Source organism: Triticum urartu, chromosome 2 (assembly GCF_003073215.2).
Source record: "Triticum urartu cultivar G1812 chromosome 2, Tu2.1, whole genome shotgun sequence".
NCBI lineage: Eukaryota > Viridiplantae > Streptophyta > Magnoliopsida > Poales > Poaceae > Triticum > Triticum urartu.
In genome coordinates, this window is record NC_053023.1 from 371,773,291 (window position 1) to 371,845,379 (window position 72,089).

The following is a 72,089-nucleotide window of genomic DNA, read 5'->3' on the forward strand; positions in this document are numbered from 1 at the left end:
GAGGTAGATGGTTTCCGAAGTTTTCTCGGTTATGTGTTGAAGGATGGATACAGCTGGATGTAGGATTTGCTAGATTTGGGTGAGATATTATGCTTCCCCTGTATCCCCAACACCTGATTGCATAACCGGAAAGGTTCGGGAGTTTCATAGGTGGGAATTCTTGTAGCTCTAGCTATTCTTCCACGGATATTTGGTTTGAGATTGGGATTTCTTACCGAGTATTCGTTCTTGATCCGTACCTTGTTGATTTATTTCCTCTACCTAAATTCTAAGTGGCTTCTCAATTTATGGATATGTGACCATTTCAATTGGAATGCATTTGTTCTTATGTTCGGATGTGAAGACTATATGTTGCAATTTTCATTCCGTTGGATTCAGCTTCAATATTTTTCTATGAATGTGCTAATGGATGTCAACCTCTTCAGGATGGCTCCTCCAACGCACACGACTCCAAATCCTGATCCGCCACCACCTCCCCCTCCTCCGGAGGCATGGCAAGCTGTGATGGCCGCAACCAATGCAAATACGTAGTTGATCATGCAAATTCTTTAAGAGCGCAATCAAGCGAATCCAGGCAACCAAGGCAACAATTAGAATCACTTCGCTACACTCAACCAGTTCCTTGCTAACGGGCCAAAGACTTCCAGAAATTGTGTTGAGGCAACTGATGCTGACGATTAGCTCGTGGACCTGTGCAAGCATTTCGAGTGCAGTAACGTCAGGCCTGAGGACTTTGTCAAGTTTGCTTCCTTCCAACTCAAAGACCAAGCTGCAGAATGGTTCCAGCAGTACAAGGATTCCAGAGGAGGCCGTGTGATTACCTAGGATGAATTCCGTCAAGACTTCAAAGCTCATCATATTCCTCAGAGCGTGGTTGAAAGCAAGCGTGAGAAATTCCGCAACCTGAAGCAAGGCTCTTTGTCTGTCTATGACTACAACCAGTTGTTTCAGAAGCTCGCCCGCTTTGCTAAGTAGGACATCCCTGACGAGAAGAGCATGATATATCAGTTCAGGGGTGGTCTCAGAGAAGAAATCCAGCTAGCTCTTGTTCTCTTTGAGCCCTTGAGGTACGATCAGTTCTACAACATGGCATTGAAGCAAGAGGCTGCTCAACTGAGGTGTGATGCTTCCAAGAAGCGAGTCAGAGATGCTACTCCGTCTTCCTCTACTCAAGTGGCCAAGCAACAGAAGTATTGGCTTCCTCCTCCTCCGTTTCGTCAGCCATATCAGAAGAGCAAAGGTGGCAGTGGATCTTCCCACCCACCCAACCCTGGCTTTCAGAACAAGACTTCGTCTCAAGCTCCAAGATCGAGTGCTCCGTATCACCGTCCGCTTTCAGAGGTCACATGCAACAAGTGCCAACAGAAGGGTCACTATGCCAACAAATGCTTCAATCAGAGGCGCCTCCCTCCTCCTCCTCCTGTGAGATCGGCAAGTACAGCTGTGGTCAAGCATAACCCCAAGCACGCCAAGGTCAATTTGATGAATGCAGCTCAAGAAGAGGACTTGGCAGATGTCATCATGGGTAACCTTCCTGTTAAAGATGTTTCCGCAAAAGTTCTTTTTGACACTGGTGCATCACATTGTTTCATCTCGAAACCTTTTGCATCTAAACATGAGTTGACTTCCCAAGTTATGCATAAACCGTTAGCAGTTGTCTCTCCGGGTAAATGTTTGCTCGCTAACCATGAGATTCCGGATATTTCTATCATGATGGGTGAGGAATGGATTGGCTTTCTAAGCACAAGGCTCAGCTTGATTGTGCAGCCAGGCAGATTCAATTGACTCATTCGTCTGAGGATGTAATTGTCTTTGCCGCTCGGGATAATACCATCCGTCTGTTTTCTCTCAATGAGAAGGGTGAACTGGATGCCATCTCTCAAATTCCAGTCGTTTGCGAATATCAAGACGTCTTTCCAGAAGAGCTTCCAGGAATGCCTCCGCACCGGCCAGTTGAATTCGTCATTATCTTGAGCCTGGCACGGAACCTGTGCAAACGTCCTTACAAGCTCGGACCTGAAGAGTTGAAGGAGCTGAAGAAGCAACTCGATATTCAAGAGAGAATGGGTCTCATCCGACCTAGTTCTTCTCCGTGGGGTTGTGGAGTTCTTTTTGTGAAGAAGGATGGAACGGACCGACTTTGTGTTGATTACCGTCCATTGAACAAGAAGACTATCAAGAACAAGTACCCACTTCCCAACATCAACGAGCTGTTCGAACAACTCAAAGGTGCCCAAGTATTCTCCAAGCTTGATCTCCGTATGGGTTATCACCAGATTCGAATCCGTGAGCAAGATATTCCCAAGACGGCTTTCAGGACAAGCTATGGTTCATATGAATACACTGTCATGTCTTTTGGCCTCGTCAATGCTCCTCCGACTTTCTCTCGCATGATGAACTTCATCTTCAATGCCTACACCAATGACTTTGTTTTGGTCTATCTCGACGACATTCTGGTCTTTTCAAAGAACAAGGAAGATCATGCCAAGCATTTGCGTTTGGTACCCAATAAGCTCAGGGAACATCAGTTCTACGCCAAGTTCTCAAAGTGCGAATTTCGGCTCGATGAGGTTCTTTATCTTGGGCATATCATCTCTGCCAAGGGCATTGCGGTGAATCCTGAGAACGTGTCTGCAATTGTGAATTGGGAACCACCTTAGAACGTGAAGCAACTCCGTAGCTTCCAAGGTCTCGCAAGCTATTGCCGAAGGTTCGCTGAAAACTTTTCAAAGATCGCGAAGCCTCTCTCCAATCTTCTCCAGAAGCACGTCAAGTACGTTTGGTCTCCGGAGTGTGACATTGCTTTCAACACTTTGAAAGAGAAATTGGTCACTGCTCCAGTTCTGACTCCTCCTAATGAATCCAAACTGTACGAGGTCTTTTGCGATGCCTCCCTCCAAGGTCTTGGTGCAGTGTTGATGCAAGAGAAGAAAGTTGTGGCTTATACCTCTCGCCAGTTGAAGCCCAACGAGAAGAACTACCCCACTCATGACCTCGAGTTGGCGGCAGTTGTGCATGCTCTTTTGACTTGGAGACATCTCTTATTGGGAAGAAAAGTGGACATCTTCACTGACCACAAGAGTCTCAAGTACATCTTCACTCAGCCTAATCTCAACCTCAGGCAGACTCGATGGGTCGAAATGATTCAAGAGTATAATCCGAGTATCGAGTATACTCCAGGCAAGGCCAATGTGATTGCTGACGCATTGAGCAGGAAGGCTTACTGCAACAGTCTGATTCTCAAGCCTTATCAACCCGAGCTTTGTGAAGCTTTCCGCAAACTAATCTGCAAGTTGTTCCTCAAGGTTTCCTCGCCAACCTTCAAGTCTCTCCTACCTTGGAAGATCAGATTCGCCAAGCTCAACTTCTTGATGCTATGGTGAAGAAGGTGAAGATTGGGATTGCCAAGAGTCAACCCAAGTACAAGTGCTACCGCCTTGATGACAAGGATACTCTCTTCTTCGAGGATCGTATTGTTGTGCCCAAAGGTGACCTTCGTAAAGTGATCATGAACGAGGCTCACAATTCTCTCCTCTCCATCCACCCTGGGAGCACGAAGATGTATCAAGGACCTCAAGCAGGCTTTTGGTGGACTCGAATGAAGCGCGAGATTGCTCAGTTCGTGAATGAATGTGATGTCTGCAGAAGAGTGAAGGCAGAACACCAAAGGCCAGCTGGTCTCCTCCAACCTCTTGCCATTCCAGAATGGAAGTTTGACCACATTGAGATGGACTTCGTGACTGGGTTTCCAAAGTCCAAGCGTGGCAATGATGCTATATTCGTTGTCATCGACAAACTCACTAAAGTGGCTCACTTTCTGCCTATCAAAGAGTCATCACTGCAGCTCAATTGGCGGAAGCTTATACCTCTCGATTGTCTGCACTATTCAAAGAGTATCACTCAGCTCAATTGGCGGAGCTCGTATACCTCTCGAATTGTCTCGTTGCACGGTATTCCACAGGTGATCTCTTCAGACCGTGGCAGCATCTTTACCTCCAAGTTTTGGGAGTCTTTTCAGAAGGCCATGGGCACCAACATCCGCTTCAGCACAACTTTCCATCCTCAAACTAGCGGTCAAGTCGAGCGTGTCAATCAGATTCTTGAAGATATGCTCAGGGCTTGTGTGATCTCCTTCGGCATGAAGTGGGAGGATTGTCTTCCTTATGCTGAATTCTCCTACAACAACAGTTTTCAAGCAAGTTCGGGCAAGGCCCCATTTGAAATTCTGTATGGCAGGAAGTGCCGTACCCCTCTCAACTGGTCTGAAACCGGTGAACGTCAACTTCTGGGAAATGACTTAATCACAGAGGCAGAGGAGATGTGTAAAGTCCTTCGATATAACCTCAAAGTAGTGCAATCGCGCCAGAAGAGCTACTATGATAGTAAGCACCATGATTTGGCTTTCGAGATCGGAGATCATGTTTACCTCCGCATCTCTCCAATGAAAGGTACTCGTCGCTTTGATATCAAAGGGAAGCTTGCCCCTAGATACGTGGGACCTTTCAAGATCGTCAGCAAGAGAGGCGATCTCGCCTATCAACTCGAGCTTCCTTCAAACTTTGCAAATGTGCATGACGTGTTCCATGTCTCTCAGCTCCGCAAGTGCTTCAAGACTCCTGACCGCATCGTCAACTTCGAAGACATTGAGCTCCAAGAAGATCTCTCTTATCATGAGCACCCCGTTGCTATTCTTGAAGAGACTGAATGCAAGACTCGCAATAAGTCAATCAAATTCCTCAAAGTCAAGTGGTCACACCATTCTGACCGTGAAGCCACCTGGGAACGCGAGGATCACCTCCGTTCTGAGTACCCGGAATTCTTCTGGTCCTAGATCTCGGGACGAGATCCTTTCGTAGTGGTGGAGTGTTGTTAACACCCTGGATATGATTTACCCAATATATAATCCAACTCTTGCCGTTTCCGGCGTTAAGTTATTTTATTTCCTCGGGTTCGGGTTTTTGTCTTCGTGTGTTTTTGTTGTTGTCATGCATCTCATATCATGTCATCATGTGCATTGCATTTGCATACGTGTTCATCTCATGCATCTGAGAATTTTCCCCGTTGTCCATTTTGCATTCCGGCTTTGCATTCCGGCGCTCCGTTCTACTCCGGTGGTCATTTCAAAATGCTTAGTTAACAGAAATGAATGCTTGAGCTAGTGAGATGTAACTTGAGTAGTTGATCTAAGTAGATTTGTCAAGACTATGGTCTTATGATTATCGGTCTTATTTTTCCTATATATATGCTAAGATAAATTTTATTTGATTAATGCCAACTAAAGTGATGAGTATAAATAACAAGTAAGAAAGGACCAGAATGTTGGAAGTTAAGTTTGTGCAAGTAGAACTTTGAATGAAGTTGAGCTGTTGTTTCTATGTGATATTTGATGAACTTTAAATGAAGAAAGGACCAAATTGACTCTAGCATTTTATTTCAAGTTAAAACCTGATGATAATTGAACTTGAATGCAAAGTTGGTCGGGTCATGGTGCCACTGAATCGGGCTGACAAGTGCAACCACATTTTTCTTTATGGGGAGGTCGTTAGTCGTCCTGTTGCCATGCCTTTTGTCGGTACCTCCAATGAGGGAAGGTTATGGGCATGCTTTACCCTGGCCCGGTAAGCAGACATAACCTTGTGGACCTGTTGTTATGGTACCGTGTCCCCGTTTGGGGCTGTTTATTTGCCACGACGGTGCTAGTTTTGACTTTGGTAGGCTGGGTCACCCAGGACTAAGCCCAGTGGGGAGTTGGTCGGAGTGGCCATAAGAGTGTCATGGCAATGGGAGAGTTCTGTCAGAACGCCGTTGGTCCACCCGAATGGGAGTGCGAGGCCATGGGTTCCATGGTGTGGGTAAAGTGCACTACCTCTGCAGAGTGTATTAATCTATCGATAGTCGTGCCCACAGATAAGGGCTCAGTTCGTAAGTAAGTCACACCATGGATCAACTCTTAATAATAAATCTTGCACACTAAGTAATTGCATTGCACTGGTTGGATTATGATGATGTTAGTGAGACTGACTGTTGTGGTATCACTTGTGATCCGAGATTTATCACTGTTGGTTACGAGGTAACCAGTTGAACCAAGTGTGGTTCTATTTGTGCTTCGTCGTGAGCACTGTTCGGTTACGAGGCAACCTGCTGGTAAGAGAGTCGAGTCACTCGATGAACAAGTTTGGTTTCACTGCATGAGTAGCATGATGTTGTTTGCATTTAACTTGAGCTTGCAAGTACATTCAATGTAATGACTTGGCATGTTATGCCAGATTTCAGGAAAGTCTAACTAGATCAGAGTGCTGCCATTTCTAGACCGTGTCCACATTGGTGTCCCTGTGCTATGGAGTCCCGCTACGTCATTGTTCTGCTGTCGTGTAGATGTCGTGCTCGAGGCCCCCTTTATGTTCACTAAATAATGTAAATATTATTCAGCCGCACCGAGTGTGCCACTTGGCCTCGCAACTTAATGTAATGTCACGCTATGCTTCCGCTAGTTTCAATAAAGCAGTGATTTCTATACCGGCATGTTGTGTGTTGCCAGAAGACATGATCTCTGGGTTGGCAATGCAAGGTAAATCGGTCGCTCTGAGCTAGGGTGCCACAGGTTCCTTCGCCCCTAAACCAAGAGACAATCTGGCACGCAGGATTTGTACATCCCTTCAACACAAAGGGTTTTTTTGGATGACCCGTGTGCAACCACGTACAGACAACTTGGTAAGATTTGCAGCTGTCATATTGGGTATATTGCCATTTGTCAAACTCGAAAGATTGACATTTGTTGATCTAGTAATATTGCCCTTTGTCAACCTTGTTACACTGCCATTTGTCAAAAATTGCAGCTCAAAATCGCTAGCACTATCTAACTTTTGGAACTAAAATTCAATAAGCATAGATTTCATTCATAGATTAAGTAGTCGTTCTTTATACAAACAGTTCAACTCGACAGCTGAACCGACCAAACTTTCCCCAATTCTGCCAACCACGTACTGGAATAGATAGTTGAACTATATATACTAGCTAATTTTAAGTACATTGTATAGTTCAACCACATATATAGTGAGATAAACTAAACAAAATAGCCAACAAATACTACTACTACGGAGGGGCTTTGTACTACTTCTAGTAGCCTCTCCTCTACCGAGCGCGCTCAGTAAGAAGCAGAGGCGGAGGAGCCTACCGATGAGCTGGACAATTGCAATCTGGTGCCTGCCGCTGCTGCACCTTCAGCGACGCTCACCTCGAACGCCCTCTGCTGCTCCAGACGACCCCTCTCGAAGAGGTGGGACTCCTTGTAGATCTCCTCATTACTCGCCTCTACGGCGGCGTGTACTGCAGCCACGGTGGTGGTAAGGCTCTTCGCGTGCTAGACAAGGCGCTCCTCCTCTTCCTGCAGGAACTCGATGTAGCACGCAAGGTCGCTGATGCACGTGCATGCCTCCACCTCCACCTCCCGCATTCGGGCGGCGGTGGCGGAGCGGGTAATGACCTCGGCGATCGATGGTGGGCTGGCACCCACGACCGCCACCTCCTGCCTTCGAGCCGCGGTGGCGGACCTGGTGATGCCCATGGTGGCCAATAGTGGGGTGGCAGCAACGATGGCTACCTCCCGCCTTCAGGTCACGGCAGCGGAGCGGGTGATGGACTTGGATTTCGACGGTCGTGTGGCGGCCACGGTGGCAAACGGTGGGGTGGCGGGAATGGCGAGCAACAATAGCTGCCAACGGGCAGCGACGACGGAGCATGTGGTGGGTGTTGCGTGCACACCCAACAGGGATGCCACGCTCACTACACTACACTGGGGACTACGCCACTGCCGCGGTGTAGCCTCCTAGATGGACCTATCCTCTAAGGACGATGGAGTGGCTGAGCGATGATGACGGAACGGTACCATTGGCGATTTTGGGAGAAGTAGACGAGATAGGCTACAGGGAGAGAGGGGAAATGCGACGCAGGACTCTCCGCCCATGAGGGTTTGTATAGTAGGCTAGTAAGCATTAGGATTTTGGGGGATTTCGCCAAGTCGGACAAGAAGCTCGTGCGGCTATGCACGGCAATACGAAGTTGCGCGGGAATGGGCTCACCGACGATTCATTGGTGACACTTCAAGCCACCGTTTGGCCAAAAGAACGCCCCTGCGTGCTGCTCAAGCTTGCGCTCGAAGCCGTCTGTGGCAGCGGGGTGACAAGACATGCGAGAGGAAGACAAAAGGAGACATACATGTACGGTTAATAAAAGAAAATTTTGCGATTCAATTACCTACTACCCCCCATCCTTGTTTATAACTTTGAATTTGTATTTGAACATAGTTTCCAATTATATAATTTTTATAACATGCATTAACATTTTTTAGTTAAATTTAAGGTCAAAATATGGCACAGAATATAACGGGGACTAATAGACCAAGATGGAGGTAGTAGCACATGGCCGCTCTCTACATAGCATCGCAACTATCAGTCGGCTTTTAGACGACCATTCCCTGCATGTTCAACTACTCTATGCGTGTGGTTGCTCATGGTTGAGGCGGCCGTGCCGCGCTCTGCTCGCGTCCCACCGCAAGCGCACTGCTCTCGCGCCCCTCTGTGCACTCTACCCATGTATTTGGGGCTGGTGCATGATCACATACATTTGTGATGCCGCTATGCATGTGGTTGCACCAGGCGCGGCGCCATGATGCAGTTATCCGCTACAAAACCTGCCATGCGGATGTGCCGTGAATCTAGGCCGCCTAGCCCCCATTTATTCCCGCGGCCATTTACCTTCATCTCTCGCACCCCATGACACAATAAGCACACCCATGACGACACATACAGGGAGGACATTCGGCAGTTCCAATGGCGCTCCCAGCGGCCGACGACGACAACGGGGGTAGTTCACCATGCATCATGTAGTGGACACCCACGTGAGGGGGAAGGACCTCTCGGTGGTGTACACGAACGATCTAGTCTCGGTGGAGAGATCCATCCAAACTATGGAGTAGTTGCTTGCTAAGGACAAGTACCAAGTGGTCGGCTTCGACCTTGAGTTCATCAGCGGTCGTGTCGGGCAATATAATAAGGTTGCCATTGCCTAGTTGTGCGTGCGACATGACGTCCTCGTCTACCACTACCACCTAGCCACAAGACATTGCGAGCATTTCTCCAGGTTTATCAACATCTCCGACTATAGTTTCGCTATGCTGGACACCACCAACGATTTAAAAGCGCTCAAGGTTTTGGGCTTGACCTGCCAGAATCTTATCAACATCCGTGACCACTACAAGGCCTGCGGCAGCACCAACAACAAATAGAACTACCTGGTTGACCTTGCCTTGGCCATCATCGACCACTACTACATGAAGATGAAGGATGAGAGCAAGAAGGACAAGAACGCCTAGCATCAGAGACTGAATTAAGAACACGTCAAGCACGCGGTCAAGGATGAGTACACAAGCTACAAGATGTATAGGCGGATCGTTGACATGAGGAAGTGTCTTTATCCTTCCCTAGATGAGGGATCGAGCCACAGAGCAATGGTGGGAGTGTCACAGGAAGTAGATAACAGACGATCGTTTCTCCTAGTTTAGAATGCATGCAATTGTTTATTGAGGTGTGTACGAATGATCTGTATAGTCACTTATGTAATTGGATGTTTGTTCTAGTTATATATATGTTGTTCTTCTATAGACAAAGCAAATCACACGGATTATTAGCATCAATCATCTGTGTTATTATTGGTCTTCACATACATTACTGATTACGGACCTGTTTTCCGCGTATCACACACATCTTATTCAGCTGAACTGTTTCTGTTGTCTTGGCTCATCGCAAAAAGTTCATCTGAGTGAACTGTATGCCCTCCATCGCACACACCTTGATCTGGCTGACCGTTTCTAATGTGTTGCCTAATCACACACAGTTCATCCTAGTGAATTGTATGTCGTATATTGGACACATCCTCGTCAGACTGACTGTCTCTGTTGTTCTGGATCATCACAAGCAGTTCGTATGGATTAATTGTATGCCACGCATCGCACACACATCTCTGATCTGAATCGTGTTTGATGTTTGCGCAATCGCAAACATTTGCTCTCATTTTTGACAGTTTTCCTAGACAACTGTTTTCGATTAATGCATCGCACCTAGTTTCGTCGAAGGGTCTCTGATTGGACTGTCACGTTTGGGCCATCGTGCAGTATCGACTTGACCATTCATCGTCATATTTCCATGGCTTGTCCATTTTTTGATATCTCTGCTACGCTAGATCATTGCACATCCTCGTACACTACCAGAGGCATTCATATAGAGTCATACTTTGTTCTAGGTATCGAGTTATAATATTGAGTTGTAAGTAAATAAAAGTGTGATGATCATGATTATTAATTATTAGAGCATGTCACGTGAGGAAAGGATGATGGAGACTATGATTCCCCCACAAGTCGGGATGATGCTCCAGACAAATATAAAAAAAGTGAGGCCAAAAAGAGCCCAAGAAAAATGAAAAAAATGAAAAGAAAGAAAAGAAAAAAATGAGAAAAAATGAGAGAAGGGGCATGCAAATACCACACTTGTGCTTCAGTCTAGAACCATGTTTTTCATGTAGAGAGTCTCCTATGTAGTCACTTTCATATAGTAGTGGGAATTTTTCATTATAGAGTTAGATGCACACCCACTTAGTTTTTAGATTGAGTTTTCATACAATTATAGCTCTTAGTGCATCCGTTGCATGGCAATCCCTACTCCTTGCATTGATATCAATTGACGAGCATCTCCATAGCCCATTGATTAGCCGCATCGATGTGAGAGTTTATTAGTTTTTTGTTTTCTCTATGTTTACCCCTATCATCATACTCTATTCCACCCATAGTGCTATGTCCATGGCATGCACTCATGTATTGCGTGGGGGTTGAAAAAGCTAAAGCGCATTAAAAAGTATGAACCAATTGCTTGGCTTGTCATCGAGGCTGTGCATGATAAATACTTTCTGTTAAGAAGATGGAGAATGACAAGACTATATGATTTTGTAGGGATAGTATTCTTTAGCATTGATATTTTGAAAGACATGATTGTTTGTTGGGATGCCTGAGTATTGATATATTTATGTCAAATTATAGACTATTGCTTTGAATCACTCATGTCTTAATATTCATCCCATGATTAGTTATATGATCAAGTTTATGCTAGGTAGAATTCCACATAAAAATTATCTTTTTTATCATTTACCTACTCAAGGATGAGCAGGAATTAAGCTTGGGGATGCTGATACGTCTCCGTCGTATATATAATTTTTGATTGTTACATGCCAATATTATACAACTTTCCCATACTTTTGGCAATAATTTATATGATTTTATTGTACTAACATATTGAAACAGTGCCCAATGCTAGTTCCTATTTGTTGCATGTTTTTTGTTTCACAGAATGTCCATAACAAACAAAGTCCAAACGCGATACAAATTTACAAAGAATTATTTTGGAATAGATGTGATTTTTTGGAGGTAGAATCAACGCAAATGGAGGCCTACGGCCTCCACTACCCACCAGGGCGCGCATGGCACCCCCTAGTGCCCAGGTGTCGGTGTACAAAAGTAGGGGCCTTTCTGTACCCCATTACTTGTGCATGGGCAGTCATAGCCACACTTGTGGCCATGCTTGGTGCGGCTGAGTAAGGAAAGATACCAGGCTACCGAGCCAGCACTCAAATCAGAGGCATGAAGAGCAAAGGGGAAAGATGGAGCTCCGCCGGCAAAACCCTTGTCGGGACGGCCTACATATTCCCGGCAAGAGCCTTGCCGGGGCAATTCTCCCCACACCAGCGAGGCCGCCACCCTTGAGCCTAAGAGCTCTGACACCACCGATAACGTTAAGACCAAGACTCGGGGGCGCCCACGTGGTGGCATATAGTCTTTGTGAAGACCAAGGGCCTGTGAGCCTAGATAAGAACCAGAAGACGAACACCCCTGGCAAGATCCTTGCAGGGGATAGATGAAGACCCCCGGCAAGATCCTTGCCGGGGATGGCCACGAGGCCCCGGCAATACCCTTGCCGGGGGCATCTTCGGGCCACGGCTAGGCCCGCAACTAGCCCGCCAACTAGGCAAGCACCTATGTGGCAGCATGTAACTTCTAGGCAACTAGTGAAGCACCTCCGTGGTGGCATGCAGATCTTCACGAAGACCCTATCACCGCACCAGCTCATCAACCAGCCAACCAGCATGGTGTTGCGTGCCTCGTCAACTTGGACGCACGTTGAAGCAAGGCGAGTTGACGACGGACGGGACGAGCTTCGTTGTCGTCCCCGATAAAGCAAGAGGGCACGTCGGCAGCACATTAAATGCATTTGTCCTACGGTGCCAGGCGATAAACTTGTACACTGTAGATACTTTCCACCTCATGTGTGCCACTGTAGCGACCCCTTTGACATATAAAAGGAGGCCCGAGGCATACCGGGGAAGGATTCAGACTTTTGGGACTAGGCCTGCACCGCAGCTAGTTCAAGAGCTCAAGAACACCAAATATACACAAAAGCAGGACTAGGGTTTTACACATCGTTTGCGGCCCAAACCTGGGTAAAAATCCCCTTGCACTGATCTTTTAGACCTGCTCTTTATGCAGCTCCACGCCCCACCAACCGTAGAAAGGGATTCCCCGGGATCCCACAGGTGTCATTTCGCCCGACATCTATGGCGACCCAGGTAGGCGTGCGGTGACGGTGTGAAAATCTGGTCTAAATGTTAGCGCATCGACTTCTTCATCGCCATGGCTCCCAAGAAGAAGGCGATCACAGCGATCGGTTCGTCCGGAGCCAAACCGCCCGTACCAGCACGGGCGAGCGACGGGGTGGCCGCGGATGGTGGCGGAGGCATGGCCCGCGAGCATCCACGACAGTCTGGCAATCAGAGCTAGGCGAGCAGCATCGTTTGTGCCCAAGACGACGAGCCACATGCAGTTCGTTCCAGAGGCGGGGCCATGCTGCCCACGGGCGGCGCGACGACCTCCAGGATTCCCCAACCAACGACCGTGTCGTGGCCTTCCCGGGTCACGCACGACGAGCAACGCGCGACATCGGTGCCCCGGGGCGCCGCCGCGGGAAGATCCCTTTGCGTCACTCTCAAGATGCACCGGGCCAGCAAGCGCGCCTAGACGCTGGTGGAAATGGCGCGCGACTGCGAGACCGTGATAGAGCTCCTTCTAACGTTGTTAGAAGTCGGAGCGTGTCACGGTCCATGCAGCTTTCGCCGCCACCCGCGCCAGCAGAAGCGTTGGCACGCGTGCAACAGCTCCTCAACTTTCCCCCTGCCGCGGAGAAGCTCCACGAGTGGAATGCCACCATTAGGAGCCTCATCAGCTTCGCAAATAGAGATGAGCCGTGACCAAAGGGACTCTCATGCCGGTGCTATGTCGAGCCGGTGCCCGCCGGTGGTGGATGGACCGGACACGCTACGACCACGGTGCACTCTCCTCCCCCACACCAGCAACAGTAGCTGCCGGATCGTCGGCAGACGCCCGCGACAATGTTTCCACAGCGTCGTCTAACCCGCGAGCCCGCTGCGACCATTGTCAAGTTCTTCGGGAGTGAGCTCAGGAAGACGCTCGCACCAGTATCGAGCGGCGGCGAGAAGTGCGCCATCTGTAAGATAGGCGTGCGGGACCCATGATGGACCGCCCAGCGCTGGGGGGTTCCGGTGACCTACCTTACGAGGTGGGTTGTCCAGCCTTCACCCATGAGTTGCAGCAGTTCTAGTGGCCCACCCACCGCACATTCAAGCCTAAGGTCGGAGAAAAATACCACGACAAGACTCACCCGTCGGAGTTCCTCGACATCTAGACTATTGCGATGCAAGCTGCCAGGGCTCGCGACGACAAGGTGCTCGCCAACTACTTACCATTGGCGCTTAAGCCCAACATCGTGTGATGGTTGATGCACGTGCCAGTGGATTCCATTTCTTCTTGGTCGGATCTGTGTCACGAGTTTGTTGGCGCCTTTACCAGAGGCCACCAAGCTCCTGGCCAAGCAAGTGATTTGCATGTCATCCCCCAGAAGGATGGCGAAACCCTGCACAAGTACATACAAAGGTTCAGCGGTGTGTAGTACAACATCCCAGATGTTCATCTCGCCGCCGTCATCAGTGCATTCCATCAGAATGTGTGCAACCGCAAGATGCGTGAGGAGCTGGCGATGAACAAGGTTAAGGATGTAGCTGAGCTTAATGTTCTGGACGATACATGTGCTTGGGCTGAAGAAGGAAGGAAGTACCCTGGCGAGGATGCCCGCGCGGAAACCAACTCCACAAACGAAGACGCTGTCGCCCCGGCAAAGAAGGGCTGACACCACAATAGGAAGCGCAAGGGCAAGACTGTGCTTGCCGTCGAGGGATCCGGCGACCCCAGCACCGCCAAGAAGGCCAGGGTTGACGACCCCGGCAAGGAAGTTGCCGGGTGCGCCGCCTGCCGAGCCTTGGCAGCTACCGACAAGCTGGGAGGCTCCAACAAGTAGTACTGTAAGATTCATCACACCAAGGGCCATGACATCCAGAATTTCTGGTAGGTTGAGCTACTTGCAGAGAAGCAGAAAGCTGAGTATGAGAGGCGCGATAAGGAGAAGGGCCAGGATGGTGCTGAGGCATCCGGCAAGAAGCGTGGCGGTCGAGGAGATCGCGACAAAGATAATCAACACGAGAGGCATGCACCGGGCCGAGACAAGAAGGAGGGAGACGATGATCATGATGAGGACGACGAGTCCGGCGAGCACCAGTTCCAGAAAGCTATGGATGCCATGTGCGCCGACGGTGGTGCCTCGTTGCACACCTCTCACCGCCAACTAAAGTAGTGTACGCGTGAAGTAACTGCTGCGGAGCCATCGTTTGATTCCCAGAGGCCAATGAAGTGGTCCAGCACGCGTATCATTTTTGACACCGAGGATCACCTGATCACACGACTGCGGTCGGGTGTTTGCCTTTGTTGGTTTCACCCACAATACGAAACCTCAAGGTGACAAAAGTGCTAGTTGATGGCGAGGCCAGTCTGAATTTGATCTCGCCCGCTGTGATCGAGAGGCTGCAAATCCCCGATGGAGATCTAGAGGAGACGGGCACGTTTCAAGGGGTCAACCCGGGGAGGAGTCAGCCGAAGGGTAAGATCACGCTGCCCATTACATTTGGGGGCGAGCTAAAATATAGGACGGAGAAGGTTGTTTTTATGTTGCCGAGATCCACTTGCCCTTTAATGGGATCCTCGGCCGCCCAGCGCTGGCCAAGTTTATGGCGGCATCACATTACGCCTACAATGCGTTGAAGATTCCCGGGCCAATGAGCATCATCACCGTCCCCTCCGACAAGAAAGTCGTGCTCAATTGTGCCGACCAACTCTACCAGGAGGCAGTTGCAGCAGTTGCCGCCAAGGCACTTGTTCCTACTGTTGAGACCCCGGGAGGGAAGAAAGCCCACAAGGCCTCTGCCCCTGCTGGAAAGGCCCCTTCCGGCAAGACTTCTAACCCCGAAAAGGACTACCGCACCCCCTTTGGCAAACGCGCCTCTTCGGAGCGTCGCGTTCCCATTGAGGACATGCCAGAAAGTTCCGCCAGCGGAAGCAAGAGGTCCAAGGCGGCCCCACCAGGAACCAAGAAGTTGCCCGTCAAGGAGGATGGCACGGGTAGAGCTTTTAGCATAAGCTCCACCCTTGACAGCAAATAGGAAAGCGCGCTCGTCGCCTTCCTGCTGGCGGATGTCGATGTGTTTGCATGGCAAGCATCTGACATCCCCGGCGTTCCCAGGGAGGTGATTGAGCACCACCTTCCCGCATGTCCACATGCGCGGACTGTCAAGTAGAAGGTCAGAAAGAAAGCTTTGGAGCGACAAGAGTTCATCATCAAGGAGATCGAGAAGTTGGAGGCAGCAGGCTTGGTCCGAGGAGTGCTCTACCACACGTGGTTGGTCAACCCAGTGGTAGAGCGTAAGGAAAATGGGAAATGGAGGCTGTGTATCAACTATACAGATATCAATAAAGCCTGTCCAAAGGATCCATTACCTCTGCCACGCATTAACCAGATAGTGGACACCACTGCCGGGTGCGACCTACTGTCATTCCACGACGCCTACAAAGGATACCACCAGATCTTCATGATGAAGGAAGACGAGGAAAAGACTGCGTTCATCACCCCATGTGGTATGTACTATTTTGTGTGGATGCCTTTTGGTTTGAAGAGCGCTGGTTCGACATTCGCCCGAGTAGTCCAAATTGGTTTTGAGCCCTAGCTGCATAGAAATATGGAAGTTTATATGGATGATATAGTGGTCAAAACCAAGGACAGAGCCACGCTCGTGTAGGATTTGGTGGAAACATTTGCCAACCTGCGCAAGATCAACCTCAAGATCAACACAGAGATGTGCGTGTTCGATATCCCATCTGGCAAACTTCTTGGGTTCTTTGTATCTCAACGCGGAATCGAAGCAAAACCAGACAAGATCAAAGCAATTGAGCAGATTGAGGCGCCAAGACGAGTCAAAGACGTCCATAGGCTTGCCGGCTGCGTTGCTGCTCTAAGTAGGTTCATCTCCAAATCTGTTGAGCGCGCCTTCCCCTTTTTCAAAGTTTTGAAAAAGGAGGGTCCAATGAAATGGACTCCGGAGGAAGAGGCAGCGCTGCAAGATTTGAAGAGGTACCTCTCCTCCATGCCAATAATAGTCGCGCCTAAACCGCAAGAGCCATTGCTGTTGTATCTAGTGGCAACGAATCAACTGGTCAGTGCTGCGCTGGTGGCATAGAGAGAATTTGAGGTAGAAGCAGTGGCAGTGCCAGAGCTGTCGGGTGATGGGCCGGAGCTCTCCCAGGCAGGACGTGATGCCGGCGGGGCGGAACCCTCGGCAGAGCCTGGTCCCGGCAAGACAGAGTCTGCGCAAGTGGGTGAAGTCGAACAGAAGAAGAAGGTGATGCAGCACCCGGTTTATTTTTTAAGTTCCCTCTTGCAGGGGGCTAGATCAAGATATTCTGGTATACAGAAGCTACTTTTCAGCCTCCTCATAGCCTCGAGAAAGCTGTGTCACTATTTCCAAGCACATGAGATCACCGTCGTCACCCGCCTCCCTTTCCAACGAATCTTGCACAACTCGGATGCAACCGGGAGGATTGTGTAGTGCGCTTTGGAACTGTCGAGCTTTGGCCTCAAGTTTGAAAGTACTTCAACAATAAAGAGCCGAGACTTAGCAGAGTTCATAATAGAACGGACCTCAATGCCCGACGAAGAGATTCGAGAGACCACCCTTCCCGGTAAGTAGATGAGCCATGATTGGATCTTGTACTTTGATGGAGCTTTCTCGCTGCAAGGTGCTGGCGCCGGCGTGTTGCTCGTCACACCTACCAGAGAGCACCTCAAGTACATAGTACAAATGCACTTTCTCTGGGGAAAATCAACGAACAACACGGCAGAGTACGAGGGATTGCTTGCCGGTCTCAGGATCGCGGCAGGCCTCAGAATCAGGAAGCTCATCATCAGAGGTGATTCGTAGCTCGTCGTGGGTGAGGTGAGGAAGTTGGAAGAGCGTTTTGACGGTCTACAAGTAGAGCATGTTCCCCGAGCAGAGAACAACATTGTCGATGACTTGTCAAAATGCACTGCCCTCAAGTTGCCTGTGGAATCAGTTTCCTTTGTGCTTCAATTAACCCAGCCATCCGTTGAGCCATCAGCAGGATAGAACAAACGAAGGAAGGCAGGTCCCGAAAAGTACTTTCTCGCTGAGCTACCAGTAGCCGCCGGCAAGGACGTTGCCGGGTGCCCCAAGCTTGCCGGGGAGCAGCAACCTCCAGCAGGGCCTCAAGCCATGACCGTAGAGGCAGCTGCCCCTATGGCCGAAGATGAGTCTTTAGTCCTTGCCGTCGAGCCCCAGGCTTCGGCATGGGCGCAGCGCACCGTCCGTTTCCTCCAAACAGGGGAACTCCCTGAGGAACAGCAAGAGGTAGAGAAAGTAGCCCGTCGGTCCAGCATGTACCAGTTTGTGGATGATGCCCTATACAGAAGGAGATCGAACGGTGTGAAACTGAAGTGCATTCCTTGGGAGGACGTACTGGAGCTGTTGGGCCGGTCTAATGGGCTGTGAAGATAAGAAGACCGAAGACTACACCCGTGTCCAAATGGGACTCTCCTTGGCATGGAAGGTAAGCTTGGCCAACAACTATGAAGATTCCATCTTATGTAACCGACTCTATGTAACCCTAGATCCCCCGGTGCCTATATAAACCGGAGGGTGTAGTCCGGAAAGGATATACTCAATACCTTAGTCATACTGGCTAGATTTCTAGGGTTTTCCATTACGATCTCGTTGTAGATCAACTCTTGTAATACTCGTATTCATCAATATCAATCAAGCAGGACGTAGGGTATTACCTCCATCAAGAGGGCCCGAACGTAGGTAAAACTTCGTGTCCCCTATCTCCTGTTACCATCAACCTTAGAGGCACAGTTCGGGACCCCCTACACGAGATCCACCGGTTTTGAAACTGACATTGGTGCTTTCATTGAGAGTTCCTCTGTGCTGTCGCTGAAAGGTTCAATGGCCCCTTCAATCATCGATAATGACGCTGTCTGTGGAGAAACTTTCCTCCCCGGGAAGATCTTCATGTTCGGTGGCCTCGCACTGCGGGCCAACTCGTTTGGCCATCTGGAGCAGATCGAAAGCTACGCCCCTGGCCATCGGGTCAGATTTGGGAGCATGAACTACGTCGCAGATATCCGTGGAGACTTGATCTTCGCTGGATTCGATACCACGATGGCCGCTCCCAGTTACCCTGATGATCATGATCTAAATATGTCATCGGGCCGCATCCAGGAGATCGCTCCCATAACCGCTCTGGCCCTAGAGTTGGAGAAGGCCGCACCATCCAGAGACGGAAGGATTAACCCCACCTCAGAGGCCGCAGATTCGACAGCGTTGGAGCCATACATGGACCTGGTCTCACACGAGGCCTCTGCCACCGGAACATCGAACTCGTCTCCGACCGCAGGTTCTGAACCGCGCGAGCCCACGAACGCCGAGCTTGATCGTTTATCGATCTTCAAATTCAGCGCCGTAGACATCTTCCAGCACTCGCCTTTGGGCGATGTGCTGAACTCATTAAAAAACTTGTGCTTGGCGGAGGACTCTCAGCCGAACTATATCCGGCTTGAACTAGGGGCTGACGATGGAGAAATTTACTTCCCACCAGCCACCCACTTTATAGCCACGATCGATGATTTGACCGACGAACTTGATTATGACTTCGTGGACATCGACGGTATGGACGACGATGCCGGAGAAGAAGAGGCCCAGAACCCACCGTTCACCGGACGCTGGACGGCCACTTCCTCGTATGACGTATACATGGTGGATGCACCAAAGGAAAACAGTGGCGACGATAAGGAAGGCCCAGTTGAGGACAGACCTTATGAAATATTGTCCAAGCACCGGCGTCAGCGGCGCCGCTCTGAAGCACGCCGCGGTAAAGACAGCAACACCGGCACAAGAGAAGATGACACTCCGGAAGGTGCCGAAGACAACGAAGACCCCGTCAATAAAGCAAACGAACAAGATGAACGGGAAGATGAGTAGGTTAGCCCTATTAAACAGGCCACGCACGAAGATTTGGAGGACGATAATTACCTCCCGCTCTCCGAAGATGAGGTGAGCCTCGGCACCGAAGATTTCATCGTGCCCGAGGAACCTCTTGAGCAGGAGCGCTTCAAGCGCCAGCTAATAGCCACGGCAAGGAGCCTGAAAAAGAAGCATTAGCAGCTTCAAGCTGACCAAGATCTGCTCAATGATAAATGGACTGATGTCCTAGCAGCCGAAGAGTACGGCCTCAAGCACCCAACCAAAAGCTACCCAAAGCGCAAATTGCTACCTCAGTTCGACGAGGAGGCGCCGGAGTACATACCACAATTGCACAATACGGCCGACCGACCACCACGTGGTCGGGACAAAACTGCAACTCATGCCGAACACCAGCCCGCCCCGCCTCATCACTGAGGCAGAGGTAAATTAGCCCACGGCCATACATATGACCTCCGGCAGAACCTGAACAATAAAGCAGGACATATAAGATCAATCTACGGATCGCGAGGACACGCCTCGACACGTGACCACGGACACCTATTCGGATGTGACAAACCCAGTCATGCGAGGGCCGAGCACCGCAGACGGACTCTATCAGAGCTGCGTCATGATATGGCTCGATATAGAGGCCCCGCACACCCTCATTGCTTCATTGACGAGGTCCTAGATCATGAATTCCCCGAAGGATTCAAGCCCGTGAACATAGAATCATACAATAGAACCACGGACCCCGCAGTGTGGATCGAGGACTTCATTCTCCACATCCATATGGCCCGCGGAGATGACCTCCACGCCATAAAATACCTCCCTCTAAAACTCAAAGGGCCAGTTCGCATTGGCTAAGCAGTCTATGTGAAAATTCCATTGGCAGCTGGGAGGACTTGGAAGAGGCTTTCCTCGATAACTTCCAAGGTACATATGTTCGACCTCCGGATGCTGATGACTTAAGCAATATAGTTCAACAGCCCGGAGAGTCCGCCATGAAATTCTAGACAAGTTTCTTAACTAAGAAAAACCAAATTGCCGACTATCCGGACGCTGAAGCTCTAGCAACTTTTAAGCATAGCATCCGTGACGAATGGCTTGCTCGCCACCTCGGTCAAGAAAAGCAAAAATCCATGGCATCCATCACGGCAGTCATGACCCGCTTTTGTGTGGGGGAGGACAGCTGGTTGGCCCGTAACAACGACAAGTCTCGACGCAATAGATACAAGCGCCGAAACAATAGTGACAACATCGACGATACGGCGGTCAACGCCGGATTCAGTGGCTCTAAGTCTGGTCAGTGGAACAAGCTGTTCCAAATGAACAATTCGGGCACATCTAGCTTCGACCGCATACTTGATCGTCCATGCCAGATTCATGGCACCCCCGACAAGCCTCCTAATCATACAAATAGAGAGTGCTGGGTTTTCAAACAGGCCGGCAAATTAAACGTCGATAACAGGAAAAAGGGATCACAAAGCGAGGATGATGATGAAGAGCCACGACAACCGAACACATGGGGATAGAAGAAGTTTCCCCCTCAGGTCAAAATGGTGAACATGATATATGTGATACGTCTCCAACGTATCTATAATTTTTGATTGCTCCATGCTAAATTATTTACTGTTTTGGGCAATATTGGGCTTTATTTTCCACTTATATATTACTTTTGGGACTAACCTATTAACCGGAGGCCCAGCCCAGATTTGCTGTTTTATGCCTATTTCAGTGTTTTGAAGAAAAGGAATATGAGACGGAGTCGAAACGGAACGAAATCAACTGGAGAAGTTATTTTTGGAATGAAACACACCCGATGGACTTGGACCCTACGTCAAGGAAGGAACGAGGTGCTCACGAGGGTGGGGGGCGCCCCCCCCTAGGGCGCGCCCCCTGTCTCACGGGGCCCTCGTGGCTCCCCTGACATACCTCCTGCACCCATATATACCTAGGTGACCTAAAACTTCCAGAACGCAATATAGATCGGGAGTTCCGCCGCCACAAGCCTCTGTAGCCACCAAAAACGTCTCGGGATCCTGTTTCGGCACCTTGCCGGAGGGGGGATCCCTCACCGGTGGCCATCTTCATCATCCTGATGCTCTCCATGACGAGGAGGGAGTAGTTCTCCCTCGGGGCTGTGGGTATGTACCAGTAGCTATGTGTTTGATCTCTCTCTCTCTCATGTTCTTGAGGTGATACGATCTTGATGTATCGCGAGAATTGCTATTATAGTTGGATCTTATGTTTCTCCTCCCCCTCTTCTCTCTTGTAATTAATTGATTTTCCCCTTTGAAGTAATCTTATTCGATTGAGTCTTTAAAGATTTGAGAACACTTGATGTATGTCTTGCCGTGGATATCTGTGGTGACAATGGGATATCACGTGATTCACTTGATGTATGTTTTGGTGACCAACTTGCGGGTTCCGCCCATGAACCTATGCATAGGGGTTGGCACATGTTTTCGTCGTGATTCTCCGGTAGAACTTTGGGGCACTCTTTGAGGACCTTTGTGTTGGTTGAATAGATGAATCTGAGATTGTGTGATGCATATCGTATAATCATACCCACGGATACTTGAGGTGACATTGGAGTATCTAGGTGACATTAGGGTTTTGGTTGATTTGTTTCTTAAGGTGTTATTCTAGTACGAACTCTAGGGCTGTTTGTGACACTTATAGGAATAGCCCACCGGATTGACTGGAAAGAATAACTTTGAGGTGGTTTCGTACCCTACCATAATCTCTTTGTTTGTTCTCCGCTATTAGTGACCTTGGAGTGACTCTTTGTTTCATGTTGAGGGATAGTTTTATGATCCAATTATGTTAGTATTATTTAGAGGACTTGCTGTTTTTAAATTTTCAGATTACAAAAACTATTATCTACTATCCATATACCACTTCTATCATGATCTCTTCGCCGAACTAGTGCACCTATACAATTTACCATTGTATTGGGTGTGTTGGGGACACAAGAGACTCTTTGTTATTTGGTTGCAGGGTTGCTTGAGAGAGACCATCTTCATCCTACGCCTCCTACAGATTGATAAACCTTAGGTCATCCACTTGAGGGAAATTTGCTACTGTCCTACAAACATCTGCACTTGGAGGCCCAACAACGTCTACAAGAAGAAGGTTGTGTAGTAGACATCAAGCTCTTTTCTGGCGCTGTTGCCGGGGAGGTTAGCGCTTGAAGGTATATCTTTAGATCTTGTAATCGAGTCTTTTAGTTTCTTGTTTTATCACTAGTTTAGTTTATAAAAGAAAACTACAAAAAAATGGAATTGAGTTTGTCTCATACGCTTCATCTTTCTAATATCTTTCGTGAGTATGATGGAAAGGATAATTGTGCTCAAGTGCTAGAAGAAGAGATCTCTAAAATGTTTGGCACTAAATATTTGAATGATGAGCATTATTACAATGTTGTTAGTACGAATTCTTTGAATATCCATGATGCTAATGATGATTGCACTAGTTATGATGAAAATACCTCCTATAAACATGTCAATTTTTGTGGAGTAGATTGGGTGTGCAAGTACACACCAAATAGGTAAGATAGATATTGCAAGAGGCATAAGTACTTAGAAACCAAATTTTTGCAAGAAAGTCTTGATGTGAGTGCTGAAAATTTAAAATATCTTTACCGTACCTATGAACTTTGCAATGAACATGGTCATTTAAATATTAAATGCAAAATGTTTCATGACTGAATCGTGTCCAAAAATTGTGATGACTTGATTTCCCTTGCGCATTATAATGAACTAAGTTTGCTTTTGGGTTATGAAGAATTGAAACGTCAAACTAAGCATATTCTAGAATATAACCTTGTGAAATTCCTCCATATTGATCTAGAGAAGGTTTATATGTATTGTGCGGTGAATTGCATCAAAAATCCTTATATTGCCAATTACATAAAGAAAAGAAAGCAAATATAAGATGAAGATAATGCTAATGAAAGGGAAGAGACTTCCCAATATCCTCCTATTATTTCTTATGATGAATCAGGTAACGAGGAGGAGCCTTCTACTCAACCAATCTCATTAATAAGGAGCTCCAAAAAGAGGATTGACCCCCCACATGATGTGGCGAAGAGGAAAAAAAGAAAAAGGAAGAGAGGTAAAAAGGTATCTCTCCCAAATAAAGTTGCTCCTATTATTGTTGTGCCTCATGAAAATGAAGATGAAACACTTTATGATGATCTCGTTATTCCTATTACTTGTTGTGATGATTATGATTGGGAAGATAATGATACTTCTTATGATCTTCAAAATCTTCTTGGTACTTGCTTGGAAGAATATGATAATAATGTTTGCTATACTATTGGTGCTATCCATACTATTAATGATGAGAGTGATTATGCTTATGATACGAAAAGGCCCAAGCTTGGGGAAGCTATGTTTGATGAGGATGACATATTTGAGAATATATTTGCTGCAATTAATGTTTGTCCCAAGCTTGGGGATGCTATGTTTAATAATGATGATATTTTTAGGCTTCCATGTTTTGATATGCAAAGTGATTATGATGAGAACAAAGTTGCTACTTATGATGATTATTGTGATAAAACTTATGCTATAAAGAGTAGTGATGATTATATTTATAAAACTTGTCATGATTATGAGTACCCTTTCTCTGAACATTACTCCTTTAACGTGGAAACAATTTATAGTATTCAAGTGTCTTATGATACTCCCACTATTCCGAATGAGAAGAATTTTGCTTATCTGGAGAGTAATAGAATTGCTATGCTTTTAGATCATGAAAAGAATGCTTTAGGTTCTGGTTATATTGTTGAATTCATTCATGATGCTACTGAAAATTATTATGAGGTAGGAACATATGCTTGTAGGAATTGCAATAATATCAAGTTTCCTCTCTATGTGCTTAAAATTTTGAAGTTATGCTTGTTTTACCTTCCTATGCAAGTTGATTCTTGTTCCCATAAGTTGTTTGCTCACAAAATCCCTATGCATATGAAGTGGTTTAGACTTAAATGTTCTACTCATATTCTTCATGATGCTCTCTTTATGTTTCAATTCTTATCCTTTCTGTGAGCATCATTGAAATCATCATGCCTAGCTAGGGGCATTAAACGATAGCGCTTGTTGGGAGGCAACCCAATTTTATTTTAGTTCCTTGCTTTTTGTTCCTGTTTAGTAATAACTAATTACTCTAGCCTCTGTTTAGATGTGGTTTTATTCTTTTAATTAGTGTTTGTGCCAAGTAGAACCTTTGGGAAGACTTGGGGAAAGTCTTGTTGATCATGCTGTAAAAAACAGAAACTTTAGCGCTCACGAGAATTGCTGCCATTTTTATTTGGAGAGTGATATTTAGTTAATTCTTTTTGCAGATGATTAATAGATAAATTCCTCAGATCCCGAAATTTATTTGAGAATTTTATGAGTTCCAGAAGTATACGTTTGATTCATATTACTACAGACTGTTCTGTTTTGGACAGATTCTGTTTTCGATGTGTTGTTTACTTATTTTGATGAATCTATGGCTAGTAAAATAGTTTATAAACCATAGAGAAGTTGTAATACAGTAGGTTTAACACCAATATAAATAAAGGATGAGTTCATTACAGTACCTTGAAGTGGTGATTTATTTTCTTATACTAACGGAGCTCACGAGTTTTCTACTTTATGTTTTGTGTTGTGAAGTATTCAAGTTTTGGGTAAGGATTCGATGGACTATGGAATAAGGAGTGGCAAGAGCCTAAGCTTGGGGATGCACAAGGCACCCCAAGGTAATAGTCAAGGACAACCAAGAGCCTAAGCTTGGGGATGCCCCGGAAGGCATCCCCTCTTTCGTCTTCGTTCATCGGTAACTTTACTTGGAGCTATATTTTTATTCGCCCCATGATATGTGTTTTGCTTGGAGCGTCAATTTATTTTGCTAGGATTTGCTTGCTGTTTGAATAAAATACCAAGATCTGAAATTATTAAATGTTAGAGAGTCTACACATAGTTGCATTATTATTCGACTACTCATTGATCTTCACTTATATCTTTCGGAGTAGTTTGTCATTTGCTCTAGTGCTTCACTTATATCTTTTAGAGCATGGTGGTAGTTTTATTTTGAAGAAATAGATGAACTCTCATGCTTCACTTATATTATTTTGAGAGTCTTAAATAGCATGGTAATTTGCTTAAAATCCTAATATGCTAGGTATTCAAGAATAATAAAATTCTCTTATGAGTGTGTTGAATACTAAGAGAAGTTTGATACTTGATGATTGTTTTGAGATATGAGGATGGTAATATTAGAGACATGCTAGTTGAGTAGTTGTGAATTTGAGAAATACTTGTGTTGAAGTTTGTGATTCCCATAGCATGCACGTATGGTGAACCATTATGTGATGAAGTCGGAGCATGATTTATTTATTTATTGCCCTCCTTATGAGTGGCGGTCGGGGACGAGCTATGGTCTTTTCGTACCAATCTATCCACCTAGGAGCACGCACGTAGTAGTTTGTTTCGATAACTAGTAGATTTTTGCAATAAGTATGTGAGTTCTTTATGACTAATGTTGAGTCCATGGATTATACGCACTCTCACCCTTCCACCTTTGCTAGCCTCTCTAGTACCGCGCACGTTTCGCCGGTATCATACACCAACCATATCCTTCCTCAAAACAGCCACCATACCTACCTATCATGGCATTTCCATAGCCATTCCGATATATATTGCCATGCAACTTTCCAGAGTTCCGTTATTATGACACGCTTCATCATTGTCATATTGCTTTGCATGATCATGTAGTTGACATCGTATTTGTGGCAAAGCCACCGTTCATAATTCTTCCATACATGTCACTCATGATTCATTGCGTATCCCGGTACACTGCCGGAGGCATTCATATAGAGTCATACTTTGTTCCAGTATCGAGTTGTATCATTGAGTTGTAAATAAATAGAAGTGTGATGATCATCATTCAATAGATCATTGTCCCAAAAAGGGCCAAATAAAAAAATAAAGGCAAAAAAAAGAAAGGCCAAAAAAAGGGACAATGCTACTATCCTTTTACCACACTTGTGCTTCAAAGTAGCACCATGTTCTTCATATAGAGAGTCTCATATGTTGTCACTTTCATATACTAGTGGGAATTTTACATTATAGAACTTGGCTTGTATATTCCAATGATGGGCTTACTCAAAATTGCCCTAGGTCTTCGTGAGCAAGCAAGTTGGATGCACACCCAATTAGTTTCTTTTGTTGAGCTTTCACACACTTATATCTCTAGTGCATCCGTTGCATGGCAATCCCTACTCACTCACATTGATATCTATTGATGGGCATCTCCATAGCCCATTGATACGCCTAGTCGATGTGAGACCATCTTCTCCTTTTTGTCTTCTCCACAACCACCACTCTATTCCACCTATATCCATGGCTCATGCTCATGTATTGCATGAAGATTGGAAAAGTTTGAAAGCATCAAAAGTATGAAACAATTGCTTGGCTTGTCATCGGGGTTGTGCATGATTTAAATATTTTGTGTGGTGAAGATGGAGCATAGCCAGACTATATGATTTTGTAGGGGTAGCTCTCGTTGGCCATGTTATTTTGAGGAGACATAATTGCTTAGTTAGTATCACTACTAGGGAAAACGTTATACACAGAAGCTTATCAGTAGTGCGGTCTAAAAGGGGGCGCTACTGCTAATTAGTAGTAGCGAGGGGTATAAAAACCGTGCTACTACTAAGTTGATAGTAGTAGCGAGGGGTATAAACCTGCGCTGCTACTAAGTGGTGCCCCCGGGACAGGCCATAGTAGTAGCGAGGGGTATAAAACCTATGCTACTACTATGTAAGTAGCTATAGCGCTGGTAAGACCCCACGCTATTACTAAGCGTTTCCACCCCGGCATGACCCACTCCCACCGCACCACACACTCTCTCTCTAATCCCTAAAGAAACTCTCTCACGAACTCACCTGCTCCTCTCCCCACGATCTCCTTGTCGCTGCCACCACCCATGCCGGTCGGTTCCTGCGAGCACCGGCCGCGCGCCACCCCAAGCTCCGCCCCTCCCTCCCCTCCGTCCAGATCCACCACCCTCTTCTCCACCGCGCTCTCGCTCCACTTCATCCTGCTCCCCTCCGCCGCCAGGCCCGCCGCCGCCGCCTCCTTCACCTGCGGCCCGCTGCGCGCCGTGTCGGCGCTGCTGGCGCCGAGGAGGCGGCTCCTGCTGCCCGTGGTCGTGGCCGTGTCGTCTGAGTTTGAGACGGAGGACGCCGAGGGAGAGCAGAGCGAGGGCGAGGGCGGAGGCGACTCCGCGACCGAGTACTCTGAGGACCTCAAGGTCTTCGTCAGGAACCTGCCCTTCACCGTCGACAGCGCGCAGCTCGCCAGGATCTTCGAGCAGGCCGGCTCCGTCAAGATGGTCGAGGTATAAATTCACACTCTCTGGTCTTGTTAACTAATACTCCAAGTTTGTTTGGCGCAAATTATAACGGGCTAAAGTGAAATTCTAATGGGCATTGCATGACTAGGATAGAGTCGGGACGTTTTGTTTCAGTGTAGTGTCAGGTTGTCCAAGGGATGTGGAATTGTTGTTGTGTAGATTGTGTCCTCCAAGATAGGATATGGTACTGTAAATTTTTCTCGGCATGAATTAAGTTGGAGTTGGTTCAGTACTTCAGAGGCCTCGTAAATTTAGTACTTCAGTGCAGTGCCGAGAGCGCTCCAGCGGAGTCGGGGGAGTCCGCGATAAATCCTAATCCAAAGGCGGCCGGCTGGATTAGAAGGTATATCCTGATGCTAACCCATGGGTGGGAATTTTTAGGGGGAGAATTAAAGAATAGAGTATTTGGGGGTAGGCTATGCTTGTGCGGTTGTGCCTCCCCTGAACCCATTATTGTTTCTTCATAAACTGCAGTAGACATCTAGAAAAAAAATTGTTTAGTAGACTGGTCCAGAAATTAATCCTGTGATATAGAAAGAAAGTTTTAGGGCGGAAATTAAAGAAAAGAGCATTTGGGGGCTAGCTGTGCTTGTGCCTCCCCTTTGGTAGAGAAAGAGAAGTATTTATGCGAACGAACTGACCAAAATAAAAAGACTTTTGCAGATTGTAAAGTGTAGTTGGTGTTGTCCTTTGCATCTTATACAGAGATGGAAAACATGTAGGGAGTACAATATAGTTTCAATTTTTCTTCTCTTTGTAAAGTGTAGGCGGTGTTGTCCTCTGCACTGTACTGAAGCTTGTGTTTATACTTTGTACTCTGTAGTGTAGCTTGTGTTATGCTCTTTACTGAACTAAAGCTTGTGCCACAAGCCCACGAGTATAAAAAATTTGATTCTTGCTCCTCTTTGTAATTATACTTTGACTGCACTGAAGCTTGCGTCTGATTGTAGCCATGGTACTGAACCCATATAGTACTGAACTGAACTATAGTAATAAGAGTAACTCGTGTTAATGCTTGGATCAGACGATTTTATTTGCACCATGCTTTAGTTGCTTATAAATACTTTATTTCTAGATATATTTGATTTTTTTGCACATGCTATTTTGAATACAGCACGCTATTAGCACGCTATAACTTGTGTAGCATTTGGAGAAGGGCCTCGCTATATTTTGTAGCGCGCTATTTCTTCGTTGCTTTTGCTGCATAAGAGAGGCCGAGGAAAATTGGTAGTAGAAACTCGGTTCAAAAAAGGATAGAAAATGAAGCAAGAGCATTGTGAGAGTGTGTGGTGCAACAGGGGAGGGTGTGTGTGTCGTATGAAATGTCAATAACCTGATCGGGCTGGCAGCCTCTGTCATTCTGTTGACGCTGGTCATGGCGATACCCTGAAAATGATGAATTTTGGATACTGTAGTACAGCCCCGTGTATGTGAACTGTGATGATGGGAAAATATAAGAAAACGCAGATGGGGATTACTGACTTGTTTGTGTCCTGTTTTCTGTCGATGCAGTGCAAGCGTCCATCGCCGCAAACACATGGGTGGTCAGTGGGACTCCCCAGACCAAGAGTATGGATCCATCTCACTTCTTTATCATTTGGCCATGATGATGATGATGATGTTGTGACATTCTTATATTGGATTTATGGATGCATCGCTTTAATGCAACAACTAACCCTCATTCGCATCCATTCAAGCGAGATCCACTGGTTGTTATTCCTTAATTATCCTAGTCAATCTGAACAAGTTTATAACATCTCTCTATGCACCCGATTAGTCTTGTATCCCTGAAGCCATGCACTTTAGTTTGCCCATTCATGACATGCCTGCTGTTAAAACATGTGTTCATTTGCAGCTCCTTTCAATTCTTTTGCAGCTCACTGAATATATTTTTGCAGTTCATTGTCAGAATCCATGGCACTGGCCGCGCCGCACCTTTTCCTTCTTCTTCTTGTCTGAGGCGAGCACCAGCGGTACGTAACAGCCGTCTTCTCTATGGTGTTGGCTAGGTAAGAACTAGGGATCTGATGGGCCGTTGTTTGTCCTTGTTGGTCTGCTTTCGTTTTGGAAAATCATCCTATAAGATTTATGCTGTCCTATCGAGCAATTGATCTGATGGGTTGTGAGCTTTTCAGCTGTCCAGCATCACCCTATGGTAGATAATCATTTCTATTATGTGTTAATGCTTTCCTTTTAAACTACTTCAAAAAAACAAAGAAATTGGATTCTTTTAGCCGTATTATCCTTCGAACATCTATATGAAAGATCTAAGTTTAAGTATATTAAGTTTTGAAGAAAACTAAAGACAATTAATGTGAAAATTAGATATGTCCTATTACCTGGCAATATATAGTTCATCTAGGCTTGGTTGGCAATATATATTATCTAGACAATAATTTCATTTGTTTGTAGCTATTACATAGGCGATCTCTTGTTAATAGAAATCACTCACTTTTTGTTTTCGTATATTTATTCCCGTAGCTACTGTACATCACAACATGCAAGGAAATATATGTCCGCTGAAATTTAATTTTATTTGTTCTTTGCTATTTACAGAAATCTTGGATTCATAAATGGGAGAAGCACATAAGGGAGAAGAAGATGATTGCAAGGATGGAGAGGGAGCAAATCATTTGGAGGGATAGAATGCCACTGTTTGGTGTTTTTATGCATTTTTTTTTTGCTTTCAACTGTGTTTGCACTGCGTGGGAATAAGTGACTAGGCAATAAGTGTAGATGTATGGATATTCTCTAATGCTCCTGGTTTACAATAAATCTTCGATTTGGAATGATGTGTAATGCTGCTGGTTTATTACAAATCTGTGCTTGTTTTAGTTGTTAGAATTGTATGCATAAAACGGAATTGAAGGATTTTTTTTTTAATTCCTAATTAGTTAGTACTAGCGTGGGAGTGAAATGGATCGCTACTAGTATTCAGGATACTAGTAGCGTGTGGTACTATAGATGCGCTACTACTATTTCGTTAGTAGTAGCGCGGGTGACATCCGCGCTACTAGTAAAATGTTAGTATTAGCGCGGTTTTACCTCGCGCTACTACTAACTATTAGCTGTAGCGCGATACTAGTAGCGCGGGTACCTGCGCTACTAGTAGCCATTTTACCCGCACTACTGGTAGCCTTTTTCCTAGTAGTGTATGCTTGAAGTATTATTGTTTTTATGTCAATATTAAACTTTTGTCTTGAATCTTATGGATCTGAATATTCATATCACAAGTAAGAAGAATTACATTGAAATTATGCCAACTAGCATTCCACATCAAAAATTATCTTTTTTATCATTTACCTACTCGAGGACGAGCAGGAATTAAGCTTGGGGATGCTTGATACGTCTCCAACGTATCTATAATTTTTGATTGCTCCATGCTAAATTATCTACTGTTTTGGGCAATATTGGGCTTTATTGTCCACTTTTATATTACTTTTGGGACTAAACTATTAACCGGAGGCCCAGCCCAGATTTGCTGTTTTATGCCTATTTCTGTGTTTTGAAGAAAAGGAATATCAGACGGAGTCGAAACGGAACAAAATCAACTGGAGAAGTTATTTTTGGAAGGAAACACAACCGATGGACTTGGACCCTACGTCAAGGAAGGAACGAGGTGCTCACGAAGGTGGGGGCGCCCCCCTAGGGCGCGCCCTTGTCTCGTGGGGCCCTCGTGGCTCCCCTAACGTACCTCCTGCACCCATATATACCTACGTGACCTAAAACTTCTAGAACGCAATATAGATCATGAGTTCCACCGCCAGAAGCCTCCGTAGCCACCAAAAGTCAATCGGGACCCTGTTCCGGCACCCTGCCGGAGGGGGAACCCTCACCGATGGCCATCTTCATCATCCCGGTGCTCTCCATGATGAGGAGGGAGTAGTTCTACCTCGGGGCTGAGGGTATGTACCAGTAGCTATGTGTTTGATCTCTCTCTCTCTCGTGTTCTTGAGGTGATACGATCTTGATGTATCGCGAGCTTTGCTATTATAGTTGGATCCTATGTTTCTCCTCCCCCTCTTCTCTCTTGTAATGAATTGAGTTTCCCCTTTGAAGTAATCTTATCGGATTGAGTCTTTAAAGATTTGAGAACACTTGATGTATGTCTTGCCGTGGATATCTGTGGTGGCAATGGGATATCATGAGATTCACTTGATGTATGTTTTGGTGACCAACTTGCGGGTTCCGCCCATGAACCTATGCATAGGGGTTGGCACACGTTTTCGTCGTGATTCTCCGGTAGAACTTTGGGGCACTCTTTGAGGTCCTTTGTGTTGGTTGAATAGATGAATCTGAGATTATGTGATGCATATCGTATAATCATACCCACGGATACTTGAGGTGATATTGGAGTATCTAGGTGACATTAGGGTTTTGGTTCATTGTGTCTTAAGATGTTATTCTAGTACAAACTCTAGGGCTGTTTGTGACACTTATAGGAATAGCCCACCAGATTGATTGGAAAGAATAACTTTGAGGTGGTTTCGTACCCTACCATAATCTCTTCGTTTTTTCTCTGCTATTAGTGACTTTGGAGTGACTCTTTGTTGCATGTTGAGGGATGGTTTTATGATCAAATTATGTTAGTATTGTTGAGAGGACTTACACTAGTGAAAGTATGAACCCTAGGCCTTGTTTCAACACATTGCAATACCGTTTACGCTCACTTTTACCATTAGTTACCTTGCTTTTTATATTTTCAGATTACAAAAACTATTATCTACTATCCATATACCACTTGTATCACCATCTCTTCGCCGAACTAGTGCACCTATACAATTTACCATTGTATTGGGTGTGTTGGGGACACTAGAGACTCTTTGTTATTTGGTTGGAAGGTTGCTTGAGAGAGACCATCTTCATCCTACGCCTCCTACGGATTGATAAACCTTAGGTCATCCACTTGAGGGAAATTTGCTACTGTCCTACAAACCTCTGCACTTGAAGGCCCAACAACGTCTACAAGAAGAAGGTTGTGTAGTAGACATCAATATGCTACCCACATCCCCAAGACGGAGCGCAAGCGTGCGCTCAGGGACACCTACGCGATAGAGCCAGTCGCCCCAAAATTCAATCCATGGTCGTCATGCCTGATCACCTTTGATCATCGGGATCACCCGACCAGCATCCATCACGGAGGCTTAGCTGCAATGGTCTTAGACCCAATAATTGATGGGTTTCACCTGACTCATGTCCTCATGGACGGCGGTAGCAGCCTCAATCTGCTCTATCAGGATACAGTGCAAAAAATGGGCATTAAACCATCAAGGATCAAGCCTACAAAGACCACCTTTAAGGGAGTCATTCTAGGCGTAGAGGCCCGTTGTACGGGCTCAATCACATTAGAGGTTGTCTTCGGATCTCCGGACAAATTCCGAAGAGAGGAGTTAGTCTCCGATATCGTCCCATTCTGTAGCGGCTATCATGCACTGCTCGGACGAACTGCGTTTGCTCGATTCAATGCAGTGCCACACTATGCTTATCTCAAGCTCAAGATGTCCAGCCCACGCGACGTCATACCAGTCAATGGCAATACGGAACGCTCTCTCCGTACAAAAGAGCACACAGCTGCCCTAGCAGTAGAAGTACAAAGCGGCCTGCTCAAACAAAACCTTCATTCGCCTGCCGAGCCCTCGAACACCCTTAAGAGGGTCCAGACTACTCTGCAGTAGGAGAGCTCAACGCGTCAGGGCCTCGACTAGCAATCCGGCCTCTATCTCAGTCCCGATCAAGCATTGTCCTGCATGCCGCGCATACATAACTACGCACTCAAAATTCCATGGGCATTGATGGAGGCATAGCTAGCTTGTGATCCACAGCACGGCTCAACCGACACCGGATACACACATACTTTCACTTTTGCTTGTTTTATTTCAGGTTTTAATCCCAGAGACCCCATCGGGTGGTTTGGTTATTGGTCTTCTTGAAGGATAAACAAACCAAGATGGCGAGGAGCGCAGACATATGGGAACTTTTTAGGTGATTCCATTAACGATAACTCTACCTGTCTTCCAGGACCCACAGGCAGCTCCTCCTTGGTTTCGACATGTTAAATAGCCTATTGCTTATTGCACTCCTTCTATTAATGCGCCTTGACATATTAATTACATTACAGTGAAAATAGTTTGTAGCTAGAGCTGTAGGACCCCAGCTTTTTACCTTTACATCTTTTCTGTTTTCTTTCTCTCTTTTCTTTATTTTTTCAGTTTCCCTCTGGATAACCCCATCAGGTAGCACCCGTACACTTTGGTACGTTTTGATTTTTGCCAGGGGCTTTATAGCACCCCACATTACGACAACAAAAGTCCGAACACTTCTTGTAAGTATAGTTCGGCACCCCGAATTTAGCATTATATGCATTGGCTTCGAATCATGTCTTTGGTCAAAATTTGGGTTGCCCGTGTCATGTGCTTGCTATCCTACGTTCCGCTACATCGGCTAGGGTAGTAAAGGGAGAACTACTGCGATTGTGCCCTGGTCTAAACTGGATGAGCACCTTAGTAGAGAAAGCCGAAAACTGACCATCATGATGCGGCGAGAGCTGGTCATCTGTTCGGAAGTATCAAATTGTTGGAGGTGTTTCCGCATTTCGCGAAGGATCGGTACTTCCCGATCAGACGCTGACAGCACCATGGTTCGTATACCAGGGGCTGCGCCTATGTTTTATTATAAAACTCCTATGGCTAAGTGAGGGTGTTCAAGGCGTATAGTGTGGTTGCCAGGTTCGCTGCGCTAAACAACTCCTTCAAGGACCATATAATTGGATCAAGATTGTTTAGATCCCATCCCGAACACCTCCGTACTACCTACGTGAGGGCAGAAGCCGATGACTGGCCAGCCCTCAGATTTCATACAACACGGCCGCATAGGAGGATACAATTAAAACATAATAAAAATTATATTACAAAGCAGATTTGTTATCATCATACAAGGAAAAATATGAATGTATTTATTCGAGAATAACATCCTTCCCGCACTGCGTTGCTACAAGTTGAGATCCCTCCAGGACATCCGCAAAATATCGCTCAGGTGTGTGGTGCTCCTTGCCCTCCGGCGCCCCCCGGGCCACCTCGACGGCATCCATCTTCGCCCACCACATCTTGCAACGAGCGAAGGCCATGCGGGCACCCTCGATGCAGACTGATCGCTTGATGATGTATTGCCGCGGACAAGCCTCCACCACCCACTTCACGAGGCCAAAATAACTGCTAGGTATAGCTTCGGCTAGCCATAGTCGGATTATTAAATCCTTCATGTCCAGTTCGGCCATCCTGTGTAGCTCGACCAACTGTTTCAGTTGATCGGCAAAGGCCACCGGATGTTTTGGCACAACATACTGCGACCGGAATAGCTTCTCCGGAGAATCCCCTTCCCTGGCTCAGAAGAACTCCGTAGCATTAGATACACTGCGTGGCAGATCCACAAAAGCCCTTGGGCAACTCCGAATCTGGTTAGTAAAAGGTACTTCCTCTCTGCATACTTGCTTTGCATGTTGAACGCCTTACCCGCTGCGATCTTCTTCACCTCCTGGATCTCCTGGAGAGCATCCCGGGCCTCATTCCGTGCGGCCTCCGCGCTGTGACGAGCTTTGGTAAGTTCGGCCTCTCGAGCCGATGCCTCGTGCTCCAAGGCTTCACACTTCTTCACCATGTCCTGGAGCTACTGCTGGACCTCGCCGACCCGGGCCTTGAGCTTCTTACGGGCGATTTGCTGTTTGATAGCCTTCCCCTCGGCTTCGGCCAGGGCCTTTCTCAGGGCCTCGACCTCGGTCGTCGCTTCTATACAAATCATGGCATTTTGGTCATCACATATCATTTTCTTCTTTTCGAATATATACACTACAAGAAGTATGTCAACTAGTGACCTTCTGTTAGTGACCCTGGAAGAATTGGTCATAGATCTATGACCATTTGAGATCAATTGGTCAAAAGCTGTTCGGGGGGCTCCAAAACCTCAACTATATCGACCATTTTGGTTAGAAAGGTCGTAATTTCCATACACAAAATGGTCATAAAGTAGATAACACTGGTCTGCTGCCTTATTTCTAGCTGATCATGACCAATATAGATGGTCATAACCTTGTAAATTGTGGTGGATTGCTATGACTAGGCGCCACCTCATCTGTTTTGCCTATGTGTCATGTCCATGTGTCAATTTTTGCCCTAGGTTGTGAAGCAACCTATATGTCTGTCATTCCCAATATTCCCCAAAAAATCTCATAAATTCTTTGGGTCTTATCTTCATCAAATATATAGAAATCCTTCCTTGCCTAGTTCAAAAATAATTCAACAATATTCATTTTCCTATTCTGTTCACAACAATACTTTGTGAAGGAAGTGCTATTTATATATTCTTGATTTCCCTCAAAAATTTTGGGCACTCTTTCCTATCCAAATCATTGCCTCATGAGAAAATTCAGCTCCATTTGCCCAGTAAATCTTCCTAGGAAAATTTCCAAAGTTTTTTTCCAGCTAGAAGCATTGTGAAGGAAGTACCATTTTTATATATCCAAATGACATGAAATCTATACAGTTCCTTCATATGCCCAAATTATCAGCCTCCTCCAAATTGCAGCTCAGTCAAATCATCTATGTGAGCCTAGGTTCAATTTATATTTTATGGCCAGATTGGCACATTGCAAAGCAAGTGTTATCCAGATCCCTCCTATTACCCTAAAACTTTTTGGGCACTCTTCCATACCCAAATTATTGCCACATGATAATATTCAGCTCCATTTTCCTGGTAAATCTTTCTCAGGAAATTTCCAAAGTTTCTATCTCGAGAGAAGCTTTGTGAAGTAAGTACTAGCTAGGCTTACCCAAATGATCTGAAAATTTACCAGGGGATGACCATACCTATGTAACTTACCTACACCAAATTTGAGCTGATTTCATTTATCAAATTTCTCTCGCTAATTTTCCCAAGTTTCTGTCCACGGAATAGCATTGTGAAGGAAGTACCACTTCGGCATGTCCAAATGGTATCAATTTTCTAAAGTGCTTTCCTATGCCCAAATAACCATCCCCCACCAAATTTCAGCTCAATCCATTCATTATTTTGAGCCCAGCTTCAACATTCATATTTCTGTCCAGTGTGGTACTTTGCAAAGCAAGTACCACCTAGGCTCCTTCTTTTGAGCTAAAAAATTGTGAAGACTATCTTCTTAGTAGATGGTCGTCCTCAGCCAAAACTCGCGCCCTTTGGCCACGTGCATTTCCCATATCGCTAATCAAACACTTGGCTGCTAATTCATGTTTGAGCATAGTTCGGTCTCCTCGTGAGAATCTTATGTTGTAATTTTCTTCCTAGCACCTGCCTAGGGAGTACCCAACCCCCTAGACATTCCTAGGCCGCCCAGAACACATGCCAACGCGACAGTCACGCGGTGACCACGCGGCGGGCATGCGAGTTTACGCGCTCTTGAGTTGGGGCCCTCGTCCACCATCCAAACCTCTATGTATCACCACCAAACCATGTATTTCTGATCAAATGGATACTTATATACCTAGAAATGATTTTTGTAAAAAAATAAAGAGCAAACTATAAGGTAGATGCAGTTCAAAATTGACCCACTTCCTACTGAATCGGCAGAAATTTGCCTTTTTACAAGTGGTGGATAAAAACTTTTGACACCCAACCATTTTGTCAATCATGCATTAAGTATGGCCTAATATTTTATAAAAATGATTTGGTCCAATTTTGCAACAAATATATGGTAGCTCCTTCACAAAAAAACTCATTTTGAGCATTCAAAAAAGGAAAATGAATTTTTCGTCCAAAGAAAATGAAAACTTCCTTAGCCAACATTGTTTGTCATTCCAAGATGCACCTTTGTACACAATATGAGATCATTTGAACAAACTATGCCATGAATGTGGCCATAAGATTAACCATTTGGCTTGAAAGCCTTGAATCTTCACACATGATAGCTAATTTTTGAGAACACTTTTTTAAAATAATAACTATATTACAAGTTTATTATTTTTTTTATGGTAACTTGGTCACATGTAATGACATAATGCGAAGGTTTTCCATTTTTTTGATTTTTTTGAAATTTTTGATGCCCGTTTCAAAATGCGGTCAAAACGGCGGGCTTGACCGTTCCTGGCTAGTGGTTGAATCTTGGAAAACTTTTGATTTTCTCTGATTAAATAGATACTTATGTACCTAGAAATGATTTTTGGAAAAAATAAAGAGCAAACCACTAGGTAGCTGGAGTTCAAATTTGACCCGCTTCCTACTGAATCGGCGGGAATTTGTCTTTTTCACGAGAGGTGAATCAAATCTTTTGACACCCAACCATTTGGACAATTGTGCAGTAAATATGGCCTGTTATCTTAGAAAATTGATTTGGTCCAATTTTGCAACAATTATTTGGTAGGTCCTTCACAAAAAAACTCATTTTGGGCACTCGGAAAATGGAAAATGATTTTTTCGTCTAAAGAAAATGAAAACTTCCTTAGGCAACATTGTTTGGAATTCCAAGATGCACCCTTGTGCACAATATGAGATCATTTGAACAAACTATGCCATATATGTGGCCATAAGATTGATCATTTGGCTTGAATTCCGTGAATCTTCACGCATGATAGCTCATCTCTGAGAACACTTTTTTTAAAATAATTGCTCTATTACAAGTTTATTATTTTTCCTAGAAACTTGGTCACATATAATGACACAATGCGAAGGTTTTCCAATTTTTTGAATTTTTTATGCCCATTTCAATATGCGGTCAAAACGGCGGGCTTGACCGTTCCTAGCTAGTGGTTAAATCTTGGAAAACTTTTGATGTTTCTTTGATTAAATAGATACTTATGTACCTAGAAATGATTTTTGGAAAAAAAAAAGAAAGAGCAAACTATGAGGCAGCTGCAGTTCAAATTTGACCCGCTTCCTGCTGAATCATTAAATATTTGGTATGCCCATTTCAATATTCAATTGTGCATTAAATATGGCCTGTTATTTTAGAAAATTGATTTGGTCCAATTTTGCAACAATTATTTGGTAGGTCCTTCACAAAAAAACTCATTCCAGGCACTCAAAAAATGGAAATTGAATTTTCCGTGCAAAGAAAATGAAAACTCCCTTAGGCAACATTTTTGGCATTCCAATATACACCCTTGTGCACCATATGAGATCATTCGAACAAACTATGCCATGAATGTCGGCGTTCTGGGAACGGGGGTCCCCAGACTTGCCTGCCTGCGGCCCATGGCTTGGCTGAGCCACTAGGCCGTACGGCCCCTCTTCATCAAGAAAGCATCCAAGACCCTCGCGAGGGTCGAAGCCTCGCGAGGCGGACGACGCAAGACCTCCTCCCGAGCGGCCTAGTCAGTCAGGCTCGCGAGGGGTGGAGATATCAAGGCGAGGCGAACCTCACGAGGCTCTCATGACGTGAGCCACGACGATCGACACCAGGCGCGCGCCAGCGCAAGCAGCGTCCTTGTTTCCTCTTTGGTGCTAAGGAAAAAGGCGCAACCACGGAGTACCGAGGCATCAGGCAAAGGTTGCCATTTTGTTGCAACAAGACCAAGACCATGGACTGCAAGACGGAGGTCATCGTGGAGCCCAAGACGGCGTCAGCACCAGAACTTTGTGTAGGCGAAGACCGCTTTTGTCAGGATAGCTTGTACTAGCTGTCCCCCTTCAAATTTGCCCGCCATTGTTGGCTCCCTTCCCGCTCGATATTTGGGAAGAGGACCAGGTACTCTATAAATGGGACTAGCCACCATAGTAGAGGGGGAGATATCATCAGACCCAGAGATACACATAAGTTCGAAAGCACAAGAACACCTCAACCTCAGGAGGCTGTTCTTCCCTTGTATTGTTCATCATCAGCCTAAGAGGCAATCCACCACCACCACATGGGAGTAGGGTATTACACCACAACGGTGGCCCGAACCAGTATAAACCCCGTGTCTTTCTGTGTTGCGAGTTCGTCGAGTTCGTCCGCGAGATCTAGCGAGCTAGAGCGTATATCGGTAGGAGGGAAAGACTTCGCGCGCACCCCAGTGTTTGAACCTTAAGGGATAGCCGGAACCCCACATCCGACAATGAATGTGGCCATAAGATTGATCATTTGGCTTGAAAGTCATTGATCTCCACACATGATAGCTCATTTCTGAGAAAACTTTTTTAAAATAATTATCGTATTACAAGTTTATTATTTTTCCTGCTAACTTGGCTACATATAATGACACAATGTGAAGGTTTTTCAATTTTTTGATTTTTTTTGAAATTTTTATGCCATGAAACCATTTTTGCCACTCGGAAAATGATTAAAATAGCTAGAAAGATTAGAAATGCGTACAAGTTGGTCCTTATCCATAAAATGTGGTCTAACACTAGTGAAAATTTGTGTGGTACCTTTTTGCAAAATATTTTTGATAGCTACTTTTCACAAAATCTCTCTATTTTTAGTAGTTAGAAACTCTTTTTAATCACTGGTTTTCCGAGCAAATCAGAACCATTCCCATGGATCGATGACATGGCACCCATCCATCCATCTCTCCATCTCTCCATCCATCCATCCATCTATCTACATAAAAAACAAATGAAAAAGACAAACCCCCACCCGCAGCCCAACTAACCCTAACTCACATACCATCTCTCCTCCTCCCTCATCTCCACGCCGCCGCCACCTCCTCCCCATCCCGCAGAGGCACGCCCGCCACCTCCTCCTCTCTGTTCCGCCACCTCCTCCTCCTTCCTCGACGCGTCCCGCAACGGCGCCCACCGCGTCGCCTGCCGGGCGCTCTTGCGTGCGCCACCCGCCAATACCGCCCCGCTCCCCGCGCCAACCGCCACTCCAACTCCAGCGCTGCTCCACCCGCGCCCGCGCCACCCACCGCTCCCGCCCCGGTGCCAGCGCCGAGGTCATCCCCGCCCACCAGATCCGGGATCCCGCCACGGTACGACTTGGACGCCAAGTGGTCGCCGGACGCCATGGTTCCCACCAATAAGTCGGTACAAAACCGTAGCCCTTCCCCTCTCCCTCCCGCCCCGCCCCCTCCTTGGCTCCAAGTTGATTCTGTCCCGGGTCGATGCGGATGTGGTCACTGCCTAACGGATTTCGATTCGATTCCGACTGCAGAATAAGAGCACGCAGAACATCAACAACAAGCTCCAACTGGTGATGAAGAGCAACAAGTACACGCTCGTCTACAAGACCGTTCTCAAGACGCTTCTCGAGCTCAAGGGTACGTGTGGGATCTCCCCTCTTTTTTTCATGCCCTTTTTCTCGGTTCGTCCAATCAGCTGCATTGAATGGTTGGTTACTCTGTTCGTCTACCATGCTCTGAATGTTACGATGGTCAATGCCATGCTGATTTGGAGTTAAATTCCAATGCCATGCTCTGAATGTTAGGATGGTCAATGTAATAGTCTAGTCTATAGTGTAAGGTTTTAGATTGGAAACTCGGTGTGAAGTTTGGCTCTTAGGCTTGCTTTTGCTGCCATTTTTTATTGATGAATACACCATATGAATCATGCGTCCACTTGGAAGTAGACCTAGTTACATCATGAGTGGTGGATCATTGGTCGTTTAAAATGGTTTCTTAAGAGTGCTGACTATTTTTGGCCTTGACCGGCTGGTGTGTGCATCTTATCTTAATTCTTAAAAAATGAAAATTGTGGGCCATCCATGATAGATTACAGTGCTTGATAATATGGTCTTACAAGATACTCCTAGGTTTTTGGTCTACTCCTTGCTATTTCTGTAATTAGATGCATTTTGTAGATAAATTCTTGGCCATCTATGATGGATTTATAGTGCTAATTTGGTTGTGCAAGCTACTTCAACTCTTGTCCTATATTGTGCTCAAGTGATGCTTGCTCTACTCCTAGGTACATCTGTATTAGATGCATCTTGAGGTGGGTAGGAAACAAATGAAGAGGAAATTGTTATTCATTATCATACGCTGTTTCTTTTTATGCTGCTTGGTGTGTGAGTTGTTTTTTTCTAGAAATATTTACATTGTCTGTCAGATATAAGCTATGTTTCTTTTAGATTCTGCTCATCTTTGCCTATATAACCACCTCATGATTCAGTATTGTATTTCCCTTCTTGTAGATTGAAGTCTTGCTGATTTTCTTGCCTACTAACCCCATCGCAAAAACTTTCTTCTGAACAGATACCTTGATATGGGATGAAGTGTAGAGTGCGGAGTCACTTGATCTTCGGTACTCGCATGTGCTCTACCAACCGCATGACGGGCGTTCGCCTTTTTGCCGCCTTCTTCTACCTCCGCCTCCTCCCACCTCTTCTTTGTTGGGTGCAGTCGAAATCCGTGACAACAAGCTAGCTAGCTAGCTAGCAACCATGTCTATTGCTATATTATGTCAAGTTGAGTGAAGCAAACATATCATTGTGTGTGTGTGTTATCATCTCCTAATGCTCCTACTAGCTTTCTGACGTTGGCAAATGATCTGGCTCCTCTCACTTGGCCTAGGAGAAACACCACTGATGATGAGAGCAGATCCTTTCCCTTAATAGATTAGCATCATTCCATTCTTACTCTGTAGTAGAATTGGTAGTGATAGAGTGGGTGAATCTATGTGATGTAGAGATACACTAAGATCATGCAAAAATATATATTAGTTCTGCTAATGCTTACAAGTGAATTCAAGTATGCTTACTTGAAGGTCCAACAATTGTGCATACTAATTCGTGTCTTTGTGATTTGGGGAAAGGAAATAGAAAGGAAATAGTAATGTTGCAAATTGCTATAGTGGTGTGCGATTCGGATCAACTAAACTGAAAGTGAGATACTGAGATGTGGATCACACTAGTACTATTTCAGTATTTCTTGCTTGCTTGTTTGCTTCTTCTTTCTGCTGAAGCAGGCGAGCTGATTTTCTGCTTTTGGTTTCTGCAACAATTGGAGGAGGAGTTGGTGCCGAGGACTGGACTGGATGTGCCTTGATGCGTGATCTACAACACCCTTGATCTTAGGTGCGTGATCTGCAGCGCCCTTGCTTGTTTGTTCTGACTAAATTCAGTTAGAACAAGTTAAGCTTCAGACTGCATAAGAAAAGAATAAAGACAGACTCCTAAATTCAGTTAGAACAAGTTGAGTACTTGGAGTATATTCAGTGCCCTTGCTTGTTTGTTCTGACTAAATTTTGTTGCCTCGCAGGACCATGAGCGGAGGCTGGAGCAGATCCGAAGGGCGTTCCAGGGCCTCGAGGGCTCCCAAGTCTGTCCCTTCTAGGTCAAGCCTCGCTTTGCTTTTTGCTTCTCCTGTAGTGTACATTATATTACATGGTTTGCTGTTTGCAACACTGCCTGCGTGCCACTATCTTAGTTTGATGTTGCTTTTCGTGCTTCACTGAATTTCAGGATTGGAGTGTGTTTTCTGAAATTTTGTGCTTGCTATGATGCAGTATGCTTCGACGGGAGCATCTGCGGAGAGGGTCAGGTAGTGAGTCTCAGAGCTAGTTCATCCACTTGGAGGTACGCACCTTGTTAAATCTAGGTGCAACTTATCATCAGATTTTCTTTGAAACTTGGCGTTGATTGTTCTGAAGATAAAACTATAGTACTATACACACGACATGCAGCAGCCACTTATATCAAACAGTGGAGCAGTGCTGCTGTCGTGAATGGAACGAAATGATATTTAGCATCGTTGAGAAATCGTTTGTGTACTGTCATGTGTATAGCAGAGTTCAATTAGATACTTGGAATTAATGTCTGCGTACATATATAACCGATTTGATTATGTACGTATGCTTAGATGATTGTTTGGCTCTATATAATTGTTGACATGAATATATTGACTTTCCAAACAAGTATAGGACTGTACCTATGCATACAAATTATCCTAAAAAAACTGAAAATAAAAATTGAAGCATGAAATAAGCAATAAGTGGCTGATTTTTATCTGCATGTTAAGCGGAAAGTTGCAGCCAAGGCTTATATATTACAAAATATTGTCACACCTCTGAGCTTCTACCATTGTTAGGGACATCGTAGTGTGATCTTCATGATTTTTTGCTTGAAGATGTACTGATTCATTAGTCAAGCAGATACATAAGTCATCTTTTGTGTCTATATTAAGTCATGTAAAAATTGCATAACTTTCTCAGTGCCTAAATTATATTTAAGCTATACTTTGTTGTAAGTTCTTGCTTATATTAGTGTCATTCATTTCTGTTCTAATTAATGTTGAACTGAGAATGAACATATTTCTCTCTTTTTAGACTGCTAGCTTGTACAAGTTGAACAATCTGCTCTAGTTTAAACAAGTTGGGATCCATCAGTACAATAGGACTTAGTTTGTGTTTCACCTTGCTTGTAATCAATATCCTTGCTGTTAATTTACCTCAAGTTTATCGTTTACCGGAAGTTTCAAATTAGAAGAAGTTTCAAATTCTTATGCTGGTTTATGTTCTCTTTGTAGATTATGAGATATGCTGCTGGAGAGATGCCGTTAGCAAACTGGAAGGGCTGGAACCAAATCCAATCGACCGCATGGCAGTGGTCTTTGAATATCTAAGCTAGTGATAATCTTTTCAGTGATTCCTTTTTTGTTTGGCCTTCTTGTAGTGTATATTAGTAGTCGCTGGAGTTGTGATGGTGATCTTTTTCTTGACTGACTGTTTGTTATAGATGACAAATCTTTTAGTTGTTGATTCTTATGTATAGATAATGTGATGAAGATGTAACTGCAACAAATGATGTATGATTGTACAGAGAAACAAATGTTTCTTTGATGGCAAAATTGAAAAAACTGAACTGTTTCTCTGTCGTCCAGTCTTTTGAATTAGTGGGCTAGAAATTATGATGGGCTGGAAGAGGCCTTAGCCCAAACAATACTGGACAAAAAATCAAAGGAAAAACGTCTTCAAAAATTAGAAATATTAAATGGACCACAAAAAGGCCGAGGCCCAGAAAAATGGAAGATGCATAGAAAACAAAAATGGCCAAATTGTTGGGCCAGGCCCATGTAACAAACCAAAATTAATAAAAAAATAGTAAAATGGCCGAATTATTGGGCTCGGCCCATGCGAAGCACCGAATTGGACTGGGCCGATTCTTATCAACGACCTTTTCAATTGGTCGCAGTTTTGCCACGTCGGATCCGACGTGGCCTGGGCAGAGAGCTAGCGACCAAAACAGAAGGTCATAGGATCAATGACCTTTTGTTTTGGTCGTGGAATTCCACGACCTTCTCACAGAGAAGGTCTTTAATTTCAGTTTACGACCGCTAACTTTTGACCTTCTATTTTTGGTCACAAAAGGTCGCAAATGAAAAACAATGACCTTTCAGTGACCAATAGTGATGGTCGCAAGTTGACATATTTCTTGTAGTGATAACAGGATATTGCTTACCTTGTTTCTCCTGGAGCTGCCCCTTCACTTGGCTCATCTCTCCCTCGGCCCCCGCCAGTTTCTGCTTCAGTCCGTAGACTTCGGCAGTATGCAAGGCCACGGCCAGCAACGACGCCTGTATATAAGAAAAATTTAGTTAGTTTCTTGTCATAGGAGATTGATCCTCTGTCCGGTTTTTTCTTTCCGAACACCGGACAGTGTCTCAGGGGCTGCTATCTACATTGGGATTCTCTCGTTTCGGCGTCACCTACCTCAAAACCTATCAGCGGGTTGCCGTAGGCCTCGGTTATTCTGCTCTTGGCGAACTGAACCTTTTCAATCACCATGCCCATAAGGACATGGTGCTCATCCATAATGGATGCGCCTCGTAGCACTCTCAGCAGATTGTCCGGGGCCCCTGGTTGGACAGGGGCCACTGGTGGAATAGGTATCCCCCCTTCTTTCGAAGGAGGGTGGATGCTGGATTCCGGAGCCGCATCATTCTACAGAATTGAGTCTGGTTGAGGGCCGAATTGCATACGGCCCCCCCCGCCAGTCTTCGGGGGGGTTGGTTCCCCTTGGTGTCCGGCGACGGGGGTTACGCCTTCGGGCGCCTCCTGAGCCTCTCCCCCGCCGGGAACAGTCCTTCGGGACAACACCTCCGCATCATCCCTGTTCTTGGGGGAGTGTGCAGCTGGCGGGGAGTCGCTGGCCATCGCCTTGGAATCCGGCGAGCCTCCTGATGAGGATCGCGGAGGGCTGTTGTGGGCTGGACTACAATAACATAATAAATCGTCTCAGCACAATAAAGAGGGGAATCTTCATGGGCAGATAATGTGTTAGTACTTACGATGCGGCCCGAGACTTAGCGCGGGGGCGTTTCTCCGGACTGTCCTCGGCGTCCCATGCAGAGTTATCTGCGAGGGAGCCCTTCCCCTTTTGGGTGCCTCCGCCTCCAGAGTTGCGGAGGCCGCCCTCTTCTTCCTCCCCCCATTAGGGGGAGAGTCGCTCTCCTCCTCCTCATCCGCGTTGTCTTCGGCGGCAGGGGAATTGGCCTTCTCTTCGGACATCGCGTCCGAGGATACCCTTGCGGCAAAGGCCACTCCAGGCCCCCTTGGCCTTCCCTATGGACTTCTTCTCTGGTGCCTTATAAGGTGCCGGCTCCAGCATCTTTGCTAAGTGCGGGACGACTGGCTCCTCGGGCAAGGGAGCCGAACACTGGATCTACTTCGCCTTCTTCAACCAGTACTGAAAAAGCAATGGTGATGGAAGCTTAGATATCATCCTTCAAACAAGCAAGTAAGGGATGTGTTGAAAACAACATACCTCGTTGGGAGGGTGATTTATGTCGTGACCCCGGTCCAAGCCAGTGACCGGTGGTATCTCGTTGCCCTTGAAAAGCAACTTCCAGGCATCTTCGTGAGTCATTTAGAAAAGCCTCACCATGGTATGGTGTTTCTCTGGGTTGAAATCCCATAGAGGACGGCTTCGGCTCTGGCAGGGAAGGAATCGGCTCACCAACATCACTTGGATTATGTCGACAAGCTTGATGTCCTTATTGATCATACTTTGGACACGCGTTTGCAGTGCAATCAGCTTGTCTGACGAACACCAGTTTGGGCTCTTCGCGACCCAGGAGGTGAGCCGCACGGGGGCGCCGGAATTGAATTCAGCAGCCGCGGCGCAGGTGGCATCGCGGGGTTTGGTGATGTAGAACCATGGCTTCTGCCATTCCTTGACAGATTCCACGAATGTGCTAGGAGACATTGGTGAGCTTGCTCACCGTGGCGGCCCCGCACTCTACGTGATGTCTGTCCACCACCTTGGGCTTCACGTTGAAGGTTTTAAGCCATAGCCCGAAGTGGGGGTGGATGCGGAGGAAGGCCTCGCACACGACGATCAACGCCGAGATATTGAGGAAGGAGTTCGGGGATAGATCGTGGAAGTATATCCCGTAGTAGAACATTATCCCACGGACGAAGGGGTGGAGTGGAAACCCTAGCCCACGGAGGAAATGAGGGATGCACACTACCCTCTCGTTGGGCTTTGGTGTGGGGATGATTTGTCCCCCGGCTGGAAGATGATGGGTGATTTCTTTCGCCAGGTAACCGGCCGCCTAAAGCTCGGCGATGTCCTCCTCCATAACTGAGGAGGCCATCCATTTGGCTTGACCTCTGGATCCGGACATGGTTGAGTGATTTCTCGAGACCGGGAAATGAGAGCTTGGGCGTTGGAGCTCAAGAACGGAGAGGCAGGAAGAAAGCGTGGGAGAAGGAATTGGAACCTTATCTCCTTATAAGGGCGGTGAATATTGAAAGCCCCCCCATTCGCCTTAAAATTCGCCTGCTCCCAAGGGCTGTGTAAACGGCGCGGTTGGGTTACCCATGCCCGTATTAATGAGAATCCCGTAATAAGGGGACAAAATCTCTGCTTTGACCAGACGTGCCAATGACAACCGCGTATCAAAACGTGGGGCGAAAAACGGTTCAAAATTATGACCAGACAGGTGTGACGTCGCATTACTAAAGTTGTCAGCAGATTGGACTTGTGTGTTATTATATTCTCTTCGCAGTTGTGTGCAGTATGTGTTACAGGTCCGGACACGATCAATTCGTCTGGAGACTATTCGGGAGTTCAGAAGGAGGAACCCTCCTTGCAATGCCGAAGACAGCACTACGCGCCGGATACCTTGTCATTGAAGCCGAGTTCAGGGGCTACTGAGGGAGTCCTGGACTAAGGGGTCCCCGGGCGTTCGGCATGTTATCTGTGGGCCGGACTAATGGGTTGTGAAGATATGAAGACCGAATACTACACCCGTGTCCGGATGGGACTCTCCTTGGCGTGGAAGGCAAGATTGGTGAACAACTATGAAGATTACATCTTATGTAACCGACTCTATGTAACCCTAGATCCCCCCGGTGCCTATATAAACCGGAGGGCGTAGTCCGAAAAGGATATACTCAGTACCTTAGTCATAGACGCTAGATTTCTAGGGTTTAGCCATTACGATCTCGTGGTAGATCAACTCTTGTAATACTCGTATTCATCAATATCAATCAAGCAGGACGTAGGGTATTACCTCCATCAAGAGGGCCCGAACCTGGGTAAAACTTCGTGTCCAATATCTCCTGTTACCATCAACCTTAGACGCACAGTTCGGGACCCCCTGCCCGAGATCCACCGGTTTTGACACCAACACCCACCGCTCTCTTGGATGCAACTGCACTAGTAACCAATTGTGAATCCTGCCAGTTACATTCAAAGAAGCTTCATCTCCCAGCCCAAGCCCTTCTAACAATCCCTCTTTCCTGGACATTTTTGGTCTGGGGGCTTGATATAGTGGGCCCCTTTCCCCGCGCTGTCGGGGGCTTTGAGTGCTTGTATGTCGCAATCGACAAGTTCACAAAGTGGACGGAAGTGGAACCGGTGAGAAAGGTGACAGCACAATCAGCCGTCAAGTTCTTCAAGGGAATAGTCTGTTGTTTTGGTGTGCCGAATAGAGTCATCACCGACAACGACACACAGTTCATGAGCCGGACCTTCATGCAGTATATCCAAGACCTCGGTGACAAGGTTTGTTTTGCTTCTGTTGCTCATCCCAGGAGTAACGGCCAGGCTGAGAGGGCGAATGCAGAAGTGTTGTAGGGCCTCAAGACAAGAACTTTTGACAGGCTACACAAGTGCGGGAGGCGCTGGATTGATGAGTTGCCAACGGTTCTTTGGTTGATCAGAATGATACCAAATCGAGCCACTGGCCCGACACCCTTTGCCCTGGTATACGGGGAAGAAGCAGTTCTCCCCACGGAACTCATATACGGGTAACCTCGAGTGCTCGCTTATGATGAGCTTGAGCAAGAGAAGTTGCGCCAAGATGATGCGACGCTCCTTAAGGAAGATCGTCTTCAAGCTGCTGTGCGAGCTACTCACTACCAGCAAGCCTTGCGCCACTACCATAGCCGCAAGGTTCAAGCCCGAAGCCTTGAGGAAGGTGACCTTGTTCTTCGGCGAATTCAATCTGCCAAGAATTCAAACAAGTTGACACCAAAGTGGGAACGCCCTTATCGGGTAATACGAGTCACCAGGCCCGGCGCAGTCCGCCAGGAGACCAAAGATGGCATTCTGGTCAGCAATTCCTGGAATATCAAACATCTTCGCAAGTTTTACCCATAAGGCGCGGTTGCCAGGAGCCCTGGCAACCCACCTTTTGTACTAGCCTTGCCAGTGATACGTCTCCAACGTATCTACTTTTCCAAACACTTTTGCCCTTGTTTTGGACTCTAACTTGCATGATTTGAATGGAACTAACCCGGACTGACGCTGTTTTCAGTAGAATTACCATGGTGTTATTTATGTGCAGGAGCAAACGTTCTCAGAATGACCTGAAACTTCACGGAGACAATTTTCAGAAAATAAGAAAAATGCCTGCCAAAGATGAAGGCCAGGGGGGCCACCACCTTGCCACGAGGGTAGAGGGCGCGCCTGCCCCCCTAGGGCGCCCCCTACCTCGTGGGCCCCCTGTTGCCTCTCTGAATCCAACTCCACCTCCATATATTGAGTTTCGGGGAGAAAAAAAATCAGAGAGAAGAAATCATCGCGTTTTACGATATGGAGTCGCCGCCAAGCCCTAAAACCTCTTGGGAGGGCTGATCTGGAGTCCGTTTGGGGCTCCGGAGAGGGGAATCCATCGCCATCGCCATCGTCATCATCAACCATCCTCCATCACCAATTTCATGATGCTCACCGCCGTGCGTGAGTAATTCCATTGTAGGCTTGCTGGACGGTGATGGGTTGGATGGGATCGATCATGTAATTGAGTTGGTTTTGTTAGGGTTTGATCCCTAGTGTCCACTATGTTCTGAGATTGATGTTGCTATGACATTGCTATGCTTAATGCTTGTCACTAGGGCCCGAGTGCCATGATTTCAGATCTGAAACTATTATGTTTTCATCAATATATGAGTGTTCTTGATCCTATCTTGCAAGTCTATAGTCACCTATTATGTGTTATGATCCGTTAACCCCGAAGTGACAATAATCGGGATACTTACCGGTGATGACCGTAGTTTGAGGATTTCATGTATTCACTATGTATTAATGCTTTGTTTCGGTTCTCTATTAAAAGGAGACCTTAATATCCCTTAGTTTTCGTAAGGACCCCGCTGCCACGGGAGGGTAGAACAAAAGATGTCATTCAAGTTCTTTTCCATAAGCACGTATGACTATATTCGGAATACATGCCTACATTATATCAATGAACTGGAGCTAGTTCTGTGTCACCCTAGGTTATGACTGTTACATGATGAACCGCATCCGGCATAATTCTCCATCACCGATCCATTTCCTACGAGCTTTCCATATATTGTTCTTCGCTTATTTACTTTTCCGTTGCTATTGCTATCATCACTACAAAATACCAAAAACATTGCTTTTACTACTGTCACCTTTTGCTACCGTTACCACTACTATCATATTACTTTGCTACTAAACACTTTGCTATAGATATTAAGTTTCCAGGTGTGGTTGAATTGACAGCTCAGCTGCTAATACTTGAGAATATTCTTTGGCTCCCCTTGTGTCGAATCAATAAATTTGGGTTGAATAGTCTACCCTCGAAAACTGTTGCGATCCCCTATACTTGTGGGTTATCAGCCAGCAAGGCATGTAACCCTATGTACAAAGCCAGGCGTAGACCCTGCGTAGTCAGGGAAAGAAAACCCTTAGTATGTACGGTTTCCCGTTGATTTCCATGTTTATGTCTATACGTATATGCATGCTTGTCCAGGATATTGTACTACTTTTTGATACCAACAAATGTTAATGGACCGCCAAGATTCCATGCTCTTGCCCTCTCTTCTTTCCAGCCGCGGCAAGGACGCTTGATCCCGCCAAGGACCCGGCTCCAGCAAGAAGTTGAGAAGACAGCCCGGCACGACGACCCCCGGCAAACCAAATAGATAAAGTTCTCCTCTTTCCCATTCCTGTTCGTAACATGTGACTTGTGCGTTAGAAAACCTCGCCACTCTCTTTTAAACTTAGGTGCTCCCATCCCTGGCCCGAACGATGCTTCGGTCAGAATGGTCATAGTAGCCTTTGCTAAAAGGAGATTAATGAGGGGCTGGACCCTTTGTTTGTAACCCCGCAGATGTGATTCTCCGACAGGTGCAGAGGGCACCGGCAGGCGCAGAGGGCACCGGCAGGACAGCTTGCCAAAAGGACTCGTTTATTTGCATTAAGGGGCCATCTCACCTCTGCATGGACGTATACATGCGTGGGTTCCCAGCAAGGCTGGTCTTTTTCATTCACATGCTGATACAAGTACAGATGTTACAGGACACAAGCATGGGCTCGAGAGATTACATTACTTAGAAATTAAGATTTGGCAAGTTAAAAAGAAAGATATGGGCCCCGTGATCTTCATTCTTGCCCCTATCCTCCCAGGTGCGGCAGGTGAAGGGAAAGAAGGGGCAACGGGGAATGCACCAATGTAGAGCATGGTGGGGATGACCCTCGGCAAGGCGTGTGGCCGAGGGAGGAGGGCGATGCAGATGACGATGTTGCCGCCGGCGATCATCCGGAGTCGGAATCGGCGTCCTCCCATCCGCTACCCTCGTTGTCGCTGTCGCTATCCTCCACGTCACTGTCGCCCAAGGAGGACGTTTCGTTGTCGGTGGAGCTCTCCGCGCAGCAACCTAAGCTGGTTCCCATGTGCCCGAAGACCTTGACGGAGAGTAGACCTTTCTCCATTAATTTGAAATGGAGAATGATCCCCCCACCCCCGACAGGCTATGGTCCCGGGAAAAGGTCTTCCACCTACGGAGGAGATACATCACGTGAGGGGCAGGGACGTCGACGTCGACCCACATGCCGCCATTCCCGCAGCCCCTCATGTGCAGCCTCAAGGCCTGTGGCGGGTTGAGCTCCATCTCCCGGGAGAACGGGGTGGGGAGGCGGAGGTGACCACACACCGGCTTGTACAGCCTGATGAAGAACTCGTGCGGCTGGTCTCCGACATGGCCCACCATTGGGGGGAGCCACCGGCGGAAGCACGGATGGTGCGCCACCACGTCCTCCTCTCCCCCGAGTGCCACGGAGGCCTCGGCCACGCCCCCTCCATCTTTCTCTCATAACGGGATCCGCTGTCGTGACCTCCGGAGGAGGAGGGACACGCTGTCGAGTATAAGCCCTCATCACGGCCATTGGAGTGCCGGCGCACCCTCTCATGAAGGCGAATGGAAGAAAGGGGCCAAGCAGGAAGGAGATGAATGCAGAAGGACGATGTCCCTCTCCCTTTTTTATAGATGGGCGGGGCCGGGGCTCGGCCTCCCAACCTAAGAGTGGCTGCCCCACTCGACCAATCCGGCCGATAGAGGCACAGGGAATCAGGACCGACCTGTTGCTACAATTAGCAACACCCGGCTTCCTGCCTCGGCGTTATGGCCCGTGCCCTCCGTATCTGCCACCTACCCTCCCTGAGGCATGGGGGACACATGGCGGGTAGGCCAGAAATAAGAAGACAAGTGGGGCGACTATTTTCCACCCCGTGATCATGGGGCGCGGGCGACATGAAGGCCACGACCTGAGTCCCCTTTGTATATGAGTTGTGCCCCTGCGGCTCCCTCTTTTCATGGGGAAGGCGCTGGTCGCCTCTTTACTTTCACCGTAGGGTGACGCAAGCGTGTTGCGACCATTCCATGCATGACCACCACATCACGCACTCAATATGGTCATGGGGTAGCACAACTGGCGAAGGAGTTACTGCGGTTAAAATTCTGCCACGCGTGCCCGCGCACCGTTCTGGGCCTGGCCCAACAACGCTTCGTGCTTATGTGTGGCCCAGGCCGGGGGCTCCTATCGGTGTACAAAAGTAGGGGCCTTTCTGTACCCCTCTACTTGTGTATGGGCAGACGTAGCCACACCTGCGACCATGCTTGGCGTGCCGAGGAAGGAAAGATACTAGGCTACAGAGGCAACATTCAAATCACAGGCATGAAGAGCAAAGGGGCAAGATGGATCTCCCCGGCAACACCCTTGCCAGGGCAATTCGCCCCACACCAGCAAGGCCGCCACCCTTGAGCCTAAGAGCTCTGACAACACCGATAACATCAAGACCAAGACTCGGGGGCGCCCGCGTGGTGGCATGCAGTCTTTGTGAAGACCAAGGGCCTATGAGCCTAGATAAGAACTAGAAGACGAAGACCCCCGGAAAGATCCTTGCAGGGGCCCCCGGCAAGATCCTTGCCGGTGATAGTCTTGCCAGGGATGGCCACGAGGCCCCGACAAGACCCTTTCCAAGGGCATCCGCGGGGCAATGGCTAGGGGCGCACCCACCAACGTCTCTCTACCCCGAGGCCGTTCTGACGCGGCAACCAGCCTGCCAACTAGGCAAGCGCCTGTGTGGCAGCATGCAGCTTCTAGGCCAACTAGTCAAGCACATGCGTGGTGGCATGCATATCTTCGTGAAGACCCTGTCACCGCACCAGCTCAGCAACCAGCCAGCCAGCATGGTGCTACATGCCTCATCAGCTTGGACGTGCATTAAAGCAAGGCAAGGCAGCGACGAACGGGATGAGCTTCGTTGTCGTCCCCGATAAAGCAAGAGGGCACGTCGGCAGCGCTTTAAATGCGTTTGCCCTACGGTGCCAGGTGATAAACTTGTACACTATAGATACTTTCCACCTCCTATGTGCCACTGTGGCGGCTCCTTTGCCATATAAAAGGAGGCCCGCGGCGTACTGGGGAAGGATTCAGACTTTGGGTGCTAGGCCTACACCGCAGCTAGTTCAAGAGCTCAAGAACACCAAATATACACAAAAGCATGACTAGGGTTTTACGCATTGTTTGCGGCCCGAACCTGGGTAAAAATCCCGTCGCGCTAATCTTTTAGACCTGCTCTTAGCGGAGCTCCACGCCCCGCCAGCCGTAGAAAGGGATTCCCTGGGATCCCATAGGTGTCGTTTCCCCCGACACTAGGTGTCTTGTGGGATCCCCATAATTCGGTTGGGGATTTTCTTCAGGCGCAAGAAAGATAATTTATGGAAAAAAAATCTTGTAAAAATTTCAGTGTGATCGGAGTTACGGATCTTCGGGAATTTAAGAAACGGTGAAGGGCGAGAAAACAGAAACGTGAAATAGAAGAGAACAGAGAGAGACAGATGAAATCTCAGAGGGCTCTCGCCCCTCCGCCACCATGGAGGCCATGGAATAGAGGGGGAACCCACCACCCATCTAGGGTGGGGGCCAAGGAGGAATAAGAAGAAGGAGGGGGGCTCTCTCCCCCACTCTCCAGGTGGCGCCGAAATGCCGCCGGGGCAATCATCGTGTAACGGCGATCTACTCCAACAACTCCATCACCTTCCCGCATCTATATTCAGCATCCACTCTCCTGCAACCGGCTGTACCCTCTACTTGAACATGGTGATTTATGCTTCATATTATTATCCAACGATGTGTTGCCATCTATGATGCTTGAGTAGATTTTTGTTGTCCAGTATTGGTGATTTGCTATCATCGGTTTAATTTGCTTGTGGTTATGTTGCTATCCTTTGCTGCCTATAATATGAGCACGTGTGTGGATCACATCATAGGGTTAGTTGTATGTTGATAGGACTATGCATTGGACGACAAGTGTGACAGAAGCTTCTTCCTCAACATAGAAATTGATGCATACGGGATTGAAGGGGGACCAATATATATCTTAATGCTATGGTTGGGTTTTACCTTAATGAACGTTAGTAGTTGTGGATGCTTGCTAATAGTTCCAATCATAAGTGCATAGAATGCCAAGTAAGGGACGACATGCTAGCTGTGGCCTCTCCCACATAAAAACTTGTTGTTTGTCTAATAACGTAGTCAATTCCTTAGGGACAATTCCGCAAATCCTACCACTATTAATCCACACTCACTATACTAATTTAATTGTACTTTAATTAGGAGAGCACCTACTTTTATTTTTATGTTATTTATTATCTTGCAAACTTATCCCTTCATACCTACAAAGTACTTCTAGTTTTATTCTTGTTCTAGGTAAAGCAAATGTTAAGTGTGCGTAGAGTTGTATCGGTGGTTGATAGAACTTGAGTAATATTTGTTCTACCGTTAGCTCCTTGTTAGGTTCGGCACTCTTATTTGTCAAAAAAGGCTACAAACGATCTCCTATAGTTGTGGGTTATCAGTGCCCTACCCCCAAGGTGCCCCATGTGAGCTCGTGACTCCCCCATGGACTTTCCCGACTCTGTTTTCTTTCAGATTACTTTTCGTGCATGGGAAAATTTAATTATATATACTCCTCGCTGTTTTAACCATCGCAACACAAGTTTTCCCTCTATTCTTGTTTCGGGCTACTTTTCTAACAGATCTAGATCACCATGGCGACCCAAGTTTGTCCAAGGAAAAGTTCTACAAGAAGGTCATCAACCCTTGCCTTCCGTAGGTGATGAAACACCCTCAGACCATTGAGATGCGTGAGGGAGTGGTTCACATCTAGGACGTTCAAGGGCCCAAGAAGGACGGAAGTGAGAAGGCCAGGCTCGAAGTTGTGGAGTAGGAAATCTTAGGCTGTCAAGGGATGGAGGAGCACAGTCTTAACGCCAATCACTCCATATTACCGAGTTCGTTCATGACCACAAGTGGGACCACAAGGAAATTGGAGATGCTATCTGCAAACTCAATGTCCGAATTGATCATCTTCAGGCCCAAGTTTTTGACCTACAAAACTAAAATTGTGAGTATGAGTCTAGATTTAAAGTCGTGAGCTTGGATGCAACTGTTAGGATCCCAAAGACGCGTTCATGGGGAGCATATGCCTTCAAAGACAGAGGACAAGCCTACTACCTCATCACCGAAGAAAGACACTTGAGTACACGGGTATGGGCACCACCCTTGGCTTGTTCCAAGATTGGGGGAGGTGCCCCAATATCGTATCACCATCACTTTTACCATCGTTATCTATCTTACTTTGGTCCTTAGTTATTTCGTGATTTCGAAGAATAAAGTTTTAGTATGATTTAGTTTGAGTGCTTGCTTCATGATCTATCTATGTAATCGAGTGTGAGAGTTATATAATAAAGAGTAGTTTGAGTTTGTTGCTTTAGTTTCTTTAATCTTGGCAATGAAAACAATAGAAAGTCATACACTAATGCCATGGGGAGTAATGACTTCCAATAAAATAAGTATAGTTGATAAAATTTGTTGGGAGTTAACAAACATAGCATTGGTTGTTGATGCATGAAAGTGCTAGTTATCGACTACAGGGGGGTGAATAGGCGATTTTTATGAAAGTCTTCAAAACATGAGGTCTTTGAAGGCAAACAGTAGAAATGAACCTATTGATATGCAATGGAAGGTAGACTACACTAGACAAGCCATAGTCAAGTAAGTAATGTAGTGAAAGCAAGAAGACTATCAGCAGCTAGGTAGTATGGATCAAGATGGAAGATAGTATGAAGCCAATAGTAAATAGTCTTCACTTAGTGAAGTCAATCAGATCAGACAAGTAGGCAATGACTTCACGAAGACAAACTTGAAAGTAAAGGGAAGTGGAAGATAGAACCAGTTGCTTGGTGAAGACAAGGATTTGGTAGACCAGTTCCAGTTGCTGTGACAACTATGCATCTGGTTAGGGAGGTTGAGATTTAACTTAGAAGACCGCATCTTCACTTTATTCCCCTTGAGATAAGGACACCCAGTCCTCACCTAATCACTCTGGTAAGTCTTCAAGGTAGACTTCCAAACCTTCACACAATTCGTTCACCGGCGATCCACAATGACTCTTGGATGCTCAGAACGCGACGCCTAACCAGCTGGAGGATTCACAGTACCCAAGTGTAACAAGTCTTCGGGTCACGCAGACAGAAAGACTTCAGTGATGCCTAACACTCTTTGGCTCTGGGTGTTTTGGGCTTTGTCCCCGCAAGGATCTCTTTCTCAAATGCTTCGAAGGTGGGTTGCCCTCAAACGATAAAAGTCCTGCACTAACTCTGAGTAGCCACCAATTTATGGTGTAGGGATTGGCTATTTATAGCCAGGAGGCAATCCGACCTAATTTGTCCAAAATGACCCTGGGTCACTATGGAAACGACACGTGTCCAACGGTAGGATCTTAAACACATGCGGCAGCTTGACTTCTGCTACAAGTAAACCTGACTCATCTAGCACTAGATAAGTTTTGCTCTCATTTTCTTCGCTCGAAGACATAGGATTTTAGTTGAGCATCACATTAGTCAATCTGACTTTGTTCACTTGGACCCCACTTAACAGTAAGGTGGTTCCTATGACTCAACAAAGAAGAAAAGGAAACTACAAAACAACTATGTCTTCGCACTCCATAGTGTTCAAGTGAATGTCTTCACATGTCATAATCTTCATCATGAATGTCTTCACGAACCACCATTGTCTTCAATGTCTTCACACATTTTTAGTGGTCATCTCTAGTAGGTAAACCGAATCAATAAGGGACTACTACCTTTGTTATCCTGCAATTCTCACAAACACATTAGTCCTAGAACCAAGTTTGTCGTCAATACTCCAAAACCAACTAGGGGTGGCACTAGATGCACTTACATTGCAATTCATTAAAAGTGATAAAGAAAGAGAGGTCTCACATATAAATATACCATCTTGGAATATTTTATGATTGTAAGCCCCCAACAAATATTTTATGCTAGATCAAATAGTTGGCGCTGGACAAGGAAGACAATGTAATGAATTATGTTTGCTTATATTCACATAGAAGTTATACTGTCATGGATCCTCTAACATGTGGTGCTTGCCTATAATCCTTTGCTAGCCAAAATTCGTACTAAGTAGAGATACTACTTGTGCGTCCAAAAACCCTTGAACCCAGTTTCTTGCCATGAGAGTCCACCATATCTACCTATGGATTGAATAAGATCCTTAAAGTAAGTTGTCATCGATGCGTAAAGCAATAAAAATTGCTCCTAAATATGTATGATCGTTTATTGTAAGGGAAAATAAGCTTTAGACGAACTTTTGTTAGTAAAGAAATAAAAGCGACAGACTACATAATAAAGGTTGCTATCACAAGGGGCAATATAAAGTGACGTTCCTTTCCATTAAGAGCTTACACGTCCAAAAATAAAAAAGCGCATGACAAATGCTGCTTCCCTCCATGGAGGGCGTATATTTTACTTTTTGGTATTTACTTTTATGCAAGAGTCAATAATGCTCATCCTTATTGCATTCTTAATTATTTTGTACTTGGCAAGTGATACGTCTCCAATGTATATATAATTTTTGATTGTTCCATGCTATTATATTATCTGTTTTGGATGATAACGGGCTTTATTTTACACTTTTATATTATTTTTGGGACTAAAATATTAACCGGAGGCCCGGCCCAAATTGATTTTTTTGCCTATTTTAGTGTTACGTAGAAAAGGAATATCAAACGGAGTCCAAACGGAATGAAACCTTCGGGAACATGATCTTAGGGAAACATGATCCAGAGGACTTGGAGTGGACGTCCAGCAATCAACGAGGCGGCCACGAGGCAGGGGGCGCACCTACCCCCTGGGCGCGCCCTCCACCCTCGTGGGCCCCTAGTTGCTTCACCGACCTACTTCTTCCTCCTATATATATTGACATACCCCGAAAACATCCAGGAGCACCACGAAACCCTATTTCCACTGCCGCAACCTTCTGTACCCAAGAGATCCCATCTTGGGGCCTTTTCCGAAGCTCCGCCGGAGGGGGCATCGATCACGGAGGGCCTCTACATCAACTCCATGGCCTCTCCGGTGATGTGTGAGTAGTTTACCTTAGACCTTCGGGTCCATAGCTAGTAGCTAGATGGCTTCTTCTCTCTCTTGGGATCTCAATACAAAGTTCTCCTCGATTCTCTTGGAGATCTATTCGATGTAACTCTTCTTTTTGCAGTGTGTTTGTCGAGATCCGATGAATTATGGGTTTATGATCAAGTTTATCTATGAACAATATTTGAATCTTCTCTGAATTATTTTATGTATGATTAGTTTATCTTTGCAAGTCTCTTCGAATTATCAGTTTGGTTTGGCCTACTAGATTGGTCTTTCTAGCAATGGGAGAAGTGCTTAGCTTTGGGTTCAATCTTGCGGTGCTCGATCCCAGTGACAGAAAGGGAAACAACAGGTATTGTATTGTTGCCATCGAGGATAAAAAGATGGGGTTTACATCATATTGCATGATTTTATCCCTCTACATCATGTCATCTTGCTTAAGGCATTACTATGTTCTTATGAACTTAATACTCTAGATGCATGCTGGATAGAAGTCGATGTGTGGAGTAATAGTAGTAGATGTAGAATCGTTTCGGTCTACTTGTGACGGACGTGATGCCTATATACATGATCACACCTAGATATTCTCATAATTATTCGCTTTTATATCAATTGCTCGACAGTAATTTGTTCACCCACCGTAATACTTATGCTATCTTGAGAGAAGCCACTAGTGAAACCTATGGCCCTCAGGTCTATCTTCCATCATATTAATCTACCGTTATTTTCATTACCATTTATTTTGCACTCTTTACTTTCAATCTATATCATAAAAATACCAAAAATACTTATCTTATTATAATCATCTCTATTAGATCTCACTCTTGCAAGTGGCCGTGAAGGGATTGACAACCCCTTTATCGCGTTGGTTGCGAGGTTCTTATTTGTTTGTGTAGGTACGAGGTGACTCACGCGTGGTCTCCTACTGGATTGATACCTTGCTTCTCAAAAACTGAGGGAAATACTTACGCTGCTTTACTACACCACCCTTTCCTCTTCAAGGGAAAACCAACGCAGTGCTCAAGAGGTAGCAAGAAGGATTTCTGGCGCCGTTGCCGGGGAGATCTACGCCAAGTCAAGACATACCAAGTACCCATCACAACTCTTATCCTTCGCATTACATTATTTGCCATTTGCCTCTCGTTTTCCTCTCCCCCACTTCACCCTTGCCGTTTTATTCGCCCTCTTTTTCCGTTCCCCTTCTCTTTTCCAGTTTGCCTTTTTTGCTTTTTCGCTTGTTTGCTTGTGTGTTGGGTTGCTTGCTTGTCACGATGGCTCAAGATAATACTAAATTGTGTGACTTTGCCAATACCAACAATAATGATTTTATTAGCACTTCGATTGCTCCTCTTACCGATGCTGAATCTTGTGAAATAAATACTACTTTGCTGAATCTTGTCATGAAAGATCTGTTTTCTGGCCTTCCTAGTGAAGATGCCGCTACCCATCCAAACAACTTTGTTGATTTGTGTGATATGCAAAAGAAGAAATGTGTGGACAACGATATCAAACTTAAGCTATTTCCGTTTTCTCTTAGAGATCGTGCTAAAGCTTGGTTTTCGTCTTTGCCTAAAAATAGTATTGATTCATGGATTAAGTGCAAAGATGCTTTTATCTCTAAGTATTTTCCTCCCGCTAAGATCATCTCTCCTAGAAACGATATTATGAATTTTAAGCAACTTGATCATGAACATGTTGCACAATCTTGGGAGAGGATGAAATTAATGATACATAATTGCCCAACACATGGTTTGAATTTATGGATGATTATACAAAAAATTTATGCCGGATTGAATTCTGCTTCTAGAAATCTTTTAGATTCGGCCACGGGAGGCACTTTTATGTAGATCACTTTAGGAGAAGCTACCAAACTCTTAGATAATATTATGGTTAATTATTCTCAATGGCACAATGAAAGATCTACTAGTAAAAAGGCGCATGCAATTGAAGAGATTAATGTTTTGAGTGGAAAGATGGATGAACTTATGAAATTGTTTGCTAATAAGAGTGCTCCTACTGATCCTAATGATATGCCTTTGTCTACTTTGATTGAGAATAATAATGAATCTATAGATGTGAATTTTGTTGGTAGGAACAATTTTGGTAATAACGCGTATAGAGGTAATTTTAATTCTAGGCCGTTTCCTAGTAATTCCTCTAATAATTATGGTAATTCCGACAACAATTATTATGGAAATTATAATAAGATGCCCTCTTATTTTGAATCTAGTATTAAATAATTTATTACTTTGCAAAAGAGTTTCAATGCTTTGATTGAAGAAAAATTGCTTAAGATTGATGAGTTGGCTAGGAACGTGGATAGAATTTCTCTTGATGTTGATTCTTTGAAACTTAGATCTATTCCACCTAAGCATGATATCAATGAGTCTCTCAAAGCCATGAGAATTTCCATTGATGAGTGAAAAGAAAGAACCGCTAGGATGTGTGCTAAGAAAGATCGCTTTGTGAAAGCGTGTTCTTCTAGTTTTCATGACAATAAAGATGAAGATCTAAGAGTAATTGATGTGTCCCCTATTAAATATTTGTTTTGCAATATGAATCTTGATAATGATGGGACTAGAGATGAGTCAACTTTAGTTAGAAGGCGTCCCAAAAATTCATAGTTTTTAGATCTTCATGCAAAAGTTGATAAAAGTGGGATTGAAGAGGTCAAAACTTTAAATAGCAATGAACCCACTATCTTCTATTTCAAGGAATTTAATTATTATAATTGCTCTTTGATAGATTGTATTTCCTTGTTGCAATCCGTGCTAAATTCTCCTCATTCTTATGTCAAAATAAAGCTTTTACTAAACATATTGTTGATGCTTGGACGCAATCTTATGAAGAAAAACTTGATTTGGAAGTTTCTATCCCTAGAAAACTTTATGATGAGTGGGAACCTACAATAAAAAATAAAATTAAAGATCATGAATGCTATTCTTTGTGTGATTTGGGTGCAAGTGTTTTCACGATTCCAACAACTTTGTGTGATTTGCCAGGTTTTCGTGAATTTGATGATTGTTCTCTAAACTTGCACCTTGCGGATTCCACCATTAAGAAACCTATGGGAAGAATTAATGATGTTCTTATTGTTTCAAATAGGAACTATGTGCCTATATATTTCATTGTTCTTGATATAGATTGCAATCCTTCATGTCCTATTATTCTTGGTAGACCTTTCCTTAGAATGATTGGTGCAATTATTGATATGAAGGAAGGGAATATTAGATTCCAATTTCCGTTAAGGAAGGGCATGGAACACTTTCCTAGAAAGAAAATTAAATTACCTTATGAATCTATTATGAGAGCCACTTATGGATTGCATAGCAAAGATGACAATACCTAGATCTATCCTCGTTTTTATGCCTAGCTAGGGGCGTTAAACAATAGCGCTTATTGGGACGCAACCCAATTTTATTTTTATTCCTTGATTTTTGATCCTGTTTAGTAATATATAATTTATCTAGCCTCTGTTTTGGTTGTGTTTTTGTGTTTAATTAGTGTTTGTGCCAAGTATAACCGTTGGGAAGACTTGGGGAAAGTCTTTTTGATCTTGCTGTAAAAAACAGAAACTTTAGCGCTCACGAGAATTACTGCCATGTTTTATTGGAGAGTGGTATTTAGTTCATTCGTTTTGCAGATGATTAATAGATAAATTCCTAAAGTGCTAAAATTATTTTAGAATTTTTAGAGTTCCAGAAGTGGTCGAAACCTACAGATTACTACAGACTATTCTGTTTTTGACGGATTCTGTTTTTTTCGTGTGTTGTTTGCTTATTTTGATGAATCTATGGTTACAAATAGAGTTTATAAACCATAGAAAAGTTGGAATACAGTAGGTTTAACACCAATATAAATAAATAAGGAGTTCATTACTGTACCTTGAAGTGGTGGTTTGTTTTCTTTTACTAACTGAGCTCACGAAGATTTTCTTTTAAGTTTTGTGTTGTAAAGTTTTCAAGTTTTGGGTAAAGATTTGATGGATTATTGAACAAGGAGTGGCAAGAGCCTAAGCTTGGGGATTACCATGGCACCCCAAGGTAAAATACAAGGACACCAAAAAGGCTAAGCTTGGGGATGCCCCGGAAGGCAACCCCTCTTTTGTCTTTGTTCATCGGTAACTTTACTTGGAGCTATATTTTTATTCGCCAAATGATATGTGTTTTTCTTGGAGCGTCTTGTATGATTTGAGTATTTGATTTTTAGTTTACCACAATCATCCTTGCTGTACACACCTTTTGAGAGGGATACACATGAATTGGAATTTATTAGAATACTCTATGTGCTTCACTTGTATCTTTTGAGCCATATAGTTTTTTGCTCTAGTACTTCACTTATATCTTTTAGAGCATGGTGGTGGTTTTATTTGTTAGAAATAATTGATCTCTCATGCCTCACTTATATTATTTTGAGAGTCCTTTAGAACAACATGGCAATTTTCTTTTAGGCATAATGAAAAACTTTCATAAAAGTGCATTGATACTTGATGATTGTTTTGAGATATGGAGATAGTGATATCAAAGTTGTGCTAGTTGAGTAGTTGTGAATTTGAGGAATACTTGTGTTGAAGTTTGCAAGTCCCGTAGCATTCAAGTATGGTAAATGTTGTGTAACAAATTTGAAACATGAGGTGTTATTTGATTGTCTTCCTTATGAGTGGCGGTCGGGGACGAGCGATGGTCTTTTCCTACCAATCTATCCCCCTAGGAGCATGCGCGTAATACTTGGTTTTTGATGACTTGTAGATTTTTGCAATAAGTATGTGAGTTCTTTATGACTAATGTTGAGTCCATGGATTATATGCACTCTCACCCTTCCATCATTGCTAGCCTCTTCGGTACTGTGCATTGCCCTTTATCACCCTGAGAGTTGGTGCAAACTTCGCCGGTGCATCCAAACCCCGTGATACGATACGCTCTATCACACATAAACCTCCTTATATCTTCCTCAAAACAGCCACCATACCTACCTATTATGGAATTTCCATAACCATTCCGAGATATATTGCCATGCAACTTTCCAACGTTCCATTTATTATGACACACATCATCATTGTCATATTGCCTTGCATGATCATGTAGTTGACATCATATTTGTGGCAAAGCCGCCATTCATAATTCTTTCATACATGTCAGTCATGAGTCATTGCACAACCAGTACTCCGCCGGAGGCATTCATATAGAGTCATATCTTTTTCTAGTATCGAGTTGTAATCATTGAGTTGTAAATAAATAGAAGTGTGATGATCATCAGTAACAAAGCATTGTCCCATAAAAGAAGGCCAAATAATAAAAAAGGCCCAAAAAATAAAAATAAATAAGGGGGCAATGCTACTATCCTTTTTCCACACTTGTGCTTCAAAGTATCACCATGATCTTTATGATAGAGAGTCTCTTGTTTTTTCATTTTCATATACTAGTGGGAATTTTTCATTATAGAACATGGCTTGTATATTCCAACAATGAGCCTCCTCTAGTGCCCTAGGTCTTCGTGAGCAAGCAAGTTGGATGCACACCCACAGTTTCTTTTGTTGAGCTTTCATACATTTATAGCTCTAGTGCATCCATTGCATGGCAATCCCTACTCCTTGCATTTTAGCCGCATCGATGTGAGACTTTCTCCTTTTTTGTCTTCTCCACATAACCCCCTTCATTATATTCTATTCCACCTATAGTGCTATATCCATGGCTCACGCTCATGTATTGCGTGAAAGTCGAAAAAAGTTTGAGATTACTAAAGTATGAAACCATTTCTTGGCTTGTCATCGGGGTTGTGCATGATGAGAGCATTCTTTTGTGACGAAAATGGAGCATGACCAAACTATATGATTTTGTAGGGACGAACTTTCTTTGGCCATGTAATTTGAGAAGACATGATTGCTTAGTTAGTATGCTTGAAGTATTATTATTTTTATGTCAATATTAAACTTTTATCTTGAATCTTTCGGATCTGAACATTCATGCCATAATAAAGAAAAAAATACATTGAGAAATATGTTAGGAAGCATTCCACATCAAAAATTCTGTTTTTATCATTTACCAACTCGAGGACGAGCATGAATTAAGCTTGGGGATGCTTGATACGTCTCCAATGTATCTATAATTTTTGATTGTTCCATGTTATTATATTATTTGTTTTGGATGATAACAGGCTTTATGTTACACTTTTATATTATTTTTGGGACTAACCTATTAACCGGAGGCCCAACCCAAATTGCTATTTTTTTGCCTATTTCAGTGTTTCGTAGAAAAGGAATATCAAACGGAGTCCAAACGGAATGAAACTTTTGGAACGTGATTTTTGGAACAAACGTGATCCAGAGGACTTAGAGTGGACGTCAAGCAACCAACGAGACGACCACGAGGCAGGGGGGCGCACCTACCCCCTGGGCGCGCTCTCCACCCTCGTGGGCCCCTCGTTGCTCCACCGACCTACTTCTTCCTCCTATATATATTGACATACCCCCAAAACATCTAGGAGCACCACGAAACCCTATTTCCACCGCCGCGACCTTCTGTACCCAAGAGATCCCATCTTGGGGCCTTTTCCGGAGCTCTGCCGGAGGGGGCATCGATCACGGAGGGCCTCTACATCAACTCCATGGCCTCTCCGGTGATGTGTGAGTATTTTACCTCAGACCTTCGGGTCCATAGCTAGTAGCTATATGGCTTCTTCTCTCTCTTTGGATCTCAATACAAAGTTCTCCTCGATTCTCTTGGACATCTATTCGATGTAACTCTTCTTTTTGTGGTGTGTTTGTCGAGATCCGATGAATTGTGGGTTTATGATCAAGTTTACCTATGAACAATATTTGAATCTTCTCTGAATTCTTTTATGTATGATTGGTTTATCTTTGCAAGTCTCTTCAAATTATCACTTTGGTTTGGCCTACTAGATTGATCTTTCTTGCAATGGGAGAAGTGCTTAGCTTTGGGTTCAATCTTGCGGTGCTCTATCCCAGTGACAGAAAGGGAAACGACACGTATTGTGTTGTTGCCATTTAGGATAAAAAGATGGGGTTTACATCATATTGCATGAGTTTATCCCTCTACATCATGTCATCTTGCTTAAGGCGTTAGTCTGTTCTTATGAACTTAATACTCTAGATGCATGATGGATAGCGGTCGATGTGTGGAGTAATAGTAGTAGACGTAGATTCGTTTTGGTCTACTTGTCACGGACGTGATGCCTATATACATGATCATACCTAGATATTCTCATAATTATTCGCTTTTCTATCAATTGCTCAACAGTAATTTGTTCACACGCTGTAATACTTATGCTATCTTGAGAGAAGCCACTAGTGAAACCTATGCCCCTGGGTCTATCTTCCATCATATTAATCTACCGTTATTTCCATTACTGTTTATTTTGCAATCTTTACTTTGAATCTATACCATAGAAATACCAAAAATACTTATCTTATTATTACCATCTCTATCAGATCTCACTCTTTTAAGTGGCCGTGAAGGGATAGACAACCCCTTTATCACGTTGGTTGCGAGGTTCTTATTTGTTTGTGTAGGTACGAGGTGACTCGCGCGTGGTCTCCTACTGGATTGATACCTTGGTTCTCAAAAACGGAGGGAAATACTTACGATGCTTTATTGAACCACCCTTTCCTCTTCAAGGGAAAACCAACGCAGTGCTCAAGAGGTAGCAACAAGCATCATGTGGTGAGGAAATATGTAGACATATATATGTAGTTGCATGTAGGTAATCAAGAGTTATTATTTTTGACATTATCCCCGCAGTAAATAAGTTGGGAGGTGAAAATTATAAACCCCCATCTTCCTATGTGTTTGTCTGAAACTTTTGCTCCATAAATATGTCGTGAGTGTCAGCAGTCATAGAAGACTAAATGATAGTTGAGTATGTGAACTTGCTAAACAAAGATCTTACATATACTCTTTCTGGAAATATGATAAATTGCAATTGCTTCAACTGAGATCATAGTTTGTTAGTTTCCAGTGAAGCATATGGTTCATACTTTGGCTTGTGAATGATTGTCACTTTATCATGAGAAGTTTTACGATAATATATTGCTGTTATGATAATGATCATGATGCTTTGATGTTCGTATTTTGTTTATCGACACCTCTCTCTAAACAAGTGGTCATGATTATCGAGTTCGGCTTTTGCTCGAGGACAAGCAAGGTCTACGCTTGGGGAGTTGATACATCCATTTTAGACCATATTTTCCTACTATTATTTATTATGTTTTGTGTCATTATTTCACTTTATGATGTTATTCTTATGCCTTTTCTCTCTTATATTGCAAGTTTCATATGAAAGAGGGAGATTGCCGGCAGATGGAATTATGGACCTAAAAAAGCTACAACAAAGATAAATATTCTCCACAATTCAAATGACCTGAAAAATTATGGAGAATCATTTTGGAATATATAAAAAATATTGGCAGAAGAATTACCAGCAGGGGGCCACCAGGGAGTCACGAGCTTAGACGGTGCCCCCCTTGGGCGCGCCCTATGAGATTGTGGGGCCCCCAACAAGCCTCCGATACCCATCTTCTTCTATATGAGGCTATTTGCCCTAGAAAAAAATAGAAAAAATACTTTCAAGATGAAGCACCGCCATCTCGAGGCGGAACCTAGGTAGGAGCATTTTGCTCTCCGCTGGAGCGATTCTGTCAGGGAAACTTCCCTTCAAGAAGGGGAAATCGAAGCCATCGACATCACCAATGATCCTCTCATAGTGGGAGGACCAACCTTCATCTACATATTCACTAGGACCATCTCCTCTCAAACCCTAGTTCATCTCTCGTACTCAATCTTTGTCCCAAAACCTTAGGTTGGTACCTGTGGGTTGCTAATAGTGTTGATTACATCTTGTAGTTCATGCTAGTTGGTTTATTTGTGGAAGATTAAGTGTTTAGATACTCAAGCATATTCTATACACCTCTGATCTTGAACATAAATATGATTTGTGAGTAGTTACTTTTGTTCTTGAGGACATGGGAGAAGTCTTATAATAAGTAATCATGTGAAGTTGGTATTTGTTAGATATTTTGATAATATGTATGTTGTTCCTCCTTTAGTGGTGTCATGTGAACATCGACCACGTGACACTTCACCATACTTGGGCGTAAGGGAAGGCATTGTGAGTAATAAGTAGATGAGGGGTTGCGAGAGTGACAGAAGCTTAAACCCTAGTTGATGGGTCATTCCGTAAGGGGCTGATTTGGATCCATGTATCTCATATGCCATGGTTAGATTTATCTTAATTCTTATTTCATAGTTGTCGACGGTTGCGAGAGGGGTAATCATAAGAGGGTTGCTTGTTCAAGTAGGAACAACACCCTACCATCGGTCCACCCACAATTTTTTAGATTAATCTTTACTTACGTTAGATTGTACGGAGAGCGAAGTGTAACATGATCAAGATTGTGAGTTTGAAGAATCATCAATACTAGGCAAGTTCCACTTTGACCATGCTACCTAGTATTTTCATGCCTTGTAGATTGCCATGATAGGTGTGTCAGTTTAGGATGCTAAATTCTGTACAACTTAGGCCCAAACTTACCTAACTTGTAACCATCGAATAGTTGCTTAGCTATTATGATGTGGATTGGGAAACACCACTATTCTTCAGTTAAAAAACCTCATGCTTGACTACTTAACTACAACTAAATTAATGAAGCGGTATGGGTGGACTGGCATTGATTGGGTCATCGGAGTGTAGTCATTGGTGGGTAATGCCACCCAGGAATCAAACGGGTATTATGAGTTTAAAGTTGAGTAGTTCCATGTGTAACCGTGAGACAATATGGGCTTTGTCAAGTAAGTTGTGGGAACCCTCTTGGGCATGATCAGCAGCTGTAGGTGTATAGCTTGGACTGGGTTTGTCATTTAGAGAGGATACTAACTACCAAAAGTCTCGTCTTGATCTACTTAGCTACTTCACAAGTGAAGTTTAGTAGCAGGAAAGTGTGAACGGGAATCATGGGTAAAGTACACAAATCTCTGCAGAGTGTATCAAACCGATCATGATTTGTCGTGTCCCCAATAACGAACAATTTTGAACAACACATCGTCCAATTGTCAGCTTGATTGTATCATCTCTTCTAATAAAATGTGTTGGGTTGAACCAAAGGGGAGTATGGACCAACCCAAATGCATGGCATGATACCAGGAGGATTATCTTGAAGTGCTTAGGGCAACTTTGTGATGCGGAAGCCCACATGATCACTTGCATTTATGGACAATTGCGTGATACGATTTGTCTAAGACTAATGTGTGATATGGTGTGTCCAGCTATTAGAGTAGACCACTACTAAGAATAAATAGGGAAAAACTATTTTCTTCAAAGAGCATTGAGCCCCACTAGCGAAAGTGTATGTAGGTGAACATGATTCCATTGAATTGTGGACTAGCCAACACATTCAATGTATTCACCTTTGTGGTTGGAATGTATCATGTTGCAGGTTTATTGTATCGAAGGAAAGGTAAGAAGTAGGGTTACGATGCTATATTCAACTGTTGCCTATTAGTGGATGCATTCCACAAGACCAAAATATTAACTCCACTGCATGATTGTATACTAAGCTAGCCCATGAGCTAAGCAGGTGTGTATTGTAAAGCATTGGATCGACAATGTAATACTATGACTGTTGGGGAACGTAGCATGCAATTTAAAAATTTCCTACGCTCACGCAAGATCTATCAAGGAGATGCATAGCAACAAGGGGGGGAGAGTGTGTCCACGTACCCTCGTAGACCAAAAGCGGAAGCGTTTGGTTAACGCGGTTGATGTAGTCGAACGTCTTCACGATCCAACCAATCTAGTACCGAACGTACGACACCTCCGAGTTCAGCCCACGTTCAACTCGATGACGTCCCTCGAACTCTTGATCCAGCATAGGGGCGAGGGAGAGTTTCGTCAGCACGACGACATGGTGGCAGTGATGGTGATGTGATCCGCGCAGGGCTTCGTCTAAGCACTACGACTCTATGACCAGAGGAGTAAACTATGGAGGGGGGCACCCACACGGCTAAGAGAATAACTGTTGTGACTTTGGGGTGCCCCATGCTACCGTATATAAAGGAGGAGGGGAGGAAGCGGCCGGCCTAGAGGGGCGCTCCATGGGGGGAGTCCTACTAGGACTCCTAGACCTAGTAGGATTCCCCTTTCCCTTTTCGGAGTGGGAAAGGGGGGAAGGGAGAGGAGGTAGGAGAGGAAAGGGGGGGCGCCGCCCGCTCCCCTAGTCCAATTCGGACTCCCAAGGGGGGGGTGCGGACACCACTTTTGGGTTGTCCCCTCTCTCTCCCATGGACCATGAGGCCAATGACTTCCCCTGGGAGGTTCCGGTAACCCCTCGGTACTCCGAAAAATACCCAAACCACTCGAAACCATTCCGGTGTCCAAATACCATCTTCCAATATATCAATCTCTACCTCTAGACCATTTCGAGACTCCTCGTCATGTCCGTGATCTCATCCGGACTCCGAACAATCTTTGGTCACCAAAACACATAACTCATAATACTAATCGTCATCGAATGTTAAGCATGTGGACCCTACGGGTTCGAGAACTATGTAGACATGACCGAGACACATCTCCATTCAACAACCAATAGAGGAACCTGGATGCTCATATTGGTTCCTACATATTCTACGAAGATCTTTATCGGTCAAACCGCAATGACAACATATGTTATTCCCTTTGTCATCGGTATGTTACTTGCCCGAGATTCGATCGTCGGTATCCACATACCTAGTTCAATCTCATTACCGAAAAGTCTCTTTAATCATTCCGTAATGCATCATCCCGCAACTAACTCATTAGTCACATTGATTGCAAGGCTTATCGTGATGTGCATTACCGAGAGGGCCTAGAGATACCTCTTTGATACTCGGAGTGACAAATCCTAGTCTCGATCTATGCCAACCCAACAAACACCTTAGGAGACACCTGTAGAGCATCTTTATAATCACCCATTATTGTTGTGACGTTTGATAGCACATAAGGTGTTCCACCAGTATTCGGGAGTTACATAATCTCATAGTCAAAGGAATATGTATAAGTCTGAAGAAAGCAATAGTAATAAAACTTAACTATCATTATGCTAAGCTAACAGATGGGTCTTGTCCATCACATCATTATCTAATGATGTGATCCCGTTCATCAAATAACAACACACGTCTATGGTCAGGAAACTTAACCATCTTTGATGAACGAGCTAGTCAAGTAGAGGCATACTAGGGACACTTTATTTTGTCTAGCATGAATAATAAACATTTATCATGATATAAGGAAATATAAAATAACAACTTTATTATTGCCTCTAGGGCATATTTCCTTCAGTCTCCCACTTGCACTAGAGTCAATAATCTAGTTCACATCGCCATGTGATTTAACACCAATAGTTCACAACTTTGTGTGATTCACACCAGTAGTTCACATCTCCATGTCACCAACACTCAAAGGGTATACTAGATTCAATAGTCTAGTTCACATCGCTATGTGATTAACACCCAAACAGTACTAAGGTGTGATCATGTTTTGCTTGTGAGAGAAGTTTTAGTCAACGAGTTTGCCACATTTAGATCTGTATGTATTTTGCAAATTTCTATGTCTACAATGCTCTTCATGGAGCTACTCTAGCTAATTGCTTCCACGTTCAATACGTATCTAGATTGAGACTTAGAGTAATCTACATTAGCATCAAAGCTTTCATCGACGTAATTCTTTACGACGAACTCTTTATCACCTCCATAACGGATACACATTTCCTTAGTCCTCTTAGGTAACTAAGAACAATTTTGACCGTTCTTCAGTGATCTACTCCTGGATCACTATTGTACCCCCTTGCAAAACTCTTGGTAAGGTACACAATATGTCTGGTAGAGAGCATGGCATACTTTATAGAACCTATGGTTGAGGCATAGGGAATGAATTTCATTCTCTCTCTATCTTCTGCAGTAGCCAAGCATTGAGTCTGAATCAACATCACACCTTGTAACACGGGCAAGAACCCTTTCTTTGCTTGATCCATTTTGAACTTCTTCAAAACTTTATCAAGGTATGTGCTTTGTGAA